General features: G+C 34.9%; 2 protein-coding genes and 1 long non-coding RNA gene across 4 annotated transcripts; 2 read left to right on the top strand and 1 right to left on the bottom strand.

Moving 5' to 3' along the window:
- The first annotated feature begins 4901 nt into the window (after window positions 1-4901).
- On the top strand, window positions 4902-10216 carry LOC132312254 (cytochrome P450 71D9-like). The gene is made up of 3 exons (XM_059810551.1): window positions 4902-5089; window positions 8131-9094; window positions 9387-10216. The coding sequence occupies exons 2-3, from the start codon at window positions 8150-8152 to the stop codon at window positions 10011-10013; spliced, it is 1572 nt and encodes a 523-aa protein (XP_059666534.1). The 5' UTR covers window positions 4902-5089; window positions 8131-8149; the 3' UTR covers window positions 10014-10216.
- Window positions 10217-19235: 9019 nt separating this feature from the next.
- LOC132312253 (uncharacterized) lies at window positions 19236-48709 on the bottom strand. Of its 2 annotated transcripts, XM_059810550.1 has the most exons (3): window positions 47364-48709; window positions 35654-35722; window positions 19236-20284 (listed from the first exon to the last, which is right to left on the bottom strand). In XM_059810550.1, exon 1 carries the CDS (start codon window positions 48256-48258, stop codon window positions 47440-47442), a length of 819 nt encoding a protein of 272 aa, XP_059666533.1. In that variant the 5' UTR covers window positions 48259-48709; the 3' UTR covers window positions 19236-20284; window positions 35654-35722; window positions 47364-47439. The 2 variants fall into 2 exon arrangements, with proteins under 2 accessions (XP_059666533.1, XP_059666532.1); XM_059810549.1 differs by lacking the exon at window positions 19236-20284 and having other exon boundaries at window positions 35496-35722.
- Window positions 48710-63957: 15248 nt separating this feature from the next.
- LOC132314952 (uncharacterized) lies at window positions 63958-65085 on the top strand. The gene is made up of 2 exons (XR_009483547.1): window positions 63958-64197; window positions 64553-65085. It is a non-coding gene; the product is annotated as an uncharacterized LOC132314952 (long non-coding RNA).
- The last annotated feature ends 7004 nt before the right edge of the window (window positions 65086-72089 follow it).

The following is a 72089-nucleotide window of genomic DNA, read 5'->3' as shown; positions in this document are numbered from 1 at the left end:
TTAATTCAATTGCATTTGGCGAATTCAATAATTTTTTTCATATACCAACGAAGAAGTTAATGTGAGATCAATTAGAATATACAGTTACAAGTAATAATAATTATAATGTTTTGAGAATTTATAATTAATCATTGTATAAAACTCAGTCGTAAATAATTAATTTCACTAAAAATCATTTCAGTTACTTAATGGAGAACGTATCACAACTTGATATGATCATATTTCAACTTGACAAATACCTATTAATCAAATCTCCAAATTAAAAAGGTCAATTTTCATATATATATATATTAGAAAAAGGAACGTGCATTGCACGTGAGGAGAAATGCTTGTGAATATTTTAATTTTATTTTTCAAATAGTGTACATATAGATATATATAAATAAATTCTACTTTGCCTTTCTAAAAATTGTTTTAGTAATATAACTTTAAACTAAAACAAATACTAAAAGTTACACTAATGTTTTCTTTGATCATGTCAACATATTTGAAAAAAAAAAAAAAAAAAAAAGGTACGTCAACATATGTAGGTTTACTTTTACTAACCATGTATCTAAAAAGGCCGAACTTATAAAATTGTAATAAATTTTTAAATAAAAGGTGTCTGAAATAAATAAAAAACACGATAAGACTTTTTAAAAAATTTGTATTAGTATATAACTTTTTTAAAATACGTTTGAAAAAGGATAATAATAAAATTTCAAATATTTTTTAAAATAAATTTCTTTTAGTGTTTTCAATCTAATGGTAACAAAATTCAAAAGATTTTTTTTTTCTTTAACAGATTTGAATGTATGTTAATTTGATTAAAAAGTTACATGTTAATGTTTTCATAAATCACAGGACATTACAACAAGGCTTTGAATCTAACTACCTACGGCTTTTTAATCCCTCTCTGTATACCTCCTATATATTTTTCTTTCCAAAGATTCTTCTCTATGCAATTTTTTTTTTTCAGTAAAAGAGTTGAATGAAATATTTTTTTATATTTTTATGACTGTAGGTTTGTATAGTGGTAAAATTTAGAATAGTAGGCTCAATTGAATTTAGGAGTTTCTGAGAAAGAAAAAAAAAAAAAAATGACGGATGCTCTGAGATGGAAAATGGTGACATATATAGATGAGTTTGAACACAATCAACGAATGATGTTATGCTGAAATACAACAATGGCGTTGAATAATTATACTCATATAAGGACTCCTACATATCACCGATACCTTGTGTCAACTCCGAATTAATGGTAGAAATTGCTCTAGGCGATGTCCTTGTGTATGTTTAGATATGGTTTTCTAATGACAAACATATTCTGAAAATTTGTTTCTAGCATGTTTATTCTGTCATATTTTATTTCATAGGTGCTTTATTGTTTCTGTTTTGGAACCCTGTTCCATTTAGTTATTTAATTTGACTTCAATTTTGAATAGAACAATATTTGTTTTGGAGTAAATTACTTTTAAGGTAATTTTGAATTTTATGTCTCTAATTTTATTAATTAATGTTAGGGACAAGAATATGTTGAAAAATAGTTGAAAGTCACGTCTGTTAAAACTGTTTTCATTTTGAATAAATAATAATAATAATAATAATAATAATAATAATACTCATTTTAAATTTTGTTACGGTTGAATTAAAAATAGTAAAAAGTCAGAAAGGCATGGAACTATGTGAATCCTTCACCATTAGCTCACTAAGTAACATCAATATCAATTTCATATCCCCTTTTGAAAAGAAAGCCTTGCCAAGCTTCTGTTATAAGAACTGGCACGAAATTGATCCATATAGATTTTACATCCCAACCATAGAGAGAAAACCTTCTTCACTCTCGCAGTTCTAATTGCTAGTCCTCTCTAAACATATTCAATCATCATCTTGTTTATCTCTTCCAAGCACTGTCCTAACTTTCTAACTTATCTATAGAGCTTTAATATATCAGAAAAGTGACGTCTCTTATAATCAATGTTAAATGAGTTCTAACTAAAGATATAACTTTTACAATTATATTATAACTGATGTTTTAGTTTCACTAAATCACACATACAGAAGACACGACGTTTCAAGTATTGTATTAAAGGGTTAAAATTTTTAAACCAAAATTTTAAGACTCGAACTGAAAAATAATACATACTTGATAGATGCCGTGGATGATTACCGTCGTAGTTTTGACACGATATTCTAATTTTTGCATTCAAAATAATTATTATTATTTTTTTAATTCTAAAGAAAAAATGTAAAAAGACTTGGATGTTAATTTTGCTCGATCTATGCAAAAAAAAGAAAAAATGTTGAAAAACAATAGAACTATTACCTCTCAATGGTGCAACCTAAAACAGATGTAATCATAGGCTAAAAGTAAAAACAAAAGTTGTATGGCTTTTTTTTATCTAAAAGGGTTAGAAAGTGGTTGGTATATAATTCAAATTAAAACTTACCTTCAAAAAATGAACAGGTGTTGATTAAATTTGATCAAATTTGTACCGAAATTCAAATTGAAACATACCTTCAATAAAAATAAAGCTTGAGTCATGCGCTTCAATCAAATACGTATTTTCTTGGAAATATTTGAACTTGCAATAGAACATAGAAGAAATTTTTTTTTAACAATTTATAGAAAAGAGCCAGAGAGATAGAATGACAGAGAGAAATCTGAATGTCAACCGTTCATAATATAATCTTGAACCGACGTGTGTGTTTAGATGTCAAAATCCAGCCGAATAGATGTATAAAAAAAAAAGTTGTTGAGTCGATTTGATGTTTAATTGAGAGAAACTCCTTTTAAGACAATAACTCTTTGCAAAAAAAAAGAGAAAGGAAAGTAAAATATGGAAAAAGAAAAGTAACGTTAATAAAGAGAAATATTGCAACTCTTTGAAAACGATAACGTCGGTATAATATTTTTGTAAATTAAAGATATTATTTGAAAATGTATATAAAAATCAAAATTGAATACACTTTTATAGAGTATATATATATATATATATATATATATATATATATATATATATATATATATCAAAATGCACGTGCAATGCATGTGATGAAGAACATACAATTGTTGAAAATTACTTTAATTAGGAGGCTAACTCTTTCGCATTCGATTTAGGATAATGCCCAGTAATAAAATAAATTTTGTTTGTAAACTTATTACGATAACCATACAAATATTATTCTCATTAATTTAATTCTTCCCATTTTTTTTTTCCCGAATATAAATTCCTCCCAATTTTGCAATGACAAACAAATTTAGGTTGTTCACTATTCAATTGACAATTTAATAATAAAAGATATATTATAGTCTTCAAATAAGGTCACTAATTTTTTTTTCCCAAATAAATAAATAAGGTTACTCAGAGAGGCCTCTTCAAATTGAGTATAATATTAACATAGAGATAACTGGGACAATTGTATTGTTGTATATTAATGACATTTATTGGCTCAGTTACATAAAAATTATCATTGGTAAGAAGTGTATAGAAAATAGTGTGAAAATGTATATAAAAAATGATTTACACTTTCAACACTAGTATACAAATAGATTTGATCATTAAAATTTATCATTTACAAATTTTCAATTAATTGAAAAAAGTAATTGTAGAGTTTGAAAAGTTTAATTATTAACAATTACTTACAAATTTACTTTTAGAACTTGTTAATTAATTTTAATTATTTACTGATCCATTACGTGATATACACCACGCAAGTTAGTAATATATATTGCCATTGGTTGTAAGAATATATCAATTTCCAAGTTTTTTATTAATTGATATATTTGTAAAGTTTGAAAGGTTCAATTTTTAAATATTACTTATAAATGTATTGGTAGATCTTGTTAAATTTGATTATATACGAATTACTAGTTATGTAATGTATTATTGTATTTAATTAATATATAGTTCATGATTCAAAAAAAAATTGCCCATTACGCAAAAAAAATAAGAAAATTAATTTTCAAAATTTATGCAGATGAAAAATATTTTGTTGGAAATTTTGAAATATTTAAACTTTATTCAAAAATCAATTTTTTTTTGTAGGGCATTAAATTATAGTAATAAGTAACAAAATAATTTTGTAGGCAAATCTAACTGAATGAGATTTCTTAGGATCTATCCCATTTTTTGGGTTAGCAAAAAAAGGTTAATTATATGAGTTTTAAGCTAAGTGATACAAAAGGAGACTTGTTTCACATTTGATCCGAATGGGAAGTGATATGGGTATAAATAGGTGGATATGCAGCACTACCTAATAGTTTGAACTTTTTGGTAAATGGACAAGCACCCATCCTTTATAGTTAGTATCAAAGTCAGACACAATCTTTGATCCGGTGTCATGCCAAGCGTCCAGTCTGAAGAGCGTCCAAGTCTTCATCCCGAGTTGGCAGGGTGGTCCGACCGCAACGAGAGTGTTGCGTGGGTTCGGGTGGAGGAAAATGTTATAAGAGAAGACTTATCTCACAGCGGATCCGAATAAAAAGTAACATAACTATAAATGAGTAAATATACAACACTATCAAATAATTTAATAATTTAAATAAATAAAAAAGCATTAACCCGTTGCACTAACCTTTGCACTCGAGGCCTATTATTTAATATAATATGGAGTAATAAATATGAGAACTTAATAATTGATCTTATTTTATCAGACTGCAGCTACAAGTTGCCTTGCCCATCTAAATTGAAATCCTTCCTGTGTGACGTTTGACATGATTAATGGCTGTTTAACTGTCATTCCAAGTGGAGCCCACAAACTATTCTTTTTCCTTTTTATTTGAATTAAGTAGTTGAAGAAAATCAGAAAATCTTTGTAACATTCAACATTTTCTTCCCCAATGATTAATTTATATTTTCAACAATGCAACGTATGTGGATCAACGGCTGCGATCCGTGGTTGTCTTTTGTTGACCTTGGCATCTAAGAGTCATACATTGGACTGGACTAACTTTGAATGTCTTTTATCGTCATCCAACGAAAAATAAAAATAAAAATAAAAAAAACAATTTGTATCTAAACCTCCACTATAAATACAGGGCAAAAGATCTCTCTACATTCACAGTGTTCCAATCTACACTGAAGAGGCAACTCATATCTCCAACACTGTAAGTCTCTCTCTCTCCCGCAAAAATTTTTATTTTATTTTATTTATTATTATTTTTTTTTAAAGTTAAGCAAAGAAAAAAAGGTAAAGATTATGTATATACTGTATATATTAACAGTAGAAAATTTACAGCCACAAGAGAGGAATTGCCCAAATAGAGGGCCAACCCATGATACAATAACCCAGCCCATTAAACCAAGGTTTAATACAAAGAAATTCAGACCCAAACTAGGAACAATTCAAAATTCCATTGACCATATATATATATATATATATATATATATATATTATCAGAAAAAAACACACTATACCATAAACTGGAGACCGAGAAACGAAAAATTTGAGAAGGCACCCTCACACCTAAAAGTCACAAGAGAACAATACTTTTCTCCACTCCTTTAGACCAAATTTTCATGATATAATTCATTACGTGATCTTTTATAATATTACTATTAAAAATTTTAATAAAAAATAACATTTCGTTTTATATTTTTATGTTGACCATCATGTCATGTTTTTATTTATCCGTAGTTACCATCATGTCGCATAAGCGGTAAATTCATCCTTACATTTTAAAAAACACAAACATTAGAAAGAATCAAATTGAGAATCAATCCAAATTATAAAAGAGATAACTTATATTGGTTTTGTAATTTGGTCCGCCTAGCGGCGGAGCCAGCATATGTTTAGGGGCTGGCACTTGCCCCCGGTCTGGCCCCGCCTTATATAATTTATATGTATTTTTAAATTATTTTTACATATATATATAAATTTATATATTATGCCCCCTAAAAATATTAAATTCCCAAAATTCTCTAAACTTTTTTTTCTTTCTCATTTATTCTTTAAATTTCTTTAAAAAAAAAAGTCAAAAATTTCCTTATTCAATCCTACTCTAACTCATTTCTTTTAAAATTTTGTCATTTTTCTTTATTATTTTTTTCCTTCTACTTATTAATAATAATAATAATTTTTTTTTTGGGAGGGTTCTGCCCAATCCCAAAGTTTCTAGGTCTCAGCTCCAATTATTCTTTATATTTTCTTTCTTTTCATTTCATCTATAACACAACCGATAAAACAATCCGGTATCTTTCAAGTTTGGACTCAAATTTTAGTATCTATTTGATCCAGTAAATAATGGCGTTAGTGTTTTGTATCGTTTAGAGAAAAAACTGAAAATCAAAATAGAGAGTGAGAGAGAGAGAGTGTGTGTGTACTGGGATTGGCTCGCAAAGTGAGAGAGAGAGAAATTAGTGTACTGGGCTTGACTCGCAAAGTGAGAGGAGAGAGAAATTTGTTTTTGGACGGCTTCTTTGGTCATTACCGGCACTACCAATGGTCATTTTCATTAAAGCCTTCCCAAAATGTCAACTTCAATCCAACAATTATTTGAGGACCGTGCACCTCCAGCCTAATTTTATCAATTAATGTTTGATGCACGTAAGATAGAAACTGCAGCGGTTACATTATATTAAGTACACAAATAACAATAATTCATACATACATACATTCATTCATATATATATATATATATATATATATATATATATATATATAGTTTAGAAAACACGCTTCAAGTATGCTCCGCGTAAAACTTTTTTCCCTATTTAAAAAAATGCCCAAAAATATTCCATCTGACATAAATTAGTGTTATAATACATGTTTTGTCTTTCTACTCTTCCAAAAATGTCCAAGGGAACATATATTCTATTAATCTAATAGCATAGGGATGTTATGTGCACATTATCTTATATATATTTTTTAAAATGTTTTGTTTTTTTTTTTTTTTTTAACTTTGAGAATTTGTAGAATTAGGATTAGAATTTTTTGAGATTTCAGTTTAGTGTTTTCTACTATTTTTTTCTTTTTTATTTTGTATTTTCGTACCAAAACTGTTAAACAAAAAAAATAAATAAATAAAAAAAGGAAAAAAAAAATCTAATATCAGTATGCACTAATTTTCGGAGTTAGGAATAAATTTTTTTTCTTTAGTTTGTACTTTATTTTCGTTTTTTATTTTCTATTTTTATCTTTACTTTTCTTTTATACTTTTATTTTTATTTTTATTTTTTATTTTTATCTTTACTTGTCCATTGCCGAATTTGCTCGGCGACCTCCAATAGTGTCTTTTTCGGTTATTTTATAAAATTATTTATTTTTATATATTTTATAAAAGGGTTCAGTAAGGGTAATTTAGTCAACTTAGGGTTTAAATTTGTCAGAGAGACCTATTTGCACCAAATTGAAACTTTACAGGTGTTTTTTTTTTTTTTTTTTTACATGAGGGGGTATTATATGTACTGTAAGCATACTTTAAGAGTGTTTTCTGCACTTGACCCTGTATATAATAACTTTGGTTGAGAATTGAAATTTCAAATATTTCAAATTTTTATTCTGATTGAATAGTTTATGGAAACAAGAAACTTAGATTTTGGGATTTTGTTCCAAATGATATGCAAGCTTAATCCAAATAGAAAAATTAATTTCAAATAATTAAATTTCAAATCTATTAAGGGCATCTAGTGCTATGGTATTGGAGTGAATTGTTCAAAATCTTGATGAATTAGATGATTTATATGTATTTTTTTCATTTAATTTATAAATCAATAGTAATTCAGGAATTTAGCAAGATCTTCCATGCAAAAGTGCATTTGATTTCCCATGGAATCAAAATTAGTTCATACTTCTTACATGTAATTAACAGAGTATTCTCAAAATGTTCCACACGTTTGATTTATTGTTTCTGAATATCTTCCTTGATTCATACCAAACATTTCACTTATTTATATGTGGCAATTAGTGGTACCAACTGTAAGCAACATTATTCATAAAACAAAGGATATAACAACCACCGCCTAATCTAAGGGATTGGATCAAGTGTTGAGTCACCTTGATCCGATGCCGTATGAAGGTTGGACTTTCTTAAATATAAACAATTTCTATAGGTCGTGATGAAAACCAGAGTTTTACCGTACTTGCTAAAAAAAGGAACGTTGTATTCAAAATAGTGTCTAAATAGTTTTTCTGCTTCTTATATCGTAGAAGCAAGTGATACAGAGAGATGTGGATGAAAAGCAATCATTCCACCGAGACAAGTGAATACTCGAATCTACAATTGATGATGGAGTTCCCATTCATCTCCTTCCCATTTCTTTTCACATTCCTACTGTTTCTGTTCATGGTATTCAAAACCAAGTTCAGTTCATCTCCAAAATTGCCTCCTGGACCATGGAAGTTACCTCTAATAGGAAACATTCACCAATTTGTTGGAACTCTACCCCATCACCGCTTAAGAGATTTGGCCACGAAACACGGACCTCTGATGCACCTGCAACTTGGACAACTTTCAATCGTTGTCATTTCTTCGGCAGAAATTGCAAAAGAGGTGATGAAAACACATGACATCATCTTTGCTAGCAGGCCTTTTAATCTTGCTGTAAGTATCATATCTGAGAAAGACATTGCCCTTGCACCTTATGGGGATTATTGGAGACAACTTCGAAAAATTTGCATACTGGAGCTTTTAAGTGTCAAACGTGTCCAATCATTCCGACCCATCAGGGAAGAAGAGACTTTGAATTTGATCAAATCTATTTTCACGCATACAGGATCTCTCATCAATCTTAGTGAAAAGCTTTTCTCGTTGACATACAGCATCACTGCAAAGGCAACTATTGGTAAGAAATTTCATGGCCAAAAAGAATTCATATCACTTATCAGGCAAGCCGCGGTTGTAACAGGAGGTTTCAAGTTGGCTGATCTCTTTCCTTCAGTTAAAGTGCTTCCTTTGATAAATGGGCTGAGGCATAGACTTGAGAAGCTTCATCAAAACCTTGATAGGGCATTTACCAACATCATTGATGACCATAAAGTTAGCAAGGTGACAACGCAGACCGGTGATGGTGAAGCTGTTCATGAAGACCTGGTTGATGTTCTTCTAAAACTTCAGGAGAAGGGTAACCTTGAGATCCCATTAACTACGTCAGCCATTAAGTCGGTTCTCTTGGTTAGTACATTTACTTTTTGCTTCTACCAAAATGAATGAATTACTTTTTACCTCAGCCGATCCAAAGTCCAAAACCCTTTTTACACAATAAAATTCAATTTCAAACATGTTCAATATACTTACATGTAATGCTAGTCCAACACCAAAAGTGGCCAATGCCCAAAATTGCATCTTTTCAGGCCAAGCTCTTAGATGGCATAATAGGACTCGATCAATGTATAAGTCATGATATTCATGATATTGGTCTATATATATTCTCTATTCTTTCAACTCAATTTTAAAGCTCTTTCAGGACATGTTTGGTGGCGGGATCGAAACATCATCTACAACTTTAATCTGGGCAATGTCAGAATTGTTGAAAAATTCAAGAATTATGGAAAAGGCACAAGCTGAGGTGAGACATGTTTCATGTAAAATAGGAAATATTCTTACTGAAGATGACATCCATGAATTAAGTTACTTAAAGTTAGTTATCAAAGAAACTCTCAGAGTACACCCTCCTGTCCCTTTATTAATTCCAAGAGAGAGTAGAGAGAGATGTGAAATCAACGGATATGAAATACCTGCGAAAACTCAAATCCTTGTCAATGTATGGGCAATTGGTAGGGATCCTAAAAATTGGAGTGATCCAGAGAGATTTCATCCAGAGAGATTCCTTGACACTTCAATTGATTACAAAGGGACTCATTTTCAATTTACACCATTTGGTGCTGGAAGGAGAATATGTCCTGGCATATCATTCGCAGTAGCTAATGTTGAGCTTGCACTTGCTAATTTATTGTATCACTTTGACTGGAAACTTCCTAACGGAGAGAAGCAAGGAGATCTAGACATGACTGAGGCCTTTGGGGGAGCAGTTAGCAAGAAAAGAGATCTGTGTGTGACTCCTATTGCTTATCATCTGTTGGCTGGTGAATAAGATATTAAGACATGAAAACATTATTGAATTTTCAGTTTTATTGTGAGCTTGTAAGGTTAATTAAGTTTTACCTATATTAATAATGTAATAGTATGTTAGAATATGTGTAACCGTATTGTAGAAAGGTAAAATAAGAACAAATGTTATGTGGGCTTCCATAGAAAATTGAATAAAGAGTACACTTATTGGAGTTTTTACAGCAAAGTTTTAAAGTGTTTTGATTTCAAAAGCTTAGCTCTTTGATTAAGTTCAATAGACCTCTAATACAGTTTAAACACCACAAGAAAAAAACAAGAAAAAAGAAAAAGCAAAACAAAAAGCATCCATCATACAAGATCCATAAGCTCTTCTTATTGATCATTGAATTTAAATTTATTTGAAGATTTGTTAATGTAGATTAATTGAAAAAAATCTTATCATATGCTTTATACAGAGAGTTCTGACTTTTGTCTACTGATTGCTGAGTAGTTTATGGTCTATTCTATTTTAGTTTTAGTGACAAAAATCATCATTATTTTATTGCAGTTACAGTCTAAAAGTATATATATATATATATAAATAAAATATGAGAGTAGTTGTTGTATTATAATAAATATTCTATCAAATGTTCAAAACCGATCTCAAGAAATTACATGTTGTCTCACCAAAGATGCACTTGCATTTTAAATTCTTTTAGTCTTAAATTTAAAATTATGATAACTGAATTCTTTTATGAAAGAATTTCAAATAAATAATTTTTCTATATTATAAGGACTAGCCTTTGGCGAGACTGTCAACATTCTAGCCTTCGGAAGGGCTAGATAGACACACTCTTACCTTTACATGTATCACATTATTTTCCATTTAGAATCTATGACCTTCAAATTACAATAGAACAACCTTGCCATGTGAAATCCGAGCACAAAATCTTGCAAAGTTTTTGTGTTCAAGCTCTGTTTCACTGGTTGCATCTACTTCATTTTGAGAGAGAGGAACAATCGCCATTTCTCCAACAAGACGAGCTCTTCTCCCAAGTTTTGTGATAGCAAGGAAGCCAGATCTCGCTGCAGCTTGGAGTCTTCCAAGTTCTGTGGCCCGTGCCTTCAGTTGGTTTTTTCAAACCTCTGTTGGTGCTTTTGTGTTTGTTTGGGCTAGGATCTTTTGGTGGGCTGCTTGTGTGGCCTGTGTTTTGGGCTCTGGGCCTAGGCCTTGCTCCTTGGGCTACTGCCCCTTGTACAGTTTTTTCTTCTTTATCAATAAACTGACTTACCCAAAAAAAAACTTAATGCAAAATTTGAGTTCATTAACTCTCTTGAGATTAAAAAGATTAATGCATTTAGTTAGATAAAAACTACATTAACACAATGACAGTAGTTTGTGTAACGGTGATCTTATCAGTTATGATGATGGTATCTTTTTATGTATTTTCAATCAAAACTTAATTACGGTTAGATTTGGGTTGATGTGTCAACAATTACCGTTCAATTTGAACTCAAATATTAATATTTTTATTTTATTTTATATGTATATTTAGCCAAAAATGACATAGATATGTAAATAAATAAATTAAAAAATCCAATAAGGACTATAAAAGCAAAGAAAAGTGAGATGGTACGAAGCTATTCTTTATTTTTATTCTTCCTAGGTTGACATTTGAGATTTTCAGTAGGTTTAGCTTCACGAACAAAGAAGACTTTGAAACTTTTAGTAACTTTGCTTTTTTAAAACAAAGAAAAGTAATATGATATATTATTATTGACTGAAAGCCGAATAAGAGTACTAGTCCGAATTTTTTGGGGACCATGGTTGGGCTTGTGCACTTTATGTCCTCCTCGACCATATATGGATAAATCTTTTCATGACTATTGAGTGGGGGGCATGGCCCTCCTTGTCCCATAACCAGCAATAATCTATGTCAATAATATATATATTCTCCCGATTGCTTTCTTTAACAACAAAGTGACAGAATCATTTTCAAAATTATATATATGTATATATGCACAAAGTAAGAAATGAACAAAATTAAGAAATTCAGAAAATAATAACTTTAAATTTATAAAATAAGTGATAAATTTAGAAGAAGAAAAAAATGATATTGTACTGATAATTGAATTTTTCATTCTCCTCTCTACATTGCATGTATTTATAATGAAAGAAAAACTCTAAATCATAAAAAAATTAACTACAACACGAATTCACTTAACAAATTTTGGAAATAATAGAGTAAGAAATGTGAGATATATATAAATACTAGGAAAAAACACGTGCGATGCACGTGATGAATATTTTGTAACTTATTTTATTATTTAGTAAATTATTTTATTAAACAATTACTTATTTTACCTATTTTTTAGTTGTTTTAATAATGATTTGAAACTGTTTTATTTTAATTCATTTTATTTATAAAAACTCTTTTATTTTAATTCATTTTTTATCAATTAATAAATATTTTTTATATTAATAAATAAATACTAAAAGAAAATTAAATAACTAATTTGTGGTAGAGTTTTATAGAGTATTTTTTATATTAATAATTCTTGTCTAATTAGATTTCCTTTTATTAAAAAAGTCATAATAAAAGGTAATTTGTGGTAGAATTTTAGAAAAATTATTTAATTTTTTATATCAATTAATAAAAAAATTTATATTAATAATTCTTATCTAATTAGATTTCCTTTTATTAAAAACTCATATTAAATATATAAATAGGTAATTTGTGTTAGAGTTTTATAGATTCTCTTTTAAAAACTATTTTTATAGCAATTAATAAATATTTTTTTTTATATTAATAATTACTGTCTAATTAGATTTTTTTTCTTTAAAAAACTCATAATAAGTACATAAATAGGTAATTTCGTGGACTGGTTCTGTATCAAGAACTAAGAAATCAACCAGAAAATAGAACTTGTCCACTTTTATGAGTACATCTTCAATAATACCTCGTGGTTGTCTGATAGAGCGGTCAGCAAGTTGTAGGACAACCGACGTATGTTTTAACTCTCCCAAACCTAACTTCTCATACACCGAGTAAGGAATAAGGTTAACACTTGCTCCAAGGTCAAGAAATGCTTGCTCTATCACATTGTTTCCAATGGTGCAAGAAATTGTAGGGGCACTAGGATCTTTAACCTTTAGAGGAGTGTTATACTTAAGAATAGCACTGATATACTTGGTGAGACAAACTTTCTTAGGAACTTGGCTTTTAGATTTTCTTTTAAGAGTGCACAAGTCCTTTAGAAATTTGAAATAAGTTGGAATTTACTTTATAGCATTGAGCAGAGGGAGATTGATTTTGACCTATTTAAAGACCTCTATCATATTTTGAAATTTCTCCACTTGTTTACCAAAGTGGAGGGTTCCTTGAGACGTTCAGGATAAGGTGTTTTTGGCTTATAAGCTGTCTCAGGGGTAGGAGTAGATAAAAAAGTGACTTGTGGAATAGATTTTGAGGGAATATCCTTGGGATTTGGATTATGAATGATAGGAATTATGGGAATCCTAAGCTTTTCTTTTTCCTCCTGTCCTTTCTCAACTTGGTTATCAACCACTCTATCACTCCTCAACGTAGTGATAGCCTGAACTTGCTCATGATGAATACCTGAGGAATTGGTTCCATCAATCATATAAGTTTGCCCTTTCGGGTTGGCTATTGGCTGATTAGACAGCTTTCCATCTTCTCTTCGAGATAGAGTACTCGCTATTTGCCCAACTTGTGCCTCTAGCTTTGCTATGGTTTGAGAATGAGAATTTAGAAGTTGGGTATTGCCTTTAATTTCACCAAGAGCATTGAGTACTTGTTCCTCAAACGCTGAATTTCTAGGAGGAGGTGGAAGATTAGGAGCTTGAGTGGATTGATTCATAAACTGAGGTGGATGGTAAATAACAAATTGATTGAAAGAATTATTTTGTAGCATAGGATTGGATGAATTTTGATACTGCCCCTGAGATTGGGAAACAGTGTTTCTTTGATTTGGATTACGCCATAATAGATTGGGATGATCTCTCCAGCCAGGATTATATGTAAATGAATATGGATTATAAGCTGGCCTAGAAAATATAGCATTCACTTGCTCCTGTGGGATCTTAGATGATTGTCCTAGCATAGGGCAAGCGTTAGCAAACTAATTTGAATTAACACAGATGGAACAAACTTCATTTGGCAAGGCAGTTTGTGGATTAGCAACAGGAGCAAAGCCAGATGATAGGATTTGATCAAATCTATAGTTCAAAGCTTCTATTTGAGCGGCTAACTCATTAGATTTATCTACCTCTTAAAGTTTTTCAACCTTATGCATTCCAGGTGAAGACTTAGACCTAGAGGAAGAAGCATGTTGCACTGAGTTTTCACTTAGGGCCTCAAACAGTTCCCAAGCATCAGCCGGACTCTTACGCAGAAAATCTCCATTACTGGAAGCATCTACCATGTTTCTATACGAATCAGTAAGACAATCATAGAATATATGTATTAAGTGCCATTGAGCAATATCATGGTACGGACACTTTCTCAGAAGATCATTATATCTCTCCCATGCATCATGAAGCTGTTCTCCCAGGATTTGGGAGAATGCCATGATTTCTCTCCTCATTTGTGTGGTTTTACCCACAGTGTAATATTTCTCAAGAACTCCTATTGCAACATATCCCATATAGATATGGAATTTGTTGAAAGGGATTGCTACCAGGTTCTTGCTTTATCTTTAAAAGAGAATTGAAAAAGACGCATTCTGAATGAATCATTAGATAAAGTATTCAACTTAGTAGTTGAACACAATTCCAAAAACACATCCAAGTGCTTATAGGGATCCTCTGTTGCATATCCATGGAAGGTAGGAAGCATTTGGATCATGGCAGGCTTGATCTCAAAATGGGTTGCATCAGCATCTGGAAAAACAAAGCATGAAGGAGAAGTATATGTGGTAGGAATGAAATGGTCCCTTATTTGTTGTTGTGGAGGAACAGATGGAACCTACTCTCTATTGCCATTACCATTATTACCCGATGCATTATGTTGTTCAGCCATAGTTTCAGAGGAACTATCTATATTATTTAAATGTTTTTTAAGCTTTCTCAACTAACTCAAAGTTCTTTCTATTTCAGGATCATGCACTAAAGGTTTTGACCTAGTTTAGCGAGTTAACATGCACTGGTTCCACTAATCCAAACAGTAGCAAAAAGAAAATATTCCAAGTACAGAAAAATAATAAGAACTCACAAAAGGTTTTATAAACCAAAGCTTTTCTCCCTTAAGCGTCTTTGTCCTCACCGCTAATTTGTACCTGAAAAGAAAAAGAAGTAAGATGAGATATCAGAAAGTCCAAAGACTGGTAAACCAAAATAACTAATTAAAAACTAAAACAAAAACTAATCTCCCCAGCAATGGCGCTAAAAATTGATGTGTCTATTTTTCTCTCGTAATCGTAAGATATTGTGTAGGATATAGCTTTATGCAAAGAGGATGTCAAACCCACAGGGAGAAGAGATTTGTATTCCAGTTTTTAACTTCGTTTATGGTTTACAGGTAACTTGGTTGGAAAGTTTGTTGGTTGTCACGGTTTAACAAACTAGAATTAAAACAAAATATTAAATTATTAAACTAAATTAAATAATTAGAGAGAGAAAGTCTTATGGCTTTGATTTCACCACAACCATCATATTATGGTTAATTATACTAACTCTGGGAATTTAACTATGATATTTTCCAAAAGAATTGAACTCAATAACATTCATTCAATTCAGAGTTAAAGAAAGATGTTTTATAAGATTAGTTAACTATAACCTATCTGCGGTTAGCGTGGACTATTCGCCTACCTACTTTAACTACTTTGCAAATGAACCACATTTCCTAATCATAGATTAAGAAAACATTCTTTTGTAAAATACGTTGGAATACCATTATATGACCTCTATTCTTGTGTTCGATAGGGGTCTGCCAGATATCGTACTACAAGGTAGGTTGAGAATAGAAAACAGACTATTACATCTAAGACAAGGTAGTAACAATTTATAATCTATTAAAGCATGAAAAATCCACTTGAGTTGTCTCAAGTGCTCATCGTCATATAATCAAGAAAATGTCATAAATTAAAGTAAAACCCAGAGTTAAAACAATCAAACCATAATACAAAGTTGGGTTACATCAGTGCCCTAAGAAATGATTTAGCTACTCATGACAAGGTTGGATATCATCTGTGTTGAGTTCATCTCCATTGTTACGGACGGCACCTCTCTTCTCAGGATCTTCACTTTTAAGGTTGTAGAAACCCGAAAAGCCACCACATCTTCAGCCTTCTGAATAATCACCGTAAAAGAGATTGAAATTTCGGACCTCTTCTATCAAGGCTTACTCCTTCTTTTATAGAAGAAAATATGTACTTGGTGGGCTTTTAGGTCTTCTGGCCTAACTGGGATGAGATACGGCTGATAAAGAGAGTAATCCCGTAGCTTTTAGTTTGACATGTCATGCAATGCTCAAGCTTCAGGAACAAATGCTCAAGCTTCTCTGGATAGCTGCTCGAGCATCAGTGAATGGTGCTCAATCATCACATTGACACTTAGCCAATTTTCTTCAACTATTTTCCGAAGCGTCTTTTTCTTCAACACTTAGAATATTTTTGGGATTGAACTCCTTTAACATTACTCGATCCAAGCTTCATGGACTCGAGCACTAAGTACCATGCTCGAGCATCAGGGGCTCATTGCTCGAGCATCAATGGATGATGCTCGATCCTCCGTGGATAGTTCTCGATCATGGGGGTAATGCACGAGACCTGGAGTATAGCCTTTTCATTTAAAATCAACTCATTAATTTTCAATGCCTCATGCTCGAGCTTCAGGGTCAAGGCTCGAGCACCTTTAGTTAAGGCTCGAGCACCCTTGTAGTAAGGCTCAAGCATCTTTGCAGTAAGGCTTGAGCATCAAGGTACTGATGCTCGAGCATTTGGCCTTATTGATTTATTTATTTATTTATTATTATTATTTTTTTGTTGTTGTAATGCTCAAACTTCAACACTTGGGCTCGAGCTCTAATGCTTCAATTGCTTCAAACTTCACCAATTTAGCTCTTGGCTTGCTCTGAATGACCGGCAATGACTCTGTAAGCTTTGATATCATCATAAAGTTCCAATTTTAACTATCTTTCTGGGAAAGTACCTACAAACATATATTAAACATAAATTAGTCTAACTATGGATAGAAGTACCACTTTAGGCCTTAACTTATACGTAATTAGGGGCTCGAATATGCATATATTCAGCACTCATCATAACAAAGTGAACCACAAGCCACCAACTGATTTTAAAAAAATTTAAGCATCCCTTTTCACAATATTTTGGCATACAAACCAATTTTAACTAATATCAGACTGCAAACAGAGTATATGACCGTCAATAGACTCAAACTCATGCTTATAACATCAAAAATCATGACCTTGTGTGATAAAAAATATCAAAAATTTTAGGTACATACCTTTTGTCATTGTAATATAGTGGTGAGTATTCCCGCCTGTTACGTAAGTGACCCGGGTTCAATCCCTAGTAACGGCACCAAAAGTTGTTGTATTGAATTTTCGCTTAGGGCCTCAAATAGTTCCTAAGCATCAACTGGACTCTTACGTAGAAAGGCTACATTACTGGATGCATCAACCATGTTTCTATCAGAATCTGAAAGACTATCATAGAAAATCTATATTAAGTGCCATTAAGTAATATCATGGTGTGGACACTTTCTTAGAAGATCATTATATCTTTCCCATGTATCATGGAGCTGTTCTCCCGAGATTTGGGAAAATGCCATGATTTCTCTTCTCATTTGTGTGGTTTTACCCATAGTATACTTTGTCCTTGAGAGAAAATTGGAAAAGTCGCATCTGAATGAATCATTGGTAAGAGTGGTCAACTTGGTAGTCGAACACAATTCCAAAAATACATCTAAGTGCTTATAAGGATCCTCTGTTGTAAACCCATGGAAGGTAAGAAGCATTTGGATCATAGCAGGCTTGATCCCAAAATGGGTTGCATCAGCATCAGGAAAAACAAAGCACGAAGGGGAAGTATGTGGTTGGAATAAAATGATAACTTAATTGTGGTTGTGGTGGAGGAACAGGTGGAACCTATTCTCTATTACCATTACCATTACCATTGCCATTACCCGGTACATCACGCTGATCAGCCATATTATCAGAGGAAATTCCTATTGTATTCAAATGTCTTTTAAGTTTTCTTAATTGACTAAGAGTTCACTCTATTTCAGGATCTTGCACTAAAGGTTTTGACCAAGTATGGCGAGTTAACATGCACTAATTCCAGTAATCCTAATAGTAATAAAAATAAAATTTTCCAAGTAATAGAAAACAGTATAAACTCACAGAAGGTTTAATAAACCGAAGCTTTTTATCCCTTAAGCATCTTTGTCCTCACTGCTAATTTCCTGTACTTGAAAAGAAAAAGAATTAAGGTGAGATATCAGAAAGTCCGGAGATTGGTAAACCAAAAATAGAACTAATTAAAAACTAAACTAATAAAAAATCTCCCCAGCAATGGCACCAAAAGTTGTTATGTGTTTTTGCATACTACTTATAAATTTACCACTTGTAACAGCATGAATCCTTATAGGATAGCACTATAGAAAGAGGGTCAAACCCACGAGAGATGCGTTATTATGTTTTGCTTTTAACTAATTTTTATTGGTTCACAGGTTACTGATTGAATTGATTGATTGGTTTTCATGATTATAAACTGAAAGTAAACTAAAATTAAACTACAATTAAACTAGAGTGATCAGAGAGAGAAAGGTCTTAGGGCTTTGACTTCACCACAACCTTCGTAACTATGGTTAAATGTTTCAACTCTGGGGATTTAATCAAATTATATTTCAAATGAATTGAACTCAATAATATTCATTCAACTCAGGTTTAAAGAAAGATATTTTATAAAATTCAGTTAACTATAACCTATCTGCGGTTAGCATGGACTATCCACCTACCTACTCTAAAAACTTTAACTACTTTGTAAACAATACATCTTTCCTAAGCATAAACTATGAAAACATTCTTTTATAAAAAATGTTAGAATACCATTACATGACCTCCATTCTTATGTCCGGTAGGGCTCTGCCAGATACCATCCAATAAGAATGGGTTGAGAATAGAAGACGAACAGTTATATCTAAGATAAGGTAATAACAATTTGAAAACTATTTAAAACATTAAATCCGATGAGTTGTCTCAATTGCTCATAGTTATGTAATAAAAAACATAATATTTATTTAAAAATATCCCAGAGTTAGAACAATCAAACCATAGTACTAGATTGGGTTACATCAGTGCCCTAAGAGAGGAATTAGCTACTCATGACGATGTCGGATATCATCTGTACTATAGTCGTCTCCATCATCACAGACAACACTTCTCTTCTCAGGATCTTTACCTTCTAAGGTTATGAAAACCCTAAAAGCCACCACACTATCAGCTTTCTGAATAACACCGGAAAAAGGACTTAGAATTTTAGACCTCTTCTATTAAGGCCTATGCCTTCTTTTATAGAAGAAAATAAGGATCTGGTGAGCTTTTAGGACTTCTGGCCCATCTGGAGTGAAATATGACTTGAAAAGGAATAATCTCGTAACTTGAAATCTAATCTGCCATGGAAAGCTCAAGCTTTAGGAAATCGAGCTCGAGCTTTGAGGTTCAGGCTTCGAGCTTTGGGAGTAAGGCTCGTGCTTCTCTGGATTAATGCTCGAGCTTCAAGGACTGATGCTCGATCTTCACTTTGACACTTAGCCAAATTTCTTCAACTATTTTTCGAAACGTCTTTCCCTTTAACACTTAGAATATTTTTAGGATTGATCACTTTTAACATTGCTCGATCCAACCTTTATGGGCTCGAGCACTAAGTACCAGGCTTGAGCTTTAGGTACTCAAGGCTCGAGCTTTGAGTGACGGTGCTCGATCCTTGAGTCTTGGCACGAGGCCATGGGATCTTGGTTCTTCTATTAAATCAACTCTTTAAATTTTGACGCCTTGTGCTCGAGCTTGAGGGCCAAGGCTCGAGCACCGTTAGGTAAGGCTTAAGCACCTTCTATTAGGGCTCGAGCTCTGAGGTACAAGGCTCGAGCTTCAATGCCTCGTTGACTTTTCTTCTTTTTTTGTTGCACGGGTCCAGCCCAAGCTCTAGTTCTTGAATTCCTCCAAACTTCACCATTTAAGCTCTCGGCTTGCTCCGGATGACTGGCAACGACTCTGTAAGCTTCGATATCATCATAAAGTCCCGGTTTTAACCATTTCTCTGGGAAAGTACCTATAAACACACATCAAACATAAATCAGTCTAACTACGGATAAAAGTGTCACTTTAGGCCTTAACATACGTATATTTTGGGGCTCGAATATGCAATATTCAACACTCATCAATGTGCTTACGTGGTTATGTGCTTATGTGGCTGCATGATTGTAATACCCCTAGTTTTAAAAAGGATACAATGGGAATTTAAATTTGATTTTATTGCATTTTTATTTCATTATGTGATTTATGTGCTCATTTGCGTAATTGTTTAATTGTTTTTTTATTTTAAATTAATTGTGTATTTGTTCTTGATTCTAAATTACTTGTTTATTTGTTTTAAAGTAATTGTTTAATTTTAATAGTGTATTTGTTTTAAAGTAATTGTTTAATTTTAATTATTTAGTTGTCTAAATTAATTGTTTTATTGTGTCTTGTATATGTTATAGGATTAGGGTTTTTTTTATATAGTATGGACACAGACTTATATTAGGTTTTAAATTAAACCCGGTAAATATAGAGTTACGTAGATTAGGGTTTGGGACGTCTATATATATTTTTCTTTTAAGTCTGCTAGGGTTGGGAACAATCCTACTCACGTAATATTTATGAGAAGGAAAACAGAGGCTCTAGACTGGTCTTGAGAGAAACATAGAGGGTCTCAGGTGATTTTCTGTGAGGCAAAAGGAGGAAGATTGGAGGAAGAACAGAGGGGTTGCTTCTGGATGGAACCAAGAAGCAATAGAGGAAGGGAACTGTGAGCAGAGCAGAGGGGTAACAGACTTGGAGAATTCTGAAACTTAGAGACGACGCTTAAGGTTTCAAACTGGAATCGTGAGGCAAGTTTCAGTCTATTCCTCTCCTGTAAACTTGTGTTCTGTGCATCTTATATAGATTCCAGGAACTTAATTAAACATTTAAAAATGGACTTTATGCATACTAGATGATTTCGGTAATCTGTTCTGTGTTTCTTTAACGTTCAAACTTATTCTTGCATAAGCTGTTGTGTGTAGTTTAAGTTTTTGTCAATTGGTTCACACTGGAATAGGAGGAGTCTCTAGGGGTTTAAGAGCTTTAATGGAACCCTAATAATCTTAAAAAGGTCTGGAATAGGACACCGGACTTCGCCGGAATCACAGACGACAACCGGACGAAGCAGAACGAAGCAGTTGAAGTAGAGGAGGCTCTCAAAGAGAGAGAGCCGGCTCTAGGAAGCAAAGAGCCGGCTCCCCCTCTATTAGAGCCGGCTCCAAGGGTTATGGGAGCCGGCTCTATGTAGGTTAGAGCCTGCTCTACGTTTCTAAGAGCAGGCTCTGTGATTCTATGTACTTACTGGAGTGGTTTGTGCGTTGTTTGGCTCGTTGGTGATTTTTCTAAGCTGTGTTTGGGCTAGGCAGATGAAGTTATATATTAATTCATAAAATATTAGAGCCCTAGGATGTATTAATTTATTTATATGCTAATGTATTAAACGGTGGGAAAATCTAAGACAAGTCGCAGACTGTTTACGGACATAACGAATTGTGAAGGTTTAATTGCTTAAACCGTGTCTAGCAATTAAAAGAGTTGGAACATGGATTCCAAACATTACACCATGCTATATTAGAGCCACTTCTAATAAATTAATGTCTTAGTACTCATGGAATTAACTGTAGGGAAGTATACAACGGTACAAGGTAAAAATATGCGACTTTGTACGCTGCTAACGGATAGGAAGGACTAATTCGCTAAGTCTTGTTTTAAAATTTTAACGGACTGTTGCATGGTGTCTAAACAGGATATTATGCTATATTAGGACTCACAATGCATAATTTAATCTAATATGCTAAAGGTTTCACAGTGTGGGAGTTTTAAGTAATGACACACATTTTTGGTGTTTATAAAGTATCTAGTTGTGTAAACTTAATTTAGCAACTTAGATGACTGGAGGATGGTTTTGAAATCTATGTTGGGTACAGAATAGGGTCATGTGTCTGTTAGACCTTATTTGTGCATAGGTTGGATTTTAATTAAGGAACTAATAAATTAGGTTTCATTAATTAAATGGAGATCGTTATTTTAATTGTTGAACCGTTCTATCTGTTCCAGCAAATATTGGTTAGAACTGTGGATTTTCTGAGTTATAGTTTGTCATTCTCAGATTTATAATTGACACTTTACTATTGTTAATGTTGCCAACTGCGGGATTGTACTATGGGTTAGTTGAAATTTCAGTTAAATGAATTAAATTGTCAATGACATGGATGGATACTGGATCTTAACTTGATGAATTATTAAACTTTGTCTTGTTAATCACATGGATGGATTCTGGATTACAAGTTGATGAACTGTTTAAACTCTGTATATCAACTATTTGGATTACGTGGGTATGATTTGATGAACTGTTGAAAATGTTGCATCAATCAAAGATCATTTGCATTATATGTACCGGTATGGGGCGGTGACATATCAGGGATGGATTAGATCAAAAAGCTAAGTCCTACCCCTTCATACATAAGGAATGGATTAACTAAAACAGTTAAATCTTACATGGATGCATGTCCTGTCAACTAAAATAGTTGAACGACATAATAGATATTTATTTTATCTTTCTGCACTAGGAAGGAATATTTATATATATTTATAGTACCGTGATACGAGCTTGAGTCTCCTGATCACAGTTAGGGTACGTATATTGCAAAGGTTGAGTAGCTAGATATAGCTAATGTTCCCTGGTAGGTCTAGGTACTTGGCCGCTGAAAAGCGTGTTTTATATGTCACCTTTTACCCAGGCTGAACTATGTTATAGGCTAGTGAGCATCCTATAGCGTGTGTGTGTATATATATATATATATATGGACTATTGTAGATATTGCCGAGCTATCTAGGATGTATCTGCGTATCGGGTTTATGTACGGATTGTAGTAGATTGGAACTTGCATGTGGGCCTGACCCACTCCTATTTTTCAGGTATTTACCAGTACCAGGCTTAGAGTTTGTTCGTGTTGATGCAGATACAGACACTCACTCTTCCGGTTACATAGGGTTTCCTTTCTATTTTGGTTTTGGATTTTCATACTGTAAATTTATTCAAGGATTTGGGATCAGGGGTCCACTAGGTGGATTTCTGAGTTGTACAGATTTGAAGGATTTAAATGTTATTAACTTTATTATCTTAAGTTGAGGTTTTTTTTTTATATTTTAGAATTCTTTCAGCGTTTTGTTATTTTAATCTTAATTCAAATTTTTATTCCTGCTTGTTTACATATTAATTGTCTGACATCCCTCGGATCTGTGCTCGGACTTGATCACCCGTGGCTCTAGAATCAAAGGGTATCACAGTTGGTATCAGAGCATTCCAGGTTCTAGTGTCCATAGAAGTGTCTTTTGTTAAAAGTCTTCCGCGTTGCGTCTCTTAAAAACTTAGAGCCATATTAGGATTCGTTATACTCTTTCACGGTTCATTAGGAAGAGCTCCTGATGTCAATTATATTCCATAAGTATGGAATGGTTGACACTAGAAGGAGGATGGGGTCTGCGGTGACAGCAAATCAAACCGAAGGAGTAGAGGAGTACGTTATCGAGTTCTCTATCAGAAGCAGAACTTGGGATTTAAAGTTTAGTTCCGGTTGGCGCTACTTTTAGAAGTATAAGCCAAGGTGGGATATAGGAGTGTGTTTTAGGTCCCCGTATAAAGGGACTAACACGATTTTAGTTATTCTTATAAAGGAGACAACCGAGGAATAGGAGTCCAAAGAGGATTCTAGTGGAGGAGATTTCAACAAACCCAAGAAAGAGGGTATTAAATGTTGAAAATCAAGGATCACGTGAAAGTGATCTTGTTCGCTAATAGTATAGTGAACGATACTCATAGAGTTGAGGTGGATAGTTAACCTTGTGTATTACCTTTAAATGAGGTAGATAAAGAGAACTCTTTAGGGGCTCAGGAATCGGATAAAGTTCTTCTAAGAACGAAGCAAAGATTATATAGCACGTTCTGGGGAGTATGGGGATTAGGTTTTGACGATCTAAGTTGCTTTATACAGCTACATTAGACGGTTTGTATTCTTTGTATAAGGAGGATGAAGGTTAAGCCTTTGGCATTTGCTGAGGCAAATGGAGTTGGTTTTGAGCTATATTTCGAGGTTGGTGATTACTTCTGAAACTGTAGAAAGGAGATTGTGAACCAATCGGGTAAAGTTAATTTCTAAAAGAGATTTTCTTTGCTAGGAGGAACGATGTTTTACGTAGGAGTTTATTGTGTTTTATTGTGTGTGCTTTATGTGTTTCTTTTTCGTCAAGTATCAGTTAATTACCGTTTTGGGAGGAATAACGTTAATTACACTAGGATTTTGGGCATGTGGTCATAGGATTGGGTAAGTATATCTAACTTTAGCCAATCTAATGAACCTAGACATGCGTGGTTATAGTATGTGTTCAGGATGGGATAAGTAAACCAGCAGTTTGAGTCAAATGATATAGATTCATTTGATAAGCTGTAACATCATGCTGGTTTATCGGAGGAACTGGCTTGGCTGAATATCTTCTAGGAAATTTTAAACAGGTGTTCCCAAGTCAATGGGAGGATTTTGTACTGGTTTAAGTACTTAATGGAACATCACCAACGGAGGATAGTATACGGATTAACTATTCATCAGTTTATCTTTAATTAAGAATTTTCTTTCATGAGGGGGTGTCATTAGGAGGAATTGCTGGAGGTGTATATTGAGGATGAAGCAAAGTCTTTTCATTGGCATAAATAATGTGGAATTTTTTTTTTAGGTCACAATTCGCAACAAATAGTTGTTGCTCGGAATTGTTGACTATTTGGAGGATGCAAGGATTTCATATGCGTTTGCAGTTAGGCAGGATATCTCATAGACACTTACTTATGTTAGAAAAATAAGATGTCAAAGACTTGGAAGATGAGACCGAACATCTAATTATGGAAGCTGGTGTTACCAGACTAACAATACTTTCATTAGACAAACTGGAAGGAGGATGAAAGGTCTGAGGTTCACAACTCTTAGTTCTTTAGGGGTCTTGGAGGAAACGTGATGTTTCGCAAAAGGAAGCAGATGTTTGGAAGACAGGTAGGAGGAGGGACGTGGTGATTTGTCTCGAAATCTGATATCTGGTAAATAATCTAGATAGACCGTTAGAGATCATTAGATCCTTGCGGCCACTTCTCATGCTAGAGCGGGACTGATAGAGTAGTTTCCACGGATCTAGATGAGAGATTACTGATTCTACAAAAGGGTCAGGATTCTGGTTGGGATATCGTTGGCTGATAAAATTAAATCAGCTTCATTTTGTCTATTTTGGGAACTAGTAAGATATCAGTTCCTACGAATAGCACGGATCACGAGACGGCTTAGATGGATAGATGTGGTGATTCACATTTTGCATTAAGCTTCGTCTGGTGAAAGTAATAGGGACGAGGGTGATCTTATCAACCGATATGGTAATTGAACATTCAGTGGTTATTGCGCAATCTGTTGCGGTTTAACATGTGGAAATTATAACACCCGCTGTTACTAGGGAAATGGAAGTGGTCAACTTAGAATATTTGAGCTGACCCCACAGGAGGTAGTACCTTCCTCAGATGAGTTTAAGGTATTGAAGGAGGATTGATAGTTGTCTTTCTGCTTCTAGGAAGGTTGGAGTGACTGAGATGTAAAATTCCTAACTTTTGCAGTGTAGTCAAATGGATAGGAGTTACAACACGACATGCCAGGTTCGTTTTGGTGAGCCGGTACGGATAGGGACAAGTATATTACTGTCTCTAAGTGTCACCTGTTAATAAGGTGGAAAGTTGATACTTGGATATCATTGGAGGTTTTAGCCACTCCTATTCATCAGGAGGTGGATGGTTGGTAAACAGTACCGTCATTGGTTGGAATTTTAATTCCATATGGATTAAGAATCGTGGATCAAGCAAGTTAAATTATGGACATTATTGTTAGTCGGGTTTGTTTTGACGCGTTGTGTCAGTTCTACATTGCGCTGCTAATGGAGTTGTAGTATGTGGTTATCTCTTATAAGCGTTAGACACTGCTATGTCAACGGAGTTTTTGAAGGTGTGGGAGTAACAACTATGCTTCGCATCTCTAGATGGAAAATTTGATTGGGATGTAAATTTTGATCATGGCAAATATGCTTAGGATATATATCTTAGGATGGCACGGATAATTGAAAGCGGTACTTAGCTTTTCCATATTATCTATGCTATTGTCGGCACAAGGAGGTTAGTGCGACAATGTTTGGAATTTTGTATAGTATGTTGTACAGATCTCGCCCGGGTTGGTCTGGCATGGAAGCAAGGTTATATAATAATACCTTATTTTTAGTAAGGGTACATTGGAGATAAATACTCTCTTTTGGTAATGATTGCGCACGGTTTGGAGGCGGTAGTCGGATTTTGTAGATAGTTGAACTCGTACACGAGCGTTTTCTATCAGGAAATGGTTGTTGGGAGGACTTTCGTATTGGAAACAATGTTTTTAGAGGAAGGTCAGTTTTATGTATTACACTGACTTTTCCAGGATGTTGTCTCTCGAGTTAGGCTGTAGCCTATTGTTTAGCAATACTAAATAACTAGCGCTGGATGCATGGGAATTTTATGCGTCTGTTCTATGGAACTTGGAGGAACAGGGATGGTTACCCTTCGTTAACTATTGGGTAAGATTGGATCGTTGATCGATACAACCTAAGAGTTGTACATTTATGCTATTGCTTATACATAAACACTTAGTACATGGTTAGACATGTTGGAATTTGGTGGGGCTCATCTCAAAGAGGCTATGCCACATGAAAACGGAAATGAATTTTGCAAGGGCATTAGTTCAGAATTTCGTGAATTCCGATGACAGAATTCCTTTTGTTAGGGGGGAAGAATGTAATACCCCTAGTTTTAAAAAGGATACAATGGGAATTTAAATTTGATTTTATTGCATTTTTATTTCATTATGTGATTTATGTGCTCATTTGCGTAATTGTTTAATTGTTTCTTTATTTTAAATTAATTGTGTATTTGTTCTTGATTCTAAATTACTTGTTTATTTGTTTTAAAGTAATTGTTTAATTTTAATAGTGTATTTGTTTTAAAGTAATTGTTTAATTTTAATTATTTAGTTGTCTAAATTAATTGTTTTATTTGGTCTTGTATATGTTATAGGATTAGGGTTTTTTTTATATAGTATGGACGCAGACTTATATTAGGTTTTAAATTAAACCCGGTAAATATAGAGTTACGTAGATTAGGGTTTGGGACGTCTATATATATTTTTCTTTTAAGTCTGCTAGGGTTGGGAACAATCCTACTCACGTAATATTTATGAGAAGGAAAACAGAGGCTCTAGACTAGTCTTGAGAGAAACATAGAGGGTCTCGAGTGATTTTCTGTGAGGCTAAAGGAGGAAGACTGGAGGAAGAACAGAGGGGTTGCTTCTGGATGGAACCAAGAAGCAATAGAGGAAGGGAACTGTGAGCAGAGCAGAGGGGAAATAGACTTGGAGAATTCTGAAACTTAGAGACGACGCTTAAGGTTTCAAACTGGAATCGTGAGGCAAGTTTCAGTCTATTCCTCTCCTGTAAACTTGTGTTCTGTGCATCTTATATAGACTCCAGGAACTTAATTAAACGTTTAAAAATGGACTTTATGCATGCTAGATGATTTCGGTAATCTGTTCTGTGTTTTTTTAACGTTCAAACTTATTCTTGCATAAGCTGTTGTATGTAGTTTAAGTTTTTGTCAATTGGTTCACACTGGAATAGGAGGAGTCTCTAGGGGTTTAAGAGCTTTAATGGAACCCTAATAATCTTAAAAAGTTCTGGAATAGGACACTGGACTTCGCCGGAATCACAGACGACAACCGGACGAAGCAGTTGAAGCAGAGGAGGCTCTCAAAGAGAGAGAGCCGGCTCTAGGAAGCAAAGAGCCGGCTCCCCCACTATTAGAGCTGGCTCCAAGGGTTATGGGAGCCGGCTCTATGCAGGTTAGAGCCTGCTCTATGATTCTAAGATCAGGCTCTGTGATTCTATGTACTTACTGGAGTGGTTTGTGCGTTGTTTGGCTCGTTGGTGATTTTTCTGAGCTGTGTTTGGGCTAGGCAGATGAAGTTATATATTAATTCATAAAATATTAGAGCCCTAGGATGCATTAATTTATTTATATGCTAATGTATTAAACGGTGGGAAAATCTAAGACAAGTCGCAGACTGTTTACGGACATAACGAATTGTAAAGGTTTAATTGCTTAAACTGTGTCTAGCAATTAAAAGAGTTGGAACATGGATTCCAAACATTACACCATGCTATATTAGAGCCACTTCTAATAAATTAATGTCTTAGTACTCATGGAATTAACTGTAGGGAAGTATACAACGGTACAAGGTAAAAATATACGACTTTGTACGCTGCTAACGGATAGGAAGGACTAATTCGCTAAGTCTTGTTTTAAAAATTTAACGGACTGTTGCATGGTGTCAAAACAGGATATTATGCTATATTAGGACTCACAATGCATAATTTATTCTAATATGCTAAAGGTTTCACAGTGTGGGAGTTTTAAGGAATGATGCACATTGTTGGTGTTTATAAAGTATCTAGTTGTGTAAACTTAATTTAGCAACTTAGATGACTGGAGGATGGTTTTGAAATCTATGTTGGGTACAGAATAGGGTCATGTGTCTGTTAGACCTTATTTGTGCATAGGTTGGATTTTAATTAAGGAACTAATAAATTAGGTTTCATTAATTAAATGGAGATCGTTATTTTAATTGTTGAACCGTTCTATCTGTTCCAGCAAATATTGGTTAGAACTGTGGATTTTCTGAGTTATAGTTTGTCATTCTCAAATTTATAATTGACACTTTACTATTGTTAATGTTGCCAACTGCGGGATTGTACTATGGGTTAGCTGAAATTTCAGTTAAATGAATTAAATTGTCAATGACATGGATGGATACTGGATCTTAACTTGATAAATTATTAAACTTTATCTCGTTAATCACATGGATGGATTCTGGATTGCAAGTTGATGAACAGTTTAAACTCTGTATATCAACTATTTGGATTACGTGGGTATGATTTGATGAACTGTTGAAAATGTTGCATCAATCAAGGATCATTTGCATTATATATACCGGTATGAGACGGTGACATATCAGGGATGGATTAGATCAAAAAGCTAAGTCCTACCCCTTCATACATAAGGAATGGATTAACTAAAACAGTTAAATCCTACATGGATGCATGTCCTGTCAACTAAAACAGTTGAACGACATAATGAATATTTGTTTTATCTTTCTGCACTAGGAAGGAATTTATATATATATTTATGGTACCGTGATACGAGCTTGAGTCTCCTGATCACAGTTAGGGTGCGTATATTGCAAAGGTTGAGTAGCTAGATATAGCTAATGTTCCCTGGTAGGTCTAGGTACTTGGCCGCTGAAAAGCGTGTTTTATATGTCACCTTCTACCCAGGCTGAACTATGTTATAGGCTAGTGAACGTCCTATAGTGTGTGTATATATATATATATATATGGACTATTGTAGATATTGCCGAGCTATCTAGGATGTATCTGCGTATCGGGTTTATGTACGGATTATAGTAGATTGGAACTTGCATGTGGGCCTGACCCACTCCTATTTTTCAGGTATTTGCCTGTACCAGGCTTAGAGTTTATTCGTGTTGATGCAGATACAGACACTCACTCTTCCAGTTACATAGCGTTTCCTTTCTATTTTGGTTTTGGATTTTCATACTGTAAATTTATTCAAGGATTTGGGATCAGGGGTCCACTAGGTGGATTCCCGAGTTGTACAGATTTGAAGGATTTAAATGTTATTAACTTTATTATCTTAAGTTGAGGTTTTTTTTATTTTAGAATTCTTTCAGCGTTTTGTTATTTTAATCTTAATTCAAATTTTTATTCCTGCTTGTTTACATATTAATTGTCTGACATCCCTCGGATCTGTGCTCGGACTTGATCACCCGTGCCTCTAGAATCGAGGGGTATCACAATGATTATATGCTTATTTGTCTTAATTGCTTATGTGATTTTTTTTATTTAAATTGGGTGCTTTTGTGGTAAATTAATTGGATGTTTTGCTTACTTAAATGATATGTGATTTAATTGTAATTAATTGTTAGGATTAAATGATATAATTGCTTTATGTTTTATTTTATTTTATTTTTATTTTAAAGGATGGATTTGAATAGTAATAATGGACCGACCCAATAGGTCGTATGGACTACTTGAATAGGAGGCTAATGGGTATAATTATTTACCCATGGATGGAGGTACATATATATATTGGTATATATGTATTTAAGGGGATTATAATTATAATAATTATTATTAATAGTGAGTAATAATAGTAATTATAGTCGGTTTATATATATAGTTATAAGTTAATTATATATTATATTTACATACATGTATATCAGGTATCATACTTAAGATTTACATATATATATTGTATTTTTCATTTTTCCTTTTTATTGTTCCTTTTTATTTAGTTAAACTTGGAAAAGGATTTGATATAAGTCTACATATACATAGTGATAGTCTGCCAAAGGGTTTAAAAACCCTATTCACGCCACTTTTGTCTACATATACGGAGTTTGAGAGAAAACTGAGAAAGGAAGCTAGGGTTTTGGGCAAGGATTGAAGGCTGAACCAAGCAGGAAGGAAGAGGGTTTGTTCGTGGGTAAAACAAGGAGCAACAAAGAGGGTTCGACGGCAACCAAGGTCGCCGAAAAACCAAGGAAGAAGAAGAGAAGGTTTCAATCCGAAACCTTGAGACAAGTTATTCTTTTATCTTTTTCCCTTTGATTTCGTGTTCTATACATGCCTAGATTAATTCCAGGATTAATCAGATATTAAATTGACACTGTATGCATGCTTGAATTGAATTAAAACTAATTTTAGTTGTGGATATGTGTTATTGTTTGATCTTGAAATTTCTTGCATAGAAACTTGTTTTAATTCGTGTAAAAGATGCACAAAGAGTTCTTATAATTATTGGGATTGATTTTGGACTTAGAACAAAGGTTTAGGACCCTCAACAGAGGTGGTTAGAGTGATCAGAGGTCGCTGGAGACAAAGAAGATGAGTGGAAGCAGGTTAAGAGCCGGCTCCCAAGGGTGTGCAGCCGACTCCCTAATGAAAAGTGATGACTCTCAAGGTGAGAGTCGACTCCATGGTAGAGGGGGCCGGCTCCCTCAGGCCGAGAGCATGCTCTTTCAGTTGAGAGTAGTCTCCATCAGGTTGAGAGCTTGCTCCATTGAGGACAGAGCTTGCTCCGTTGAGGACAGAGCATGTTCTCTCAAAACAAGAGCATACTCCATCGCTGGGAACTTGTAGATTTTGGTTTTTAAAGGTTATGTTTGACTGTTAAGGTAGTTCCAATGATGTTTAATTCAATTTGGGTGATTTATAAGAGTTAAATAAATTGGACTAATAACCGGAATGCATAATCTATGACTATATGCTATGGACTTAAACAATATGAAGTTTTAAATAAATTTGCATATTGTTAACTAAGGATTTAATTGCTTAATATTAATTTAGCAATTTAAATGGATGAATATTGGCATTAAACTAAATTAATTAATTAATTAGATTTAAATAGTTTAATTACATCCTGGAGGTTAAAGCAATCTATTTGAGATGCATGTAAATTTATTATATTGTACAAATTAAATACATGCTACATAGAATTGTTATTTTGCTTAAGTATATGCAAGGATGATATATGTGATTTTTATCATGTTATTTTAGATTATTTGATGTACTGCTTTATCTGTTGCATCATATATTGAATTGTGTGGTTTAATGCACCGGTATAGAACGGTGGCATTTAGGGACTGATTAACCAAAGAAGTTAAGTCCTACTTATTTTTGTATAAGGGAATGGATTAACTAATATGTTAAGTCCTACTTATATTTATGTCAGGTCAACTGAACAAGTTGAATGACCTATCTGGATTACTTATGGATAGATAAGACGGATTATATATATATAATTATATGTCATGATATGAGCTTGAGTCTCAGGATCAGTGGTTAGGGCGCGTATATTGCTTGGGATGTGTAGCTAGATATAGTGTAGTTGTGTACCCTGGTAGGTTTAGGTACTCATGCCCACTATAGGTGCGATTTGCATGTTGCCTACTATTCAGGTTGAGACAACCCTATAGTCTAGTGAGGTTCCTATAGTGTGTATTTATATATAGATATGGACTACTAGTTATTGTTGGATTGACTAGGATGTATACGTGTATCGAATCTCTGCTTGAACTGTAGTAGGGTATAACTTATTTGTGCGCCTGACTCACCATTATTTTTTAGGTGTTTGTCAGGAATAGAGTTCGTTCGTGCTAAGCAGTGATCAATCTACTTCATTCTTCTGGATTATCTACATAGGGGTTTCCTTTATGATTCAGTATCTAGTTGTAGACAGTTGTTTACTATTGATTATTGGTTTGAGTTTTTCTAGGGGTCCACACAGTATGGATTCCCAAGTTGTATTATTGGAGGATTAATTTTATCAGAATAATTTATTATTTAATGGAATTTTATTCCAAGGTTTCAATTAATGGATTATCATTTTAGTTTTCTTTCAGAAATTTATTTATTCTTATTTATCTATTTTGTACTCTGTGTTTGATTATTACCAATTTGTTTTTGGTATCCTCGGGTATTCGGGCGTGGGCGTGGGCGTGGCCAACCCGCATCCGGAAATCTGAGGGTATCACAGTTGGTATCAGAGCACTCCAGGTTCAAGTGTCCTTAGGAGTGTCTTTCTTTATATGACTTCCGCGTTGCGTCTCTTAAAACTTAGAGCCCATATTAGGATTCGTTGTACTCTATTTATGGTTTCTTAGTTGGAGTTGATGTTAATTATATTATGTAATTACAGAATGGTTGGCACTAGAAGGAGGATGTGTCCAAGACGAAAGCAATAAAGCCCCCAAAAAGTAAAGGAGTATGTTATCGATTTCTTTGCTAGAAGGCAGAATTAAGGATCGAAAGTTTAGTTCAGGTGGGTGTTACTTTTAAAGTATAAGCCAAGGAAGGAGTTATTCGTGTGTGATAGGTTACCGCATCTTGGGGCCTACACAATTTCAGTTTTCTTAAAAAGGAGAAAATCAAAGAGGATGAGCCCGAAAGGGATCCTAATGGAGGAGATTTCAGAGTATCCAAGAAATAGGGTACTGTATCTTAAAGATGAATGATCGCACGAGGTTGATCTTATTTGCTAGTAGTATAGCGAATGATATTAGTAGAATTTGTATTGATCAATCTACATATAGTTAAACTTTCTTATCATCTGTAAAAGAGATATATAAGAAGCACTCTTCTGGAGTTTGGGGATCGGATGAAGTTCTTATCAGAATGAAACATATGATTTCATATCATATTCAAGAAGGAGTTGGTATTATGCTGTGATGTTCTAGTTTGCTTATTAAAGCCAAGTTCGACAGTTTACATTTTCGCGTATAAGGAGGATGAGGGTTGAGCCCTTAGTATTTTCTTAGGCAAACATATATTGTTTTTAAGCTGTGTTTAAAGGATATGTTTTGAGGTTAGATGATTACCTACGAAACTATAAAAGAAAAATGTGTGAAAAAATTTTGCAAGTTAATTTTAGAGGAGATTTTCCCTAGAAAGAACGATGTCTTAAGTATGAGTATATTTTGTGGTATTATGTTTGTCAGACGTGTTTTATTTTCTTTAACTATTTGGGATATTTTGGTATGTGGTTTAGTTGGGGACACAAGTATGTGATCAGCCAACTACAGTTTTTTAATAACATAGAGTAATAGTGCTATTATTACGCTAGGATTGTGAGCATGTGGTCATGGAATTTGGTAGAAAAACATAATTCTAGCCAATCTATTAGACCTGAACATGCATCATTATTGTATATTGTTCAGGATGGGATAGTTAGACCATCACTACGAGTCAAATAATCTAGTATGATTAGTATCATATACTTTTACGCCACGATGGTTTATCAGAGGTGTCGGAGTTGCAGAACATCTTTTTGGAAATTCCAAAAGTTGTCACCAAGTTAGAAGGAGGATTTCATACTAGTTTAGGTACTTATTGGAATGACACCGATTGAGGATAGTAGACTAAATAAATCTTCATTTAATCAAGAATTTTATTCACGAGGGCATGTCATTAGGAGGAGTTGCCGTTGTTGCACATGGAAGAGGAAACAAAATCTTTTTACTTGCATAAATAATATGATTTTTTTTTTTTTATGTCACAATTTGCAACAATTAGCTGTTGCTAGGAAATTGATGAACTATTTGAAGGACGAAAAGGTTCCATATTCTTTTGAAGCGAGACAAGAAGTCAGATTGACACTTACTTATATTAAAGAAGTAGGGTGTGTCAAAGACAGGATGGTGAAACCGATCACCTAAATAAAGAAGAGATGCACGGTGTATATGGAAAAGTTATAGTTAGTTGATTTTTGATAAATTGAATTACCGATTGACTTTCCATATCGGTAAGTTTATCACGAATAAATGTGCAAGGATTTAGTTACAGAGTTAGCTTTTGAAGATGCTCTAATTTAAACAATGAGTGTAGACAAAAGCTGGTGGTACCAGAGTAACGGTACTCTCTGTAGATAAATTGGAAGGAGGATGCAAGGACTGAGGTTCACAACTCTTAGTTCTTTATTCATCCAGATAGAAATATGATGCATCACGGTATGCAACAAATGTTTGGAGGACAGGCAGAAAGAGGGACACAGATATTTTGTCTCCAAGTCTAATATTTATTAGATAGTCGAGATTGCCCATCTGAGATTACTAGATCCTCGCAGCCATTCCCTGTACCGAAGTGGAAATGAGAGAGCATTTCCACAGATTTAGTAGGGGGATAGCGGATTTTACACAAGGGTCAGGATTCTAGTTGGGATATTGGTTGATTAATAAATTAGGTCAGCTTAATTCTTGTTTATTTTGAACTGGTAGGACATCAGTTCATACGAATAGAATGGATCACGAGATGACTTTGATGGTTAGAAGTGGTGATTCATACTTTGCATCAAGTTCCATCTGGTGGAAGCAAATGTGATACCCTCGGATTCGAGACATGGGTTGATCAGGCCTAGGCCCAAACCCGAGGGAAATATCAAGCAATTAAAGTATTTTAAAGCGAACACAGAATATAAAGAGTTAAGAATTTAAATAACAAAACTGGAAAGAACTATGAAATATAAATCCTCCAAATAATACTGAATAATAATACCCAATTCTCTAAAATCTCCAAGAGGACAACTTGGGAATCCATCTAGTGGACCCCTAAATAAAAATCCCCACAGAACTGAATAACAAAAAATAAAACTAAACTAGAACATCGAAAGAAGTCTTACGTAAGTAGATGAATGAGAGTCTGTCCTCGACAAGCATGATCAAGCTCTAAGGCTGGAACCATCTTGTACCTGGAAAGAATAAAATAGTGGGTCAGGCCCACGAACAAGTTCTAATCTAACTGCAATCCATACAGTGACTTGATACACAGATACACCCTAAGTACCTCACAATATCTATTTAGTCCATACATAAATATATCCACACTAAGGGACATTCACTGGACTATAATAGGGGTCTCAACCTGAATAGAAGGCAACATGTGAAAACGCACCCAAAGGTAGGCATGAGTACCTAGACCTAATAGGGTACACCTCAACCTATCATAGCTAGCTACGCATCCACTGTATATACACACCCTAACTAATGATTCTGAGACTCAAACTAATATCGTGGTACCATAACCATATATCTAAAGTCCGTCCAAAACCAGAGTATGTCATTCAATTATTCATTGAGGTGACATGGTGACATACAAAACACAATCCAGATAGCCACTTAACTTCTTCAGCTGATATGACTTAACTACAACCAACTAATCCAGGAAGTCACTCAACTTAGTCAGTTGATCTAACTTAAACATAATTTAGGATTTAATATTTTTCAATTCATTCCTTTAATCCGATAGGTTAGGTCTTAACGTTTTAAGCTAAACCCAGTATGCCACCGTCCCATACCGGTGCATACAATCCTCCATATCCATGTAAATTACAGTATATAAATAGAAGCTTAGTAATTTATAATCCAAACCATTATCCAAATAATTGCAGGGAGATATTTAATATTCTAGCAATTGAAATCCAAACAATAACCCATGTAATTGTAGAAAAATATTAAAATTTCAACAATTAGCATCTAGAGCATGCATAGATTACAACTATTAAGCAGATGACCCTATCATGCATTCAGAATAAGTTTATAAACATATTAGATCCCACTGGATTGCCAAAATTAAGTTTAAGCAATTAAGTCTTCTTTCATCCATTAACCGTATACAATGTGCATAAATTTTATACGGTTTTTTCTGTTAATTTAGAGGTAAACTTTAATCAATTAAAGGTCCTATTAACACCCAAAATTAACTTCCTAATCACTCTGGAAAGTCCCAGAATTTTTCAAAACAGTTCAGACACTCAACAGCTTCAAATAATGCGTTAAAAACACATTCAGGAAGCAAATTTGAGAGAGAGCCTGCTCCAAGTCTTTGGGAGTAGGCTCTTTTAAGCCTGGAGTCAGCTCCAGGGTCCTTGAAGCTGGCTCTACAAGTGTGGGAGCCGGCTCCCACTTTTATGGAGCCAGCTCTCACCTCTTCTAAGAGCTTCCAGCCTCGTTCTACTCCGTTTTAGCCCATCTGCTCCATCTCCGGCCACTCCAACCTTACTGTTCTTCCTCTAAATTGAACTCAAAGGTCTTAAATTACATCTAGTATTAATTTAAACCTTGGTTTGTTATAGTAAGATTCAATACAAACTTAAAACAGTGGCGACTTTTTATGCTAAAACAGAGACGATAAAAACCATACATGCCGGAATTATTGCAGATAAGTTTTCACAAAATACAGATAATCAAAGCAAACATATAAAAATCATTCATGGTTCATTTAATGGCCACTTAATCCCCTAGAGACTATCTAGGTGCACAGAACACAAGCCAACGGGATGGAAGAAGAAAAGAACTTGCCTGTGATTTCAGTTATGAAATCCCTGCATCGTGTCCACTGTTCCGGCAACACTGAACTACTGTCAAGCCTCCTAGTGCTCCAGGATAATCCACCACAACCCCACATTGGTCCTCTCTGTTCTTCTCCTTGACAACCCTTATAGTGCTCTATTCCTTTTACCCTCTGTTTTTACATAACTAACTTCACGTTTATGTGCTATGAGTTATGATCGTAAACCCTAGGCTAAAGCATAATGGTTGTATTTATAGGCTTAACTCTAAAACCCTAATCCTTGTAACATTAGAGACGGAGCCCTAATCTTAACCCTAATCAGCCCATATAACAAAACCTACGTTTAAAATCTATGTAGGCTACACTTAGGTGACGTCCAAAAGAACCGTAAGTAAATTAATGTATTTAAAAAAAACTCACGTAACTTAATTACAATAATTTCAATCCAGTAATATAATTAACGCAAACAATTCAAATAATTACAAATAGGTCCACTTATTCAAGTAAACAAAAAATAAAAATTCAATTAATTCAAATATCACACAAATAAAATAATTAAAAACACAACAAAATACTTAATTAAAATACCAAAACTATCCTTTTAAAATTAGGAGTATTACATTCTTCCCCTCTAGCAAAAGGAATTTCGTCCTCGGAATTCGCTCTTACCTTTTTCCAATATTTTAAGAAACTGTGAGCGAATGACATCCTCTCGTTCCTAAGTAGACTCAACCGCATTGTGATGACTCCACTGAACACACACCAAAGGGATAACCGTAATTCGAAGGATTTGATCCCGACAGTCGACAATACAACACGGTGGCTCCAAATAAGTTGCATCCGGCTGTTACTCAATCTCCCCAACATCGATATGCTGACACCGATCCTCATCTCGCAGAAATTCCGTAACATGGAAATATGAAATACGTTGTGGATGCGATCCAAATTATCCGAAAGTGCCAACCGATAAGCGACAGCTCCAACTCGATCTATAATCATGAATGAACCGACAAATTACGATGACAACTTCCCTTTCTTCCCAAAGCGCATTACACCCTTCATGGGTGATACTTTGAGTAACACCTGATCCCCAACCTGAAACTCCACTTCTGCCGACTCTGTGTTGTGCGCATGCGATCTTTAATAAGAGCAATCTTCTCAGAAGTATCCTTCACGAACTCAGGACCCAAGAATCTGCTCTCTCCAATCTCCATCCAATAAACAGGTGATCGACACGGTCGGCCATATAACGCCTCAAATGGTGCCATCCCAATAGTCTTCTGGAAACTATTGTTATAAGCAAACTCCACAAGTGGTAAATAATCCTCCCAGTGGCCCTTGAAATCCAGAATACACAACCGAAGCATATCCTCCATGATCTAATTAACCCTCTCAGTCTGTCTATCAGTCTGAGGATGATAAGCAGTACTAAGATGCAACTCTGTACCCAAAGCCTGCTGAAAACTCTTCCAGAATCCTGACACAAAGCTCGAATCCTTGTCCGATATAATAGACAATGGAATTCCATGCAGCTTTATAATCTCTATAATGTAAAGTCTGTAAAGCCTCACTAACTGCTCCGAAGTGAAGTCAGTGCGAATAGGCAAGAAATGAGCTGATTTCGTCAATCTGTCCATGATGACCCAAATGGAATTGTGATCCTTGAAGGAATTTGATAATATTTCCCCAAAATCCATAGAAATGCTCTCCCATTTCCACTCCAGTATCGGTAGTGGTTGTAGAGCTCCTGGCGGCCGCTGCTGATCAATCTTGACCATCTGAAAAGTACTACACCGTGAGAAAAAAAAATTAGCAATGTCCCTTATCATACCTACCACTAAAACTGCCGCTTCATACCCTGATACTCTTTGTCTCCTCCTGGATGAATAGAGAACTCAGAGTGGTGAGTCTCAGTCATCACATCCTTCCTCAACTCGTTAGCAGAAGGTACCACGAACCGTCTGTTGTACCTCAAACCTCTATCAGCCCCAACCTAGTAAAATGGGACCTCACCGGAAGCTATCTCTGCAACTTTGTCAATGCACTGTTAATCCGTGAGTTGTACCTTTAACACCTTGTGAATAATAGAAGATGTAACTACTATGCAAGCCATGAAAGCATTCGACAACTCATTCACCATCTTCAAAGCATTCCACTCAGTAGTGAAGAAAGCAGAAAGACTACCAACAGGTCGGTGACTGAGTGCATTTGCCACCATATTCGCTTTCCTTGGATGATACTGTATAAAGAAGTGGTAGTCTTTTACAAACTCCAACCATCTGCGCTGTCTCATATTCAGCTCCAGCTGAGTGAACAAATACTACAGATTCTTGTGATCGCTAAATAATCTAAAGGACTCACCCAACAGATAATGCTTCCAAATACGTAAGGCAAAAACCATAACTGCCAATTCTAAATCATGTGTTGGATAATCAAGCTCGTGAGGCTTAAGCTTCCAAGATCCATACGAAATCGGTCGCTCCCCCTGCATTAAAACACACCCAATACCCTGCAAAGAAGTATCTGTGTAAACAAGATACTCTATCCCGCTCTTTAGGGCAGACAAAACTGGTATAGAAGTCAACTTAGTCTTCAGCTCATCAAAAGCTTTCTGACAATGTTCATCCCATACGAACCGTACACCCTTTTTAGTCAAATAAGTGAGTGATCCCGCTATTTTGGAGAACCCCTGGATGAACCTACGATCATATCCTACCAAACAGAGGAAACTTCAAATCTCGATAGGTGAAGTAGGCTATCCCCACTCAACCATTGCTGAAACCTTGGCTGAATCCACCGCTATTCCTTTTTTCGACACCACGTGACCCAGAAACTTCACCTCTCGCTGCCAAAATTCACATTTTTTGAACTTGGCATGTAACTGGTGTTCACGAAGTGTCTACAAGACTATCCGAAGATTTTTAGCATGAGCGTCCTCTGACCTCAAGTAAATCAAAATGTCAGCTATGAAGACAATAACAAATTGATCCAAGTAAGCTCTGAAGACTCTGTTCCTTAAATCCATGAAGATCGCTAGTGCATTAGTCAACCCGAACGGCATCACACGAAACTTATAATCCTGCTCCCAAACCCAAAGTTGATGATATCCAGACTGCAGATCAATCTTAGAGAAGTACGTAGTTCCCTTCAACTGATCAAAAAGATCATCAACCCAAGGTAATGGATGCTTGTTATGGATAATAACCTTATCTAACTCCCTGTAATCTATACACAGCCGAAGTGAACCGTCCTTCTTCTTCACCAACAAAACTGGTGTTCCCCAAGGTGAAGTATTCTTGTAAATAAAACCCTGGCTGAGTAATTGCTGAATCTGATCCCTCAGCTCTCGCATCTCTACTAGTGCCATCCTATATGGTGCCCTAGCAATAGGCGTAGTGCCTGGAGCTAAGTCTACCACAAAGTCGATCTCGCGACTAGCCAACAACCATGGAATCGCCTGAAATACATCTGAAAAATCCTGTACAATTGGTATACTATCCAAAGATACAGTAATCCCTTCTGTTTCCTCCTCCATATGAAACAAATAAATGCTAGTAACCCCGTTAGAACGTGGCATATCAATGACGTACATATCCTGTCCAAGTATAGTGAACACATAGACCTATCTAAAATAAATAACTTGAGCATGGTAGTGATAACTAACCCATCCCAAGTATCACGTCATAAGTGTGCATGTCGAGGACCAAAAGATTGGCTAGAAATTCGAGTCTACCAATATCTAGTGCTACAGGCACATCACTCTCATGACAAATGGCAATATTGCCTAACAGTGTAAAAATATCCTGAGATCTATTGCATATGTGTGTCACCAACCAATCCATGAAAATCCCATGTTTCTGAATACTCTGTAGAGCAAAACCCATAAGGTAAAACAAAAATTGTGACACCCCCTAACTTCAGAACACGGGTTGATCAGGTCCGCACACAAAATCAGGGAATATCAACCAATCAATAATAAACAAGCATAGAATACAAGGGGAAAAAAAATTAAATAAATAAATAACGCTGAAAGGAAAATCTAAATTAATAATTAAATAATAAATCCTCTAATACATTAATCTCCAATAAATTCTCATTATAAGAATAAAACCTCTAGAGTACAACTTGGGAATCCATACAATGTCGACCCCTAATAAAAATCCTAACTAAAGACGAAACAAATAAATGTCTAACTCAGAAATAATAAATGATAGCGAAAACATAGTGGAGGTCCTACGTCTATGACACCGGAAGAGTGATGAAGTCTAGCCTCTGCTCTGCACAAACTGACTCTATGTCTGGAACTGTCGAGGACCTGAAAAGATAACAACAAAGGTGGGTCAAAACCCACGAACAAGCCCTTTCTACTACATCCCAAACAGAGACCCGAGAAACGGTACATCCTAGTCTGACTCATGCAATAACTACGTAGGTCAATATACATACGTATACACACTATAGACTTTCACTGGATCATAAGACAGCCTCAACCGGATAGTAGGTCTCATGCAAGCGCACACAAGGTGGTCACAAGTACCTCTTCTACCAGGGCACACACATCCCTATAATCAGCTACTCATCTCATCTGGCAGTATACGCCAACCCTAACCATCAATCCCGAGATCTCACGCTCGTATCATGGTACCCAATTAAAATATATTTAAGTAACTGTAGCCATATCCTGACAATGGCACAATTAAAGGTCATAACCATATCTTGACAAAACGTATAGGTCTAGACTTAAGAGCTAGCCCATATATATGTCAGCAAACCATATCCTAACAATGGTGCTGCTAAGACCATATCCTACTAATGGTCCTCCATTATACACTCCTATACATGTATACTAAAAATTAATATACATTATTAATAGAATTTTATCGGAGTATTTTAAATGGCGGCATAGGCTTCTATACTTATCATGCGATTAATTTAATGCAATTAACATTATTTATATTAACACTTGTGTGATCAATTATTATATTACCACCAAAATATATAAAAATAAATTTTCAAGCTATTAAAAGTTTCATGCTAATAACTTAAAATGCAACCAATGCCATTTATCGTTTCCTGAACAATTATAATAGCATTATCTCTACAATAATTTTTTTCTAACCACACTATGATAATAAAATGTCAACATACTATTAAAATTACCCCACCTGTAGGTGCTACCTTAGATTGATATTAAATTGCCCACATACTATAATATAATTACACAAACTATAAACGCTACCATAGCTTGATATTAAATTGCCCACATGCTATAATATAACTACACAACCTGTAAATGCTACTATAGCTTGATATTAAATTGCCCACATGATATAATACAATTACACAAACAGTGGATGCCCAGTTCACCACGGATACCCTCTGTGGTCACATGATTTCACAACCTCAAATAACCCACTTCAGTATGGTCACAGGGATTTCGTAAGCCCCAAAGAACCCAACTCCCAGCATGAGTCGGCTCCTCCATCCTAAGCTTGGTAAAATAGATTTAAAACACTATGTCCAGAATGATCTCTAAAATTCATACTAAGCTTGGTAAACTAAATTTAAAGCACTCAATCATGCATAGGTACATCTAAATTTCAGAAAATAATAACTATGCTCATGAATATATATACATATATATATATATAGATATATATATATACCAATATAATTTCATACTCTCTGTTGATTCATATATACAATTAAATCCTAACATCATTCTAGAGATTTCATACTCTCTGTTGATTCATATATACAATTAAATCCTAACATCATTCTAGAGATGAACCGATCACGCAATCTAAGAGAATGAATAGAACAAGGACTTGCCTTTTATTTTCGGGTCAAAATTCAACACTGTTCGTCACCAATTTCCCTTGACGCCGGCGGCCTTCGGGTCGTCGTTAACTAGCCTTGCCGTTTTGGTTATCGCCTACACAGCCTCCTGCCTACTCCTCTTAATTCGGCCTCACAAATCCCTTCTTCTTTTTTCTCCCTTTTTCCTCTCTTCTTTCCCCTCTTTCACGCCGCCGCTCTGTGTTTGTTTGTTTTTTTTCACTGTTCCGTTTCTGTTCTAGTATTGAATATCATCCAGAACCTAAACATCTATATAATATATATATACAAATCTATAATTATGTAATATAACCTAAGTGATTCTACACTAACCCACTTACATCCAACCACATCATATCACTACCCATCCATCACACTAATATTGTACAAAACTAATAATAATAAAAATATATATACTAACAAACCACAAAGCCCACCTGTACACTGACCTTGTCCACCAGATAAATAACATTTATTCATTTATTTTATTTATTTGATAAGTCACCATGTAAATAACATTTATATAAATGTAAATAAACATTTACATAAATATAACACCTTAATATAGTGTATATAAATATATATTTATAATAAACTAACCATTTATATATATATATATATATATATATATATATATTAACCTACAACTAACTAAAAATAATAATAATAAAAAATAAATAAAATAACCTCAATGAAAAATTTACAATTAACTAAAGAATTTCTATTAAATAATTAACATTGAAATGACAAATTATTAAATACTCCAAAACAATTCAATTAGTCTAAGTACATAAAAAAAATAATAATAATAATGATGAAATAAAATAAACACTAAATAAGTAACATTTAATGACAAACAAATAAAATCCTAAAACAAATGCACAAACAATTTAAATAACCACGTAGATAAATAAATTGAAAAAAAAAAAAACAAATAAAGGCCTTTAAAAATTTAGGGGTATTACATTCTTCCCCTCTAATAAAAGGAATTCTGTTCTTGGAATTCACCTTTTACCTTATTTCAGCAATTCGGGAAATTTTAAACGGATGACATCTTCTCGTTCCCAAGTGGACTCGGCCTCATTATGATGGCTCCACTGAACCCGCACAAGAGAAATAATCTTGTTGCGAAGTACTTGATCACGGCGATCAAGAATACGGCATGGTGGCTCAACATATGTCGCATCTGGCTGCAACTCAATCTCGCCAACATCTATATGCTGATAGCGATCCTCGTCTTGTAAAGATTTCTGCAACATGGACACATGAAAGACATTATGGACCCGATGTAGATGATCCGGAAGTGCTAACCGATAAGCTACAGCTCCCACTCGATCCGTAATCATAAAAGGACCGACAAAACGTGGTAACAACTTTTCCTTTTTCCCAAAGCGCATTACGCCCTTCATGGGAGACACTTTGAGCAACACCTGATCCCCTACCTAAAACTCTAAACTGCAAGTACGATGATCTGCATAACTCTTTTGCCTACTCTGGGCAGTGCGCATATGGTCACGAATAAGAGCAATCTTCTTAGAGGTATCCTTAATAAATTCAGGACCTAGAAATTTGCTCTCATCGACCTCTAACCAATAAACAGGAGATCGACATGGTCGGCCGTACAATGCCTCAAACGGTGCCATACCAATAGTCTTCTGAAAACTATTATTATAGGCAAACTCTACAAGTGGCAAATAATCTTCCCAGTTGCCCTTAAAATCAAGGACACAAGAATGCAGCATATCTTCCATGATCTGATTGACCCTCTCGGTCTGCCCATCAGTCTGAGGATGATAAGCAATGCTAAGATGTAGTTCGGTACCTAAAGCCTGCTGGAAACTCCCCCAAAATCCCGATACAAAGCTCAGGTCCCTGTCTGATATAATAAACATCAGTATGCCATGCAACTTCACAATCTCTGCAATGTACAGCCTCGTCAACTGTTCTGAAGTGAAATCAGTGCGAATAGGCAAGAAATGAGCTGATTTGGTCAACCTATCAACAATGACCCAAATAGAATTGTGATTCCTGTTGGAATTAGGTAACCCTTCCACAAAATCTATAGAGATACTCTCCCATTTCCACTCCGGTATAAGAAGTGGCTGCAAAGAACCAGGCGGTCGCTGATGATTAATCTTGACCATCTGACAGGTACTACACTTAGAGACAAAGATAGCTATATCTCTCTTCATACCTGCCCACCAAAATTGTCGCTTCATGTCTTGATACATCTTATCTCCACCTGGATGGATGGAGAACTCAGATTTGTGAACCTCCGTCATCACATCTTTTCTCAAATCATTAGCAGAAGGTACGACTAAGCGACCTTTGTACCTTAAGCCCCCATCTGCCCCAGCAGAGTAAAATGGAACATCACCAGAAGCTAACTCCATAACTTTATTGATGCACTGTTGATCCATAAGTTGTGCATTCAATACTTTGTGGATGATAGCAGGTGTAATTACTATGCACGCCACAAAAGTATCAGACAACTCATCTACAGTCTTGAAAGCATTCCATTATGTAGCAAACATCACAGAAAGACTGGCATTAGGTCAGCGACTGAGTGCATCTGCGACTACATTCGCTTTCCCTGGGTGATACTGTATAGAGAAATGGTAATCTTTCACACACTCTAACCACCTATGTTGTCTCATATTCAGCTCTTTCTGCGTGAAAAGGTACTGGAAACTCTTGTGGTCACTGAATAGTCTGAAGGACTCCCCCAACAGATAATGCCTCTAAATACGTAAAGCAAAGACCACAGCTGCTAACTCCAAATCGTGCGTTGGATAGTTAAGCTCATGAGGCTTAAGCTTATGAGACCCATAAGAAACTGGTCGCTCCTCCTGCATTAAAACACATCCCAGACCCTACAAAGAAGCATCTGTGTAGATAAGATACTCTATCCCACTCTGGGGAGTAGCTAGAACAGGTGTAGAAGTCAACTTACTCTTCAATGTGTCAAATGCAGTCTGACAATGCTTATCCCACACAAATGGTACCCCCTTCTTAGTCAGATGGGTGAGTGGTCTTGCCATCTTCGAAAACCCCTGAATGAATCTGCGATAATATCCGGCCAGTCCCAGAAAGCTGCGAATCTCAGTGGGTGAGGTAGGCTGTCCCCACTCTAAAATAGCTGAGACCTTGGCTGGATCCACCGCTATTCCCTTCTCTGACACCACGTGACCCAGAAACTTCACTTCTTGTTGCCAAACTGATCTAAATAAGCCCTGAAAACCCTGTTCATCAAATCCATAAAGACAGCTGGCGCATTAGTCAACCCAAAAGGCATGACCCGAAATTCATAAGATCCATATCTAGTTAGAAATGCTGTCTTAGGAACATCATATTCCCTAACTCGAAGCTGATGATAGCCAGATCGCAAATCAATCTTGGAAAAGTACGTAGCTCCCTTCAACTGATCAAATAAGTATTAATTCTGGGTAAAGGATACTTGTTACGAATAGTAACCTTGTTCAAATCCCTGTAATCTACACACAGGCGAAGTGAACCATCCTTCTTCTTCACAAACAACACCGATGCTCCCTAAGGTGAGGTACTTCTACGAATGAAACCCTGACTAAGAAGTTGCTGAATTTGATCCTTCAGCTCTCGCATTTCCAATGGTGCCATCCTGTATGGTGCCCTAGCAATAGGTGTAGTGCCTGGAACTAGATCAATCACGAAGTCTATCTCTCGACTCGGTGGCAACCCTGGAATCTCTTGAAATACATCTGAAAATTCCTGTACAATCGGTATACTATCTAGTGCTACAGTAATCTCCTCTTCAGACTCCTCCTCAATATACAACAAATGAGTGCTAGATACCCCGTTAGAATGTGGCATAGCAATAATATACATATCCTGACCCGGTATAGCAAACACAATAGACTTATCGTGACAATTAACCTGAGCATGGTAATGAGATAACCAATCCATCCCAAGTATTACATCATACGAATGCATGTCCAAGACCAATAGGTTGGCTAGAAATCTAAGTCTACCAATATCTAGTGTCACAGGTTCATCATACTCATACAAAATAGAAGTAACACCTAAAGGTGTACCAATACTATAGGGTCAGTCACATAACTGTGTAGTCATTCCAGATAAGACAATAAATGAACTAGACACAAAGGAATGTGCAGCACCTGTATCAAACAAAACACGGCCATATATACCGTGTATAGGAAACATACCCTCAATAGCTTGAGAAGTCTGAACGTCATATGGCATATGGTTATACACCCTGCCATAGTGTAACTGCTGCGGTGCCTATCCCCGTGGTGGCGGTGGCGCTGGTAAAGCCGGGAACACTTGTCCCTGAATGCGTGGCACCTGTGGAGCAGGTAAAGGAAATGGTGGTCGCTGCCCCTGCTGCACATGATGTCCCTGCATAGCCCTGGGACACCTCTTGGCAGTGTGTCCGAGCTCTCTACAACCATAACAAAAGCCTCTGAAAGGACCAAATTGTTTCTTGTGATGGTTACCCTGAGGTTGACCCTCTATTGTTTGTGGTGCCCTATTCTGCTGCCTCTGAATAGGTGCCCCATTTCTCTGAGCATCTGAACCATTCTTATGCTTCTTCCAAGGCTGTTGTCCCTGAAATCTGCTCTTATCATTCTGTCTATGCCCATTACCATATCCTTTTTCAGCTGGCTGATTAACAGAGTCTCTGTCACCCCGCTTCTCACCCCTAGTCTGTCTGAATTCCACATTCAACTGATAAAGCTGTAAAGCGGCATCCACCACTTGAGCATAAGTAGTGTAGGCTGGACTTCCTGTAATAACTTGCTTAATTGACCAGGTCAGCCCCTTAACAAAGCTAGTACGTTTCTTCATCTCGGTATCCACCTCTTCTGGAGCAAATAGAGATAAGCGTGCAAACTGCTGCTTATACTCTGCTACTGTCATGTTCCCCTGATCTAAGTTAAGAAACTCCTTCTTCATAGCTGCTCTGATTGCATATGAAAAATACTTCTTATCAAAACGAGCACTAAACTGATCATAAGTTAATGAAGTTCTCTCCTCTATGGTGGTAGCTGACTCCCACCACTGGAGTGCATCCCCTACAAGCTTGAAGGTAGCAAGCATCTGTTTCTGCACCTCCGTGCACTCAACCAAGCGAAGATGACGCTCTATGTCCTTCTTCCACTGATAAGCCACACTCACATCGGTGGAGCCTGAGAACTGAGGTGGGCTCCCCTTTGTGAAAGAACTCTTAGCCTTCTCCCAAGGGCTAGCCTGAACTACCCGTACTGGCACAGGTGCTTGCTGAACCTGTGGCTGATTCTAGAGTGCAGATGCTACGCCTGCTACTACAGCCTGAGAAAAGATGTCAGCTAACTGAGGAGGATACTCAGGATACCTACCCTAATGTTCGTTCTGATCCCGAGACTCCTGAGCCTGCTGCTGCTGCTGCTCCTCCTCTTGAAACCTAGGCAGTTGTTGCTCCTCTGCAACCTACTGATGTCGCAGACGATCCCGCTGTCTACGCGCCGCTCTCTTCTGCTGCCTTTCCCATTTTCTTCCAGCATTAACCATTCTGTTAACACGAAAGACAGACTTTAGTATAATTTAAGCGAACCATAAAGGAATACAATGAATCCTATACTTAAGCTCTAATAAAAGAATACACTACGCGGAAGTCTTATACGGAAGAACCCTAGAGACACTTGAACCTGGAGTGCTCTGATACCAACTGTGACACCCCCTAACTTCGGAACACGGGTTGATCAGGTCCGCGCACAAAATCAAGGAATATCAGCCAACTAATAATAAACAAGCACAGAATACAAGGGGAAAAAAAATTAAATAAATAAATAACGCTGAAAGGAAAATCTAAATTAATAATTAAATAGTAAATCCTCTAATACATTAATCTCCAATAAATTCTCATTATAAGAATAAAACCTCCAGAGTACAACTTGGGAATCCATACAATGTAGACCCCTAATAAAAATCCCAACTAAAGATGAAACAAATAATTGTCTAACTCAGAAATAATAAATGATAGCGAAAACATAGTGGAGGTCCTACGTCTACGACGCCGGAAGAGTGATGAAGTCTGGCCTCTGCTCTGCATGAACTGACTCTATGTCTCGAACTGTCGAGGACCTGAAAAGATAACAACAAAGGTGGGTTAAAACCCACGAACAAGCCATTTCTACTACATCCCAAATAGAGACCCGAGAAACGGTACATCCTAGTCTGACTCATGCAATAACTACGTAGGTCAATATACATAAGTATACACACTATAGACTTTTACTGGATCATAAGACAGCCTCAACCGAATAGTAGGTCTCATGCAAGCGCACACAAGGTGGTCATGAGTACCTCTTCTACCAGGGCACACACATCCCTATAACCAGCTACTCATCTCATATGGCAGTATACGCCAACCCTAACCATCAATCCCGAGATCTCATGCTCGTATCATGGTACCTAATTAAAATATATTTAAGTAACTGTAGCCATATCCTGACAATGGCACAATTAAAGGTCATAACCATATCCTGACAAAACGTATAGGTCTAGACTTAAAAGTTAGCCCATATATATGTCAGCAAACTATATCCTAACAATGATGCTGCTAAGACCATATCCTAATAATGGTCCTCCATTATACACTCCTATACAAGTATGTATACTAAAAATTAATATACATTATTAATAGAATTTTATCGGAGTATTTTAAATGACGGCATAGACTTCTATACTTATCATGCGATTAACTTAATACAATTAACATTATTTATATTAACATTTGCGTGATCAATTATTATATTACCACCAAAATATATAAAAATAAATTTTCAAGCTATTAAAAGTTTCATGCTAATAACTTAAAATGCAACCAATGCCATTTATCATTTCCTGAACAATTATAATAGCATTATCTCTACAATAATTTTTTTCTAACCACACTATGATAATAAAATGTCAACATACTATTAAAATTACCCCACCTGTAGATGCTACCTTAGATTGATATTAAATTGCCCACATGCTATAATATAATTACACAAACTGTAAACGCTACCATAGCTTGATATTAAATTGCCCACATGCTATAATATAATTACACAACCTGTAAATGCTACTATAGCTTGATATTAAATTGCTCACATGATAGAATACAATTACACAAACAGTGGATGCCCAGTTCACCACGGATACCCTCTGTGGTCACATGATTTCACAACCTCAAATAACCCACTTCAGTATGGTCACAGGGATTTCGTAAGCCCCAAAGAACCCAATTCCCAGCATGAGTCGGCTCCTCCATCCTAAGCTTGGTAAAATAGATTTAAAACACTATGTCCAGAATGATCTCTAAAATTCATACTAAGCTTGGTAAACTATATTTAAAGCACTCAATCATGCATAGGTACATCTAAATTTCAGAAAATAATAACTATGCTCATGAATATATATATACATATATATATATATACCAATATAATTTCATACTCTCTGTTGATTCATATTTACAATTAAATCCTAACATCATTCTAGAGATGAACCGATCACGCAATCTAAGAGAACGAATAGAACAAGGACTTGCCTTTTATTTTCGGGTCAAAATTCAACACTGTTCATCACCAATTTCCCTTGACGCCGGTGGCCTTCGGGTCGCCGTTAACTAGCCTTGCCGTTCCGGTTATCGCCTACACAGCCTCCTGCCTACTCCTCTTAATTCGGCCTCACAAATCCCTTCTTCTTTTTTCTCCCTTTTTCCTCTCTTCTTTCCCCTCTTTCACGCCGCCGCTCTGTGTTTGTTTGTTTTTTTTTCACTATTCCATTTCTGTTCTAGTATTGAATATCACCCAGAACCTAAACATCTATATAATATATATATACAAATCTATAATTATGTAATATAACCTAAGTGATTCTACACTAACCCACTTACATCCAACCACACCATATCACTACCCATCCATCACACTAATATTGTACAAAACTAATAATAAAAAAATATATATATAATAACAAACCACAAAGCCCACCTGTACACTGACCTTGTCCACTAGATAAATAACATTTATTCATTTATTTTATTTATTTGATAAGTCACCATGTAAATAACATTTATATAAATGTAAATAAATATTTACATAAATATAACACCTTAATATAGTGTATATAAATATATATTTATAATAAACTAACCATTTATATATATATATATATAACACCTTAATATATATATATTAACCTACAACTAACTAAAAATAATAATAATAAAAAATAAATAAAATAACCTCAATGAAAAATTTACAATTAACTAAAGAATTTCTATTAAATAATTAACATTGAAATGACAAATAATTAGATACTCCAAAACAATTCAATTAATCTAAGTACATAAAAATAATAATAATGAAATAAAATAAACACTAAATAAGTAACATTTAATGACAAACAAATAAAATCCTAAAACAAATGTACAAACAATTTAAATAACCACGTAGATAAATAAATTGAAAAAAAATACACAAATAAAGGCCTTTAAAAATTTAGGGGTATTACAAAAATGCTCCACAATCTTCCCATTCTTAGATTATCGTTTGATTCTGGGAATTCCTCCTTCTAAACCAAACCTACCATATCGACTTACACAAGTTCATTTATAAACTCCTTGGTAATCGTCCTATCTCAACGTAATGTACCACAAGCAAATATTTGTTTGCCTATCCAAAACCAATCACTCCACTGTGATATTTATCAATTATCACAATATGCACATCCCAATATAGTCTAATAAAACCATATGTGTATATATCACAAAAATGATATCACAAAACATAATAAAGAATGCCAAAACCGTTAGTTCACTTTATTAAGAACTTTTCTAAACCATAAACTGTCAAACGAAAAATAGGAAATATATATATATTTTTAAACATAATCCTAGTGTACGAGATTAAATTCGTATTACACTTTTACTAATACCTCCTCTACTATTAGTAATTAAAATCACTCTTAACAGAGTCTTCCTCCTTGTGATTCGGTACCCTCCTGCTTGGACGGCCTGATATCTCCTCATTTAGGGCACTGCTTGGTAGTGTGGCCATACTCTCCACAAGTATAACACGTACCCCTAAAAGTACCAAACGGCCTCCTCTGCTGGTTAGACTGTAGCTGATCCCCAGTCTGATCCCGTCCCGCCTGAGGTCCCCTATTCCGCTGTCTCTGAGCTGACCCAGGACATTAGTTAGATGTATGCCTATCCTCTCCGCAGCCAAAACAATGAACTTGAACCATATTCTGCAGCACTGGTTCTGATTCTGGTGTCTGCTAAACGTGTGGCTAATACTAAAATGCAGTTGTTATGCCTGCAGCTATAGCCTGAGCAATGATGAAAACTAACTGAGGAGAATACTCTGGATTCTTACCTTGATTGTAGGCCCAATCCTGAGTCTCCTGAGTATGCTGAACTTCCTCATGCTCTATGTGCAACTGACCATCTTCCTCCTGCTCCTCCTGAAACCTAGGCAGTTGTTGCTCTTCCCTCATTTGCTGACGCTGTAGGAGATCTTGCTTCCTACGTGTCGCTTTCCTTCGCTGTCTACGGTTCTGTCTGGTTCTAGCATTAACTATTCTGTTAACACAGAAGACAGACATCAGTATGAGTTTAAATGAACCGTAACAGAATACAATGAATTCTAAACTTAAACTCTACTCAAGAGAAAATGCTACGCGGAAGTCTTAATACAAAACATCCTATAGACACTTGAACCTGGAGTGCTCTGATACCAATTGTGATACCCCTCGGATCTGAGACACAGGTTGATCAGGTCCAGGCCCAAACCCGAGGGAAATATCAAGCAATTAAAGTATTTTAAAGCGAACACAGAATATAAAGAGTTAAGAATTTAAATAAAAAAACTGGAAAGAGCTATGAAATATAAATCCTCTAAATAATACTGAATAATAATATCCCAATTCTCCAAAATCTCCAAGAGTACAGCTTGGGAATCCATCTAATGGACCCCTAAATAAAAATCCCCATTGAACTGAAAAACAGAAAATAAAATTAAACTAGAATATCGAGAGAAGTCCTACGTAAGTAGATGAATGAGAGTCTGTCCTCGACAAGCATGATCAAACTCTAAGGTTGGAACCGTCCTATACCTGGAAAGAATAAAAGAGTGGATCAGGCCCACGAACAAGTTCTAATCTAACTATAATTCATACAGTAAGCTGATACGCAGATACACCCTAGATACCTCATAATATCTATTTAGTCCATACATAAATATATCCACACTAAGGGACATTCACTGGACTATAATAGGGGTCTCAACCTAAATAGAAGGCAACATGTGAAAATGCACCCAAAGGTGGGCACGATTACCTAGACCTAATAGGGTACACCTCAACCTATCATAGCTAGCCACGCATCCACTGCATATACGCACCCTAACCAATAACTCTGAGACTCAAGCTCATATTGTGGTACCATAACCATATATCTAAAGTTCGTCCAAAACCAGAGTATGTCATTCAATTATTCATTGAGGTGACATACAAAACACAGTCCAGATAGTCACTCAACTTCTTCAGCTGATATGACTTAACTACAACCAACTAATCCAGGAAGTCACTCAACTTAGGCAGTTGATCTGACTTAAACATAATTTAGGATTCAATATTTTTCAATTCATTCCTTTAATCCGATAGGTTAGGTCTTAGCGTTTTGAGCTAAACCATCCCCAATATGCCACCGTCCCATACCGGTGCATACAATCCTCCATATCCATGTAAATTACAGTATATAAATAGAAGCTTAGTAATGTACAATCCAAACCATTATCCAAATAATTGCAGGGAGTTATTTAATATTCTAGTAATTGAAATCCAAACAATAATCCATGTAATTGCAAAAAAATATTAAGATTTCAACAATTAGCATCCAGAGCATGCATAGATTACAACTATTAAGTAGATGACTCTATCATGCATTCAGAATAAGTTTATAAACATATTAGATCCCACTAGATTGCCAAAATTAAGCTTAAGCAATTAAGTCTTCTTCCATCCATTAACCGTATACAATGTGCATAAATTTTATACAGTTTGTTCCGTTAATTTAGAGGTAAACTTTAATCAATTAAAGGTCCTATTAACACCCAAAACTAACTTTTTAATCACTCTGGAAAGTCCCAATTTTTTTTAAAACAGTTCAGACACTCAACAGCTTTAAACAGTGCGTTAAAAACACATTCAGGAAGCAAATTTGAGAGAGAGCCTGCTCCAAGTCTTTGGGAGAGGCTCTTTTAAGCCTAGAACCGGCTCCAAGGACCTTGGAGCTGGCTCTATAAGTGTGGGAGCCGGTTCCCACTTCTATGGAGCCGGCTCTCACCTCTTTTGAGAGCTTCCAGCCTCGTTCTGCTCCGTTTTAGCCCATCTGCTCCATCTTCAGCCACTCTAACCTTACTGTTCTTCCTCTAAATTGAACTCAAAGGTCTTAAATTACATCTAGTATTAATTCAGACCTTGGTTTGTTGCAGTAAGATTCAATACAAACTTAAAACAGTGGCGACTTTTTATGCTAAAACAGAGACGATAAAAACTATACATGCCGAAATTATTGCAGATAAGTTTTCACAAAATACAGATAATCAAAGTAAACATATAACAATCATGCATGGTTCAGTTAATGGCCAATTAATCCCCTAGAGACTATCTAGGTGCACAGAACACAAGCCAACGGGAAGGAGGAAGAAAAGAACTTATCTGTGATTTCAGTTATGAAATCCCAGCATCGTGTCCACTGTTTCGGCAACACTGAACTACTGTCAAGCCTCCTAGTGCTCCAGGATAATCCACCACAACCCTACCTTGGTCGTCTCTGTTTTTCTCCTTGACAACCCTTACAGTGCTCTGTTCCTTCTACCCTCTGTTTTTACAGAACTAACTTCACGTTTACGTGTTATGAGTTATGATCGTAAACCCTAGGCTAAGGCATAATGGTTGTATTTATAGGCTTAACTCTAAAACCCTAATCCTTGTAATATTAGAGACGGAGCCCTAATCTTAATCCTAGTTGGCCCGTATAACAAAACCGACGTTTAAAATCTATGTCGGCTACACTTAGGTGATGTCCAAAAGAACTGTAAGTAAATTAATATATTTAAAAAAAACTCACGTAACTTAATTATAATAATTTCAATCCAATAATATAATTAACACAAACAATTCAAATAATTATAAATAGGTCCACTTATTCAAGTAAACAAAAAATAAAAATTCAATTAATTCAAATATCACACAAATAAAATAATTAAATAATTAAAAACGTAACAAAATACTTAATTAAAATACCAAAACTATCCTTTTAAAATTAGGGGTATTACAGTAAATATGGAAGTGGATGCTCTCAACAACCGATATGATATTTAAATCTTTCGATTAGTTGTTGAGTTATTAGTTGAAGTTTTTAGCATATGTAATAATAACATTTGCTATTACTAAGGTATCTAAGGAGGTCAACTTCAAATATCGGAGCTGACCCTGGAGGAGGTATTACCTTACTTAGATAGAGTTTAAGGTACTGAAGGAGGCCTAGTCGATTCTGTAACTAATGTTACGGAGGTTGGAGTGACTGAAATGTAAAATTCATAATTTTACGATGCACTCAGATGATTATAAGGTACATCGAGATATCAAATATCAGCTTTGGGGAACAGGAATTGTTAAGGACATGTACAACATTGTCTCTAAATGTATCCCCTATTAGAAAGGTGAAAAATTGATAATCGGATATCATTGACGATTTTTACCACTTCCTATATCAAAATGGGAGTAGGACTAATCGAGGACTGGATGGTTGGTCGAAATTGTCGACATTGGATTAGAATTTTAATTCCATATAGGTTAAAGAGAGATGGATTGTACAAGTTCGCTAGTGGACATTAATTTGAGTAGTGTTCACTTTAGAGCTTCATATCAGTTCTACACTGCACTGATAGTAGAGTTATAACATATGGATATCCATTATAGTAGATGAAAATTGCTATTTCAAAGGAACTTTCTGAAGATTTTGAGGCAGCAACTTTGCTTTATATCTCTAGACGGAGGAATTGATCGAGAAATTAAATTAGATCGTGGAGGATATACTTGAGACATATATCCTACGTTTTCGTGGACAATTGGAAGTATTTAACTTTATTTTTCAGAATTTGTTTATGATAATGTTGGCACAAGGAGGTTGGTGTGACAATGTTTGAAGTTTTGTATATTACATAGTGCAGATCTCTTATTTATTAGTTTGAAATCGAAGCAAGGGTTGTACAACCAGACCTTAACTTCATTTAAAGATATGTTGGAGAGAAATACCCTCACTTGTATTTGCGTGCGCGCGGTTTGGAGGCGATAGCAGAATTTTTGTAAATAGTTGAACTCGTACACTAGAGTTTTGTATCAGGAAACAGTTGCTTAGGATGTCTTCCATATAAGAAACAATACAATTTTTGGAGAAAGGTCAGTTTTTATGTATTAAATTGATTTTTCGCGGATTTTGTTTATCAATTGAGGCAGTAGCCTATGGATTAGCGTTACCAAATCTTTAGTGCTGGGTGCATAGGAGTTTTGTGCATATATTCTATGAAACTTGGAAGATTATTGATCGTTACCCTTGTATAAATTTTGGGTAGGATTGAGTTGCTTTTAGATACAACCTATGTGTAGTACGGTTTTAGGGTTCCTTAAAATATGAATTATAATTTTTTTATTTGGATGATTTGGAATTCAGTGGAGCCCATACAAAGAGACAGAGTCCATATAAAATAGAAATAAATTTAAAAGAAAATAAATCAGAGTTTCATAAATTCCGAGGACGGAATTCCTTTTGTTAGGGGGGAAGAATGTAATACCCCTAATTTTTTAAAGTATATAAAAGGGATTTAATTATTTATTTTATTATATTTTATGTGCTTACGTGGTTATGTGCTTATATGGTTGCATGATTATATGTTTATTTGTCTTAATTGCTTATGTGATTTATTTGATTTAAATTGGTTGCTTTTGTAGTGAATTAATTGGATGTTTTGCTTATTTAAATGATGTGTGATTTAATTGTAATTAATTGTTAGGATTAAATGATATAATTGCTTTATGTTTTATTTTATTTTATTTTTATTTTAAATGATGAATTTGGATAGTAGTAATGGACCAACCTAATAGGTTGCATGGACTACTTATATAGGAGGCTAATGGGTACAATTATTTACCCATGGATAGAGGTACATATATATATGGGTATATATGTATATAAGGGGATTATAATTATAATAATTATTATTAGTAGTTAGTAATAAGAGTTATTATAGTCGATTTATATATATAGTTATAAGTTAATTATATATTATATTTATATACATGTATATCACGTATCATACTTAAGATGTATATGTATATATTATATTTTTCCTTTTTCCTTTTTATTTGATCCTTTTTATTTACAAGACTTAGACTTGGAAAATGATTTGATATAAGTCTATATATACATAGTGATAGTCTGCCAAAGAGTTTAGAAACCCTATTCACGCCACTTTTTAGAGACAGAGAGTTTAAGAGAAAACTGAAAGAGAAAGCTATAGTTTTAGCCAAGGATTGAAGGTCAGACCAAGGAGGAAGGAAGATGGTTTGTTCGTGGGTAAAACCAGGAGCAACAAAGAGGGTTCGACGGCAACCAAGGTTGCTAAAAAACCAAGGAAGAAAAAGAGAAGGTTTCAATCCAAAACCTTGAGGTAAGTTCTTTTTCTATCTCTTTCCCTTTGATTTTCATGTTCTATACATGCCTAGGTTAATTTCAAGATTAATCAGATATTAAATTGGCATTGTATGCATGCCTGAATTGAATTAAAACTGATTTTAGTTGTGGATATGTGTCATTGTTTGATCTTGAAATTTCTTGCATAGAAACTTGTTTTAATTCATGTAAAAGATGCATAAAGAGTTCTTATAATTATTGGGATAGATTTGGGACTTAAAACAAAGGTTTAGGACCCTTAACAGAGGTGGTCGGAGTGATCAGAGGCCACCGGAGACGATGAAGATGAGTGGTAGCAGGTTGAGAGCCGGCTCCGAAGGGTGTGGAGCCGGCTCTCTAATGAAAAGTGATGACTCTTAGGGTGAGAGCTGGTTCCATGGAAGAGGGAACCGGCTCCCTCAGGCTGAGAGAGTATGCTCTCTCAGTTGGGAGCATGCTGTATCAGGTTGAGAGCTTGCTCCATTGAGGATAAAGCATGCTTCATTGAGGACAGAGCTTTCTCCATTGAGGATAGAGCTTCTCTCTTAAAACGAGAGCATGCTCTATCCCTTGGAACTTGTAGATTTTTGTTTTTAAAGGTTCTATTTGACTATTAGGGTGGTTCCAATGATGTTTAATTCAGTTTGGGTGATATATATGAGTTAAATAAAATGGACTAATAACCGGAATGCATAATCTATGACTGTATGTTATGGACTTGAACAATATGAAGTTTTAAATAAATTTGCATATTGTTAACTAAGGATTTAGTTGCTTAGTATTAACTTAATAATTTAAATGGATGAATATTGGCATTAAAGTAATTTAATCAATTAATTAGATTTAAATAGTTTAATTATGTCCTAGAGGTTAAAACAATCTATTTGAGATGCATGTTAATTTATTATATTTTAAAAAATAAATGCTTGCTACTGAGAATTGTTATTTTGCTTAAGTATATGCAAGGATGATATATGTGATTTTTATCATGTTATTTTGGATTATTTGATGTACTGCTTTATGTGTTGCATCATGTATTGGATTGTGTGGTTTAATGTACCAGTATGGGACGGTGGCATTTTAGGGACGGATTAACCAAAGAAGTTAAATCCTACCTATTTTTGTATAAGGGAATGGATTAACTAATATGTTAAGTCCTACTTATATTCGTGTCAGGTCAACTGAACAAGTTGAATGACCTATCTGGATTACTTATGGATGGATACAATAGATTTTATATATATAATTATGTGCCATGATATGAGCTTGAGTTTCAGGATCAGTGGTTATAGTGCATATATTGCTAGGGATGTGTAGCTAGATATAATGTAGTTGTGTACCCTGGTAGGTCTAGGTACTCATGCCCACTATATGTGCGATTTGCATGTTGCCTACTATTCAGGTTGAGACAACCTTATAGTCTAGTGAGATTCCTCTAATGTGTATCTATATATATATACAGACTACAAGTTATTGTCGGATTGACTAGGATGTATACGTATATCGGATCTCTTTTTGGACTGTAGTAGAGTAGAACTTATTTGTGGGTCTGACCCACCATTATTTTTCATGTGTTCGTCAAGAGTAGAGGTTGTTCGTGCTGAGCAGGGATCAGTCTACTTCATTCTTCCGGATTATCTACATAAGAGTTTCCTTTATGATTCAGTATCTAGTTGTAGACAGTTGTTTACTATTGATCATTGGTTTAAGTTTTTCTAGGGGTCCACATAGTATGGATTCCCAAGTTGTATTATTGGAGGATTAATTGTATCAGAATAATTTATTATTTAATGGAATTTTATTTTGAGGTTTCAATTAATGGATTATCATTTTAGTTTTCTTTCAGAAATTTATTTATTTTTATTTATCTATTTTGTACTCTGTGTTCGATTATTACCGATTTGTTTTTGATATCCTCAGGTATTCGGGCGTGGGCCTGGCCAACCCGCATCTGGAAATCCGAGGGTATCACATTGCCTAAGAGAGCTAGAGGACTAGGCTTGCCAAATCTTCACACTAGGAATGACAGTGCAATCATGAAGCACTTTTGGAATATCATTTCATCAAAAGACATGCTATGGGTTAAGTGGATCAACTCATACTTTCTCAAGGGAAAAAGTATTTGGGAGATCAAGGTTTTTGGACAGTGCTCTTGGAATTGGAAGAAGTTATTAAGCCTGAGAGGAAAAATCAAACCCCTTATCAAACTAAAAATTGAAGATGGTTCTAAATCCAATTTTTGGTATGACAATTGGTGCAACCTTGGCCCTCTACACCTATTAACAACCATTTAGTCCATCAATAATTCAGGCTTTGACAGTAAAACAAAGGTCTGTTCCTTCATTATCGACAATACTTGGTCTTTTCCCCCCTCCATAACCTCCACTATCCCATAGCTACATCACACATCCCTCATTCCCAGCCCTCAAACCAATTCCTGTGACAAGGTTCTGTGGATTCCATCACACAATGGCCAATTCTCCATAGCCAGCACAATAAAACACTTCAACAAGCATCACACAATCCTTCCTTGGCCACACCTAGTTTGGACAAAACCTTCCATCCCAAAGCACTCATTCACACTATGGGTGGCAATCTAAAAAAGACTTCTTAACTGAATAGGAGATGTACAGCCCACATAAATTCCACCTTATGCATACTCTGCAACACAGATTTAGAATCGCATGACCACCATCTTCTTCCAATGCCAATTCATCAAACCTTTGTGGGCATTTCTTCAAGCACGATATGGGTTTCATATTCAACCATCATCATGGTCTGACCTTATTACTTCGGTAGTTCACCATTGGAAGGGCACTTTAAATTTCCAAAGTCACACAGTCTCAAAATTGAGTTTGGCAACCTTGGTTTACTATACTTGGAATGAGCGCAATAGGAGAATTTTCTAAAAGAAAGCCATTACAGCTAACTCACTGCTTTACCAAACCCTGGAATTAATCATAACCAAGCTTCTCACATCCTCAATTTCAGATACATCCAATGCTTCAAGGATTGTAGAAGAGTGGGACATTCCTATTACTATAATTTGCCCACCGCCAAAACCACCGGATCAGGCATTATGAAGGCAACTTTGACGGAGTTCTACTGTTTCTCACCGGAATTTGGGGTAGTAAATAATGGTCTACCATTTCAAACTTTGGACTTAGTTCCACTCTGGGCCTATACCATGGGCTGATTTATGTTATGGTTAGCTATGTATGTATGTTTTGTGGGTCTAGCCCATTTATCCTCTGGTTAGCTATTGTTAGCCTTGTACTCTTATTTCTTTAATAAAATTCACCTTTTTTTAAAAAAAAAAAAAAAAAAAAATCTATTTCATGTTAACATATCAAAAACTCAATGCATGACTATATAACCAATAATGAATCACATTCCAGAATAATTTTTTAATATTAAAAAATAATAATAATTGACCTTTTGCGTAGGGGATGTAACTTGGGTAGGCTAACTCAAACTCAGCCCAAGTCCCAGCTCGATTTTGTATGAACTTAAACAATTATTTTTACAATTAGGGTTGGACTTATTAGATTGAAAATTCTCAATCCAAACTTAATTAGGGTTAGACTTGGGTTGAGATGTCAACAATTACAGTTTAATTTGAACTCAAATATTAATATTAATATTTTATTTTATATGTATATTCAGTCAAAAATGACATAGATATATAAATAAATAAGAAAAAGATCTAATAGGAACTATAAAAACAAAGAAAAGTGAGATGGTATGAAGCTATTCCTTATTTTTATTCTTCCTAGGTTGACATTTGAGATTTTAGGTTTAGCTTCACGAACAAAAAAAACTTTGAAACTTTTAGTAACTTTGCTTTTTTAAAACAAAGAAAAGTAATATGATATATTATTATTAATTATATCATATAGTAAACAGCGAATTGCAAAAAATTCCTCTTTACTATTACCCGGTTGCGAAAAACCCTCCTTATGAATATTTTTGGCAAAAAATTCTCCTCAACTATTCTAAGGGGTGTTTTTAACTAATGTCCATTTAAGTGATTGTCTGAGAGAATTTTTTTGGACGAAATTACCCCTTAATAGATTATTCTTCAGACAATTTATTTATTTATTTTCTCTCTTCTCTCTCCGCGTCAAGTAAGCCTTCTCATTTCTTCAAACACAAAGCTAGTAGCATATCGAGAAACCTAATTGTGGAATCAAAATAATTTTCGAGTAGTAGGTGGTAGAATCAAAACAATATATGATGAGATGATAAATGTATTTCTCTCAAACTAAATTACTTAAATATCATTTATAATTAGATTCTTGTGAATTGAATAGAGGGCAACGATGTCCTTTCACATTAAAAACTTTCATATTTATAGGTCTTTAACTTAAGTACATCAATTACAACAATTTCGTCTCAAAAAGTTACTTTGGGGTATTTGGTGTTCTCGAAGTAAATAATTTTTTTTTAAAAAAAAAAATCAGATTTGAAAAAGAAATTATGTTACTTTTTAATTGCCAATTTTAGTCCAACTTACCTTGAAGTAGCATAATTCAATTAAGGAAAAGAAAGAAATTGAACTAAAGAAACATGGCAAATTATTAATTATTTTCTTTAAAAAATTAATTGTTATAATAGCAACTAAAGATCAAGTGCAATGAAGGAGTTCTTGAGTTACTTAATTTTTTTACCTTCTATTTCAATATCATGGTGGATCTTCTCTCTCCTGTGTGGTTGTGCTCAACTTTATTTTATTAATTATACATAGCTTAACTATGATTTTATTGGCTTTGCTGCTTCACATACATTGCTAGAGAAAAGAGAGAAAATAAATAAATAAATTGTCTGAAGAATAATCTGTTAAGGGAATAATTTCGTCCGAAAAATTTTATTAAACAATCACTTAAATGGAAAACGGTTAAAAACACCCTCTTAAAATAGTTGAGAGAAATTTTTTGTAAAAAATATTTATAAGGGAAATTTTTCACAATTAACTAATAATTCAGGAGAATTTTTTACAATTTGCCCTGTAATAAATATAACATTATTGACTGAATGCCAAATGAGAGTACTACAGCGAATTTTTTGGGGACCATGTTTGGGCTTGTGCACTTTATGTCCTCGTCGACCATATCAGTATAGATCTTTTCATGACTCTTGAGTAGGGGGCATGGCCCTCCTGGTCCCATAGCCAGCAATAATCTATGTCAATAATATAATTCTCCTTCATCGCTTTCTTTAACAACAAAGTGAATCATTTTCAAAATTATATATATATGCACAAAGTAACGAAGGAACAGAATTATGAAATTCAGAAAATAAGAATTTTGAATTCACAAAGTAAGAGATAAATTTTTTTAAAAAAATATAATATTATATTGATTATTGAATTTATAATGAAAGAAAAATTCTAAATAATAAAGAAATTAACTACAACACAAATTCACTCAACAAAATTTGAAAAGAATTACCGAAGAAACCCAATCAATAAAAACTATTAAATTTATAATTTTAGAGCAATCTGAGTTCATTTAGATAAAGGATAAAAAATTTGGAATCCTAAACAAAGTTTTCAACCGAAAACTAACACAAACCACAAGCTTAGGTTAGCGTGTGTTTCTTAACAGGTAGTTTTCAACCAAAATACTTCAGTCCATTGTGGCTTGTGCTTAGGGATGAGCAAATAATTCGTCAATTCATCAATCCGATCTAAACCAATCCAATCCGTGAAGTTCGGTTCGGTTTTCAGATCTTATAGTTCAGTGATAATTTGAAAAATTTGCAATCAGGTATTCCCGATTCAGTTAACGAATTGGACCCTGAAAAAATCGATTCAAACCATTAACCGATCCAATTCGAACTGAACCGTTACCTATCAGAATCGATAAATCAATCCGAACGGAATAATTACTTAAATAGTATATTAATATATTATATGTATAAACAATATTGAATATACCGTATTACTTATTGCTTACTGTATATTTTTTTTATTATTCATTAATCTTTTAAGTTTACCCTATCTCCCAAACTCATTAGTCTCATCTCATTTCATTACAGCCGCGGCCTCTTCTCCAGTCTTCTCTCTTGTCTCTTCTCCCTCTTCTCTAGTTCTCTTCGCCTCTGTGAGACTGACTGTTTTCAATCTTCAGTCTCCGCCTCTGTCTTCCTCCTTCTCTCACCTCTCAATCCAGCACCTCTCAATCCATCGTTCACCAGATTCGAAGCAACGGCGACCTCTGCGTATCGAAGCAACGGCGACCTCCTCGACTGGATCTACGTCTTTTTCGGTGAGTTCACTGATTTTTGCATGGATCCTCTTATTCTCTTTCTGAACATTTTTTGTAAATTGTTTTTTCTTATTCTCCTCTTTTCTTCTACTGGATCTACTTCTTACAAATTATTTTATCTCCCTCTGTTGTTTGATTACCAGAAAAGGGTTGTATTTTATCTACTTAATTTTTTGATTTTATCTACATATTTTACCTTTTGTTTTGTATAGAAGTTCCTGTAATGGAGTCATTTTGGTCCCTAAATTCTTTGACCGGTATTTTATGATTTTATCTACATAATATGCTGTTTCCTTTTATTTCTCTTAAACTCTGATTATAAGTTGTGTGACATTTTTGCTCATTGCTCGGGAAGATAAGCATATCAGCTTCTGTTCTAGAGGACCAGTAGGCGAACTGAGGAAGATTTGATCTCGTACAACTTGCAGCAATACTAATAGATGATGTCACCGTTCACCATCGCCATCCTTATTCGTGGTCACTGGACTGTTTAGAGATCTCTTAGTTATACAAAACTAGGGCATTACCAAGAGCATTGCGAAATGGGCTTGGCTTCATCGCTTTAACTGGTTGGGCAGGGCGAATGGACTATGCTCCTGAACTAATGGTTTTGGGTTAAGTTGACTATTGCTGTGTTTGGCTCAATTATCATTGGGCTTCTCTGGTTCATTCTTATTGGGCTTCCTTTGAGGCTTGTAATTATTTTCTATATTTGTATATACAATTGCTTTACTTTCCAAAAAAAAAAAGTGTGCTTGCAACCAACCTTGCATAATCTCATCTTACAAATGGAAGAATAATCAAACTGTGCTGAGAGTATATAAGCATATCAATCCTTGGTAAGAAGCAATAGATGTTTAAGAAGTTTAGCAGTTCTGTTAGTTTCAAGCTGATTACTCTTTCTCTGCAGTTAGAGACATGAAGTGCTTATTGTAGAATACCAGGTCAAACAAAACCAAGGTTTATTGTTTTTAAATGCTGTACATAGAATTTATTGGTATTGCTGTTAATGGGCCATAATCTATTGGGCTGTTTGAAAGCCCAATCCGTGGAAACCGATCCGATCCGTTACTTCACGGATTGGTTTGGTTCGAATTGAAAGCCCCATGGATCGGTTCAGTTTCAATTTTTACCAATCCGTGGGACCGGTTCGGCTTGATCTTTACCCCCAAACCGATCCGAAGCGTGATCATGACTGTGCCTTCAGTTGTGCTTTCAAACCTCTATTGGTGCTTTTCTCTTTGTTTGGGTTAGGATCTTTTGGTGGGCTGTTTGTGTGGCCTGTGTTTTGGTGTCTGGGCTACGGCCCTAGGCCTTGCCCCTTGGGTTGCTGCCTCTTGTACACATTTTTTTCTTCTTTATCAATAAACTGACTTTCCACAAAAAAAACTTAATGCAAAATTTGAGTTCATTAAATCTCTTGAGATTAAAAGAATTATATTAACACAATGATGTAGTTTTTATAATGGTGATCTTATGACAGTATCTATTTATGTATTCCACGCTCTACCATGCACTATTTAAAGCCAACTGTCCCATCGATTGAGACATACCACTTCATCCCTAGAGATTAGTGTGTATGTTCCAATTTACATATAAAAGTATCCAACTTCTTATCACTAGCTTTGGACCAAGCCAAGTTATATGAAAACTGATCAATCTTCTGTGTAAAAAAAAAAAAAACGCACTCATTTACGCAGTTAATTCACTTATAATGGAGTTCAAGACAATATTTTTTTTCTCATGTTAACAAATCAAAAGCTTGATGCATGAATATATAACCAATAATAAACCACATTCATGAATAATTTTTTAATATTAAAAAAATGGGGATGTAACTTGGGTAGGCCAACTCAAACCCAACCCGAGTCCCAGCTCGATTTTGTATGAACTTGAATAATCGTTTTTACAATTAGGGTTAGACTTATTAGGATTACATTTAGTAATGAGAAACGTTTCTTATTTTCTGTTGTCAACCTTTAAAAAGACAAAATGAAAACAAAAATCACGTTCAATAAAATGTTTTTGTTTTTCTATAATAGAAAACGTTTTCAATTTTTGTGAAGAAAAGAGGAAACATCAAAATGATATTTCTTATATTTTCGGCACTGTAGCGCAGAAACGTTTTCACTAATGTCATTATACAGACACTATTCATTTCAAATAAAATTCATATTATTTGTGTTATATACTAAGTTGCATATTAAATGTTAATAAAAATATATATTTTTAATATATATTGCATATTAAATGTTAATAAAAATATATATTTTTAATATATATTATATATTATTTTTTATTTGATAAAAATATATTTTAATATATAATATATTAAATAATAATGTAAATTATTTTTTGTGACAAAATAATTTTTGATATAGAATATAATGTTATTAAATTATTAAGCAGTAGATATTTTATATTATTATATATTATATCTATATTATATCATATGTAAATATTAAATTATAATTAATTTACAATATTATAACACAATATATATTTTATTACATATAAGATATATTATTTAATATTTTTATTTATAATAAATTATCACATGTTAAATATATTATATATCACATAATAAATATATACATCATGTATATACATGTATTTATATACAAAATCGACGGGAATGTTTTTTTCTTTGATATATCTAATTTTGTAGCTATGATGTATTGGGTATTTTTAAGATTTATAATTTTAAATTAGATTTTCTAGATTTATGGCTTTTTTATATCAATGGAAGCAAGTGTCGTGCCTGAGTAGGTTGCTCCCTGTGTCCGAGAGTTCGTGTTCAAGTCATTACCCTCCCCCTCACCCTCCCCTCTAATCACTAACTCCTAAAGTTCTTGCCATGAAAAAAATAAAATATAAAATATAAAATTTAAAAAATATTATGTACATTTTGTAACAAATATATTGTATTACTAAACACAGTTATTATTTTATATTTTTAAATTTGTGGCAATAACAAGTGTTAATAAGCATCATTTCTGTTTTCTATTGTCACTCAAGAAAGCAAAATCATGTTTCTACTTTCTTAAGACTGCAAAAACAGAAAACGAAAATGTTACTAAACGCACCCTAAGTTAAAAATTCTCAATCCAAACTTAATTAGGATTAAACTTGGGATGAGGTGTCAACAATCCCAATTTAATCTAAACTCGAATATTAATTTTTTAAAAAAAATTTAAAATATACTATTTTTATATATATTTCAAATTATGGTCTAGACTCGAGTTGGTCTAGTAAGTTGTCGGTTTGTTAATATGTCATATGATGTATAGGCCAATATCTTCAATTATTTTAGTTATTATTCCTAATGGTACATCATGTGTATTCCAAACACATAAAAGAATGAGAAAGTAATCTACATGTTACATAAAGTCAGTTTGGTATACAATGTTTATAAAGAAAAAAAATTGACACTTCGAATTTTAATCCAAAATCTTAGCTGAGTTGTACGTCTGAAATCAATATGATCTAAAAAATTTAAAGATGGGTTGGGCTCGATCGGTTGAGTTGGTTAGCTTGGGTTGAAAGTTAGGTTAAGATTGAACTTATATCTAATTAAGTCTGAATTATACCTTCAATCCTATCAACAGTGACGGAGCTAAGATTCACTACTAATAATTTTTTCATATCATTTATGGAAAGATCTAATGTAAAAAATTTATAAGCCAAAAGTATTCTATTATTTATTAGATGGATACGAAAATAAATATATCTAAGTCAAACATTGATATATTAAAATAAATATTTTATTTTATTTTATATGTATAGTTAGTAAAAAAATGACATAGATATGTAAATAAAAAAATTAAAAGGATCCAATAGGAACTATAAAAGCATAGAAAAGTGAGATGGTACGAAGCTATTCCTTTTTTATTTTTTTCTGTTTTTTTTCTTTTTTTTTTTTAATTATTATTCTTCCTAGGTTGACAAAGAAGACTTTGAAACTTTTCATGACTTTTGACTGGGGGGCATGCCCCTCTCCTGGTATATATGTGTGAGGCCTTTTGTCAAATTAATAATTTAAAGAATCATTTGCAAAATTATATATATATATATATATATATATATATATATATATATATATATATTTATGTACTTGGGACTTGAAATTTTCCTTGAATATTTCGATGGATGCACAAAGTAATAAATGAACGTAATCAAGAATTAACGTTATTTACAAGGAACAATAAATTACTTTAAATTCAAAAAATAATAACTTTGAATCCACAAATAAGAGACAAATTTTTTTTTTAAAAAAATATAATATTGTATTAATAATTGAATTTATAATGAAAGAAAAACTCTAAATCATAAAGAAATTAACTACAAGTCTACAACACGAATCCACTCAACAAAATTTGAAAAGAATAGAGTAAGAAACCCAATCAATAAAAACTATTAAATTTAAAATTTAAGAGTAATTGGAGTTCATTTAGATAAGGGATAAAAATCTTGAAATAATTAATAGGCTTTTATAAATAAGAAATGACAATTTTGGAATTCTAAACAAAGATTTCAGCCAAAAACTAACACAAATTAACCACAACCTAAGGTTAGTGTGTGTTTCTTAATAGGTAGTTTTCATCCAAAAAAAAATACTTCTGTCCAATCGAAAACGAATTCGTCTTCAAAATTATGTCCCAAATTTAAAAAAAAAAAACCAAACAAACAAAAACTTCGTATTAGTAATAGTTTGAAGGTTTACAATATGTGAATACACTGGACTTGGGAACAGCAGGACAAATTTATTGTTTGTTTGTTTTTTTTTTTTTTTTTTTTGGGGGTACGTCAGACGAATTTATTGTTCTAATGCCGGTCACTTTGATGGGCGGATAGAATATGGTGCATGGTCTGTTGATCAAACGTAAAATATTAATATTTCGTCGAATTTGATGGCGGATAGAATTTGATGCTAAATAACTTTATATCTTATATCTTAGTACGTGGTTTTTTGTGACAGTAGTTTCTGTCAACTCTTGATTATGTTTGCCATGACGATTAATGGAGCTTAAGTAATAAATTTAAGAGTAATAAGAGTTCAATTAGATTAGGACAAAAATTCCAAAATAATTATCAGACTTCTTATAAATAAGAAAACGCCATTTTAGAATCCAACGTAAAAGTTTTCAGCCGAAATTAACACTGAAGATGCAAGAATTCGTTTCTTCTTTTTCTCTCTAAAATTCTTACCCTTCAATAGAATCCAAAAAATTTTCTCCCCTTATCCACCTGTAATGGTCTATTTATAGACCATTACAATTATTATTGTTAACTGATTACATTGGGCCTATATTCAAAAGTTTTCTTCCTTCTGGGTCTGATCTTCCAATGGGCTTGATCTTCCTCGGTGGATCCTCCAGGTTCGGCCCATTCCGAGGTGCTTTGGCATGGGCCATACTTCAATTGTTCGACCCGATCCCATTCCAGCGAACTATATTCGACCCATGCCACTTGCTGCATCCTCAATTGCCCCCATAATTACCCCTTATTGATTAGGGGCTAATCATGACCTGGCGGCTCGAGAAGATCGCGTGGGGGAATGGACGGTTAGTTTTAGGGGTCGGCGTTTCGAGATTCAAAAAACTCATCGCTTTCCTAACTCCTCGGCCCTTGGGCTCACCTTGTCTTTATAAGCTTCATAGATGTTCCATTGATCCTCTTTACTGTCTCCATCTCACTTTCTGTTGTTCAAATCCTCTCCGGCGATCTCTTGCAAAAGATCCTCCTTCCAGTGGCCTTGCAGCACTTTTTGCCGTTCTCACTCTCTGAGGTTAGTTTCATTTGCATTTTTCTTTTGGAAGACTTCTTTCTCCTCCTCAAAATCTTCATTCATTCTCACCATGACAGTAGATCTAGACGTTCTTCGCATGAAACTTCACCTCCCTGACGATGTAGAAATTAGAAATTGCCCCCGAGAGGTGAATATTAGAACCGGTGCTGGCCTTCTTCCCGGCGAGGTCCTGTTTTCACTCCTCCATCTTAATCTCCTTAGGGTTCCTTTGCATCCCTTCTTTTGCTATGTTTTCAACAAGCTAAATCTTTCCCCTTTGCAAGTAAACCCAAATTTCCTTAGGATTTTATCTGTTATGCTACTCCTGATTCGTGACAGAGGTCTGGATCTGGACCTCATAGATCTTCTCTTCTGTTACAAGGTTAGCAAGATCAGAACTGATGAGCCGTTTTACCACTTTTTCCCCATTGAGAAGAGGTCCATCTGCACGGATAAAATCAAATCCGAGAAGGGTTGGAGGAAAAATATAGTTGGGGTTAGGGGAGTCTGGTTCTCTCCAGCTGCGGAGGATTTTCCTATCCCGAGCACTTTTGGAGAGTGCTCTGTCTCTTTTTACAAAAAATATAAAAACCATAAGAGTGACTGTCCTTACGAGATTTGCATTCCTCGTTTTTGTACTTTCTTGTGCCATTCCTTAGGCATTCCTTGTGATGATTTGAGCTATGGTGTGTGCAGGGATAGGGATAACTACCTGAAGCAGTACGTTCTGACCAACGTTCCCTCCTGCTCGGACCTCCTCACCTCAAACAATCTCTTCGATATCTCAGTCCTCGGCAAGACATGAGCCAACTCCAGATCCCTTCCTTCGGCAGGAAGAAAACTGCCCCCAGGCCTGTTATCACCCCTGCATCAAATTCTTCACCAACTTCAGTATCTTCCTCTGCTACCCTTTCTGATACCACTCCTTCCACCGATCCATCCGTGACGGCTGCTGACCTGGTCGCTAACACAGCGACCGCCAGTCCGAACGTTACCCCTTCTGTCAGCAATCCTCCTAGTTCTACTACTGCTTCCGCACGGGAAAAGGCAAGAGGAAAAAGGCACCAACCTGATAGTGCCCTCAGCGTCGATGATGTTCGATGATGTTCCTTTGTCTCAGAGGGTTAGGCCCTCTAGGCCGAATGTGATATCCCTAGCGAGACCTCCTCAGACTAGGCCCCTTACCTCTCTGGGCATGCCTCCGCTTCAGGAACGGCGCCATGGAACCCTCGCTTCATTCGAATAGACGGATCGTCTGTTAAACCGACCGAGACCATGTTCAAGGATGGTCAGACCGCAAAGGCTTATTACAGAAGCATGTGGACTCCCAGGACATTGAGGTAGCCAAAGGTCTGTCTCAGAGGGAAGTGTTCAGCCGATTTCCCTTATCCACCATGGAGGTAACTTCTGCCCCTTAGTCAATAAGTCTTTACACAGTCTTTACACTTATTTTCTTCTAACCATCTGCTCGGCTTAACCAGTTGTCCTGTATATCTCTACAGACCCTGTATGGGATGATGGTTATGCAGAAACAAGTTGAGCTTGTGAATGTCAAGGTCCGTGCGCTTTCTGACAACCTTAATGCAGCGAACAAGGAGAACGATGATTTGGCTGCTCAGAAGACCGGGTTAATGGTTCATCTTGGTAAAATTGAAAAGGAGAGGGATTCGCTGAGGAAGGAGACTGACTCTCTTCAGGATGAGAGGAATGCATTGCAGCTCGAAAAGAGTGTCTGGCATACCGAGCGGGAATCCCTTAAGGCTGAAAAGGAAGAACTGCTACGCCTTCTGAGTGATGAGCAATCCGCTCGGATGGCCTTTGAGAAAAGGGCCTTGGACAAGCGCAACACTTTACTCGATACCATCAGTAGGGTAAACGGTGGTATGCTAGCTCTGCATGCTCGGTTTTCTAGAGTTGGTGCCCTCAGATATGCTTAGGGGTTCCGAGAGGGTTATGCCGATCGTTTTCCGGATGAGGGTCAGACCGGTTCTACCCCTGATAATGTTGACAAGGAACTGGATATTGACCCTCCTGGTGTTTATGCCGATCCAGACTCCACCGTTGCTGAGGGCATATTTGATGAATGCTAAGAGATTGCCTCTTC

Source organism: Cornus florida, unplaced genomic scaffold (genome assembly GCF_030987335.1).
Source record: "Cornus florida cultivar Cherokee Brave unplaced genomic scaffold, ASM3098733v1 CherokeeBrave_3.0.0_Hap2_Chr06, whole genome shotgun sequence".
In the NCBI taxonomy this organism is placed as follows: Eukaryota; Viridiplantae; Streptophyta; class Magnoliopsida; order Cornales; family Cornaceae; genus Cornus; species Cornus florida.
Note: the sequence above shows the minus strand (reverse complement) of the source record. Positions and strands in the feature narration are given on the sequence as shown.

Excerpts from the sequence above, each read along its gene's own strand:
- LOC132312254 (XM_059810551.1), top strand. The coding sequence starts at position 8,150 with ATGTGGATGAAAAGCAATCATTCCACCGAGACAAGTGAATACTCGAAT. Across the intron at positions 9,095-9,386 it reads CCATTAAGTCGGTTCTCTTG|GACATGTTTGGTGGCGGGAT; the intron begins GTTAGTACATTT and ends AAGCTCTTTCAG.
- LOC132312253 (XM_059810550.1), bottom strand. The coding sequence starts at position 48,258 with ATGCTTGCTACCTTCAAGCTTGTAGGGGATGCACTCCAGTGGTGGGAG.